At 44.8% G+C, this 71,514-nt stretch overlaps 5 protein-coding genes across 7 annotated transcripts; all 5 read right to left on the bottom strand.

The window, feature by feature from the left end:
- Positions 1-9,420: 9,420 nt before the first annotated feature.
- LOC144266694 (olfactory receptor 5W2-like) lies at positions 9,421-10,359 on the bottom strand. Its single transcript, XM_077820160.1, has one exon. The coding sequence runs from the start codon at positions 10,357-10,359 to the stop codon at positions 9,421-9,423; it is 939 nt and encodes a 312-aa protein (XP_077676286.1).
- Positions 10,360-29,466: 19,107 nt separating this feature from the next.
- LOC144266314 (olfactory receptor 5G9-like) lies at positions 29,467-38,043 on the bottom strand. 2 transcript variants are annotated; one of them, XM_077819763.1, is made up of 2 exons: positions 38,005-38,043; positions 29,467-30,405 (listed from the first exon to the last, which is right to left on the bottom strand). In XM_077819763.1, exon 2 carries the CDS (start codon positions 30,403-30,405, stop codon positions 29,467-29,469), a length of 939 nt encoding a protein of 312 aa, XP_077675889.1. In that variant the 5' UTR covers positions 38,005-38,043. The 2 variants fall into 2 exon arrangements, with proteins under 2 accessions (XP_077675889.1, XP_077675888.1); XM_077819762.1 differs by lacking the exon at positions 38,005-38,043.
- An 8,064-nt stretch (positions 38,044-46,107) lies between these two features.
- On the bottom strand, positions 46,108-54,738 carry LOC144266646 (olfactory receptor 5G9-like). Of its 2 annotated transcripts, XM_077820097.1 has the most exons (2): positions 54,721-54,738; positions 46,108-47,037 (listed from the first exon to the last, which is right to left on the bottom strand). In XM_077820097.1, the coding sequence occupies exons 1-2, from the start codon at positions 54,736-54,738 to the stop codon at positions 46,108-46,110; spliced, it is 948 nt and encodes a 315-aa protein (XP_077676223.1). The 2 variants fall into 2 exon arrangements, with proteins under 2 accessions (XP_077676223.1, XP_077676224.1); XM_077820098.1 differs by lacking the exon at positions 54,721-54,738 and having other exon boundaries at positions 46,108-47,046.
- Positions 54,739-58,394: 3,656 nt separating this feature from the next.
- LOC144266385 (olfactory receptor 5AR1-like) lies at positions 58,395-59,333 on the bottom strand. Its single transcript, XM_077819842.1, has one exon. The coding sequence runs from the start codon at positions 59,331-59,333 to the stop codon at positions 58,395-58,397; it is 939 nt and encodes a 312-aa protein (XP_077675968.1).
- Positions 59,334-64,393: 5,060 nt separating this feature from the next.
- On the bottom strand, positions 64,394-65,332 carry LOC144266384 (olfactory receptor-like protein OLF1). The gene has a single exon (XM_077819841.1). It carries the CDS (start codon positions 65,330-65,332, stop codon positions 64,394-64,396), a length of 939 nt encoding a protein of 312 aa, XP_077675967.1.
- Between the last annotated feature and the right edge of the window lie 6,182 nt (positions 65,333-71,514).

Here is a 71,514-nt window from a genome sequence, read left to right as displayed (position 1 = left end):
TGCAATTACTACCAGAGTTACAGAGTATGAGGTTTGGGGTATATTTCATCCTGCTGTTTTCACATCAAGCTGGGTACTGCGTAGAGCTGATCCACAAAGTGTTGTGTATTTTTGTGAAGACCAAAATCTTTTCACTAAAATCTTAATAGTTTGACTCGGAAATACCATGGGGGTGCCTCAGTCACTCCACAGCACCAATCTCTTCCATGCTCCTGGCTCCCAGGCTGGACGACTTCCCCCATGATGCATGATGGCCTCTCCTCTTGCTGAACTGCCCTGGAACATCACCAGAGTCCCACAGCCATGATTAGGGAGGAGGGGAGTTTGGTATTTTGATGGAAAGCTTATAATTTCCAGGGAAAAGATAACTTCTTGGAAAAAATAGTTAAATGGAAAATCCAATTTCCTATCAAAAAAACTTGTCAAGAAAAATTTTCAACCAGCCTTAGCAACAAATTTGGAACCAAAGGAACCAAAAGTTAGATACAGGTGAAACAAACAAATTGTTTGCAGGTGTAGCTGATATCTTCTCTGTCATTCCTGGTTTCAGAGTAACCTCATTGTCCTGGCCCCAGTAGGTGGAATGTAAAACCTGTAAAACATGTAAGAGTACTCCAGATTATCTAGCTATTTATAGTATGCCAATCATCATGGTATCCTATGTACTTCCCTTGCTAGGTTACTCCCCAAAGTAGGAAAGATAGGTTCACTCATTTTGCTTGATGCTGACCACATTATGACCAGAGGAGCTCAGGGGGAGGACACAACATGCTACAGACTTGTGCAGTTCACAAAACTGTCCGTCTTGCATGCATATGATCTGCACACAGAGCTCAGCTACAAAATGCTAAATAAATCTATGAGTCAACTAAAAATAGTCATGCTCTCCTCAGAAATATTAATAATATTTTATCATGTATTTGAAGTTATAAGATTACTCTGTATTGTGTTCTTAATACATGGTGAAAACTGAGGCTGGCAAACTGTTCTGTCTTAAACAAAGAAATTTGTGTTCTACTTATTTTTGTATCTAAATATGTGAGGAAAAAGCAGCAGGGAACATCCTTCTACAAAGACACTTTGTCTTCTGGTAAACAGGTGGAAATGTTTCTCAAAGGGAGAATAGGACTCTAAAAAGAAGGCACAGACATCCCAAGGCACCTCTCTCTCTCTCTCTCTCTCTGCCCATTGATTCACTGCATCTGAAGGGATAAAGCAGCCATTGGAGTGGGGGATGGCTCCTGACCTAAGATGTTTGGTCAGTGAGACTGCTGAGAGCATGTGGTGAGGAAACTTTTCCTTTGAATTTCACATCCTTTGTTAACTTAGGCACAAGTTGCATTCTAGCTTTATTTTTCTTGAAACCATCTCTGGCTTCTATGCCTCCTTATTTCCACTCACTTAAAATCTATCTTTGTAGTCAATAAACTTTGTTTTTTATTGTTTTATCTAATCCAGTGTGTTTAAATAGAAGTGTCTGAGAAGCTAAGTTGCAGGCATGTTAGTGCTATTAAAGAAATAATGGACAATGTAGCTTGTATTTTCCAGGAGAGGACTGGGCAACACAGGACATACATTTCTGGAGGGAAATCAAAGATTTGAGAATGTGTTGGGGTCACCTTGCAGTATAACCAAGGGTGGTGAGAGCCTGAGTGTAGCCCAACTATTCCTGGCCAGGCTGCAGTTACACAAACATGCCTCGTGTGTGATTTTCATGATAGATGGTTGTTTGTGAGTGGCCAAGGTTGAAGCCACTTCATCAAGGCATTGCAAGGTTTCAGGCAGGTATGACACAGCTCCTGATTAGTCTGGGTTGGACCCTGGTATGTCACAGCCACCAACCTAGAAAATATCCCAGGAACACCAAAGGTGTGGTGCTGATTGACAGCAGTGTTCAATTGACATGAAAGTGTAGGTCCCCCAAGGGATGGGCCCATGCACTGATCCATGGCTGCAGATGCACAAGGACATTGTGGTAACATCACCTCTCCACAAGGAGATCCAAGGCAGGCCCAGTAATGGATCTTCCCTTCTTCACTATGGTAGGAGAAATTATCCCGCAAGGGTGTGCAGGCTTGGGTGGTATTATCAGTGCTCCAGGGAATGTTGGTGCCCCCTTCTCCTAAGTGGTGCCAACCTGTGAGGCATTGCAGGGTTGATTGTATTAGGAGGAAAAATTGATGGTCCAAGTCAGCTACATTCTTTGGTATAATCCGTGAGGGAGGGGCTACAAAGAATGGAGGCAAAGTCCTGCTTCCCTGAACACCACTAGAAACAACCAAAAACCAGCAATCTCTGTATCCAAAGTCTGTTACCCCAGGTCTCTGCCCAGGAAACACTATGCTCCTACTTCCTCTAAGAGTCATGTTCATAACTCCTCCTCCTGGTTTCTGTGCCTCCGCTGATCCGCAGGTGCCTGGGGCAGTCCTCACTGAAAATGCCAAGGTCAGGGCAGGCTGCAAAAAGGAGGATATGCCCCAAACTGGTGGTTAACACTGAAGATCTCTGCAGCATCTCTGGAGATGCTGCTACAAAATATCTCCGAGCATGCTAGCTCCCTTCTGATTCTTTTGTTAGTTTTATTTATTTCCCATAATTTATACTCCATGAAACCGAGTGTGATGTTGCAACCCATAATTATTTATAGAAATAGGCTCATGGCTGTAAATATAACATAACTTCAATATGTTTTATGCCAGATATGCTGTGTAACATATCTCTGCAAAGCTTATGATCTACTGCATATATTCATCCTGTTTGTGTGCATGTAATATTTTTGTATTCAAAGTTATGAATACTTGTTATGTACTTGTTTGATTTTAAGTACCCTCAGTGAAGCAGTTGGACAGCTTCTTGAGAAAAGACTATTCTCTGTAAGTGCCCAATCAAGAAACACTTAAGCTAACAATGAACTTTGAGAGATGCCAATCCACATCTGAGCTTTCCTGGGAATGTAGTGTTGTCCTGTAAGGAACTGAGTCGTGCATGGACATGTGACTTGCCCATCTGACTCCAAAACTCCATCTTGGAGCTGGATTCTGCAGAGGAGAGGGGAAGCGGTTTCCACCCACAAGAGAGAGACTAAATAAGCCCCTGGGGAAACCCCTCCATTTTGTCTTCAGCTGGCACAAAAGATAGCCCCTCCACCCCAAGGAGATGCCTGAAAGAAACTGGATCAAAGGACAGTAACTAGAGGGGTGTGAGTGATTGCTGGACCCACACTAGGAGGAAGTCTCATCTGTAAAACAGGCTTATTGCAACATCTTTGAGGGTGAGATTTACCTGCATTTAGTTTTCAGTGTAGTAGGCTTCGACTTACATGTTTTATTTTATTTTGTTTGGTAATTCACTTTGTTCTGTCTATTATTACTTGGAACCACTTAAATTCTATTTTCTGTATTTAATAAAATCACATTTTACTTATTAATTAACCCAGAGTATGTATTAATTCCAGGTGGTGGGGGGGGGGGCAAACTGCTGTGCATATCTCTCTATCAGTATTATAGAGGGTGAACAATTTATGAGTTTACCCTATATAAGCTTTATAAAGAGTAAAACGGATTTATTTGGGGTTTCGACCCCATTGGGAGCTGGCTATCTGAATGTTAGAAACAGGAGCACTTCTAAAGCTGTTTTCAGTGAAGCCTGCAGCTTGTGGCGAATGTGGTTGAGACTTGGATCCGGCTTTGCAGCAGGCAAGCGTGCCTAGTTCAAACAAGGCAAGGTACTGAAGTCCCAAGCTGGCAGGGAAAACAGGCTTAGAGGGAGACTCAGCACATCACGTGGCAGTCCCAAAGGGGTTTCTGTGACCCAGCACATCACAGTGGCGTAGCTGAGCAGGATCTGTGCACAGCTGATTTCTTTGAGACTCTGGTCATGGTTTTAAGTGAGTTTTGGCTGTGGTGGGTGGAGAATGGACAAAGTGATTACTGTTTTGTTAGTTTCTGATTGCTTATTTTGGGTAAGGGAAATAGGGACAGAAAAATAAGCAAAATAAGTAAAAGTGAAGATCAAAAAAAGCTAGAACTGCCGAAGTTGCAGACTGCCCAGAAAGGCTGAAAACTGGGTACTGGGAAAGTCTCAGTTAACTAAGAAACCCCTGAACTGAGTGAATCTCTGTTTCAGTGAACTGCAGATAATGCTAGATAATAGATAATACTTAGAACTGCCATGAGTGCAGGGGAAGGGACTAGATGACCTCCCGAGGTCCCTTCCAGTCCTATGATTCTGTGATCTCACAAGGAGCCCTGCACTGGGCGGAGGGGGGACGCCAGCCTGAGCACTAGGCAGGGCAAGGGACACATATCTGCCTCCACTTGACATTCAGCTCCAGTGTACCCCCACCACATGCACACACATAGTGCCCAATGCACACCAAACACACACACACACTGTGCCCACTGCACACCAAACACACACGCAAACAGAGTGCCCACTAAACACAGACAGCCTAACACTGAGCTCAATCAAAACACAGAAGAATCTCTACAGGGAAGCTGGAATAAGTGGAATATTTCCAACGAGCCTGAAAAAAAAAAAGAACCGAAGGGGATTCTGCTGCCCTGGCAGGGAGATAGGACTAGATTTCTCAAATGGTCTGTTCCATTGGCAGCTTCACTGAGGCCTGGTTTATGCTTAAAAATTAGATCAACACAGCTCTGTCGCACAGGGCGGGGAAACTTTTCACACCCTGTGTGAGGCAGTTAGCTTGTACTGATCCTCAGTGTCATTCTTCCACTGACTTAGCTACTGCCTCTCGGAGATGTGGATTAACTACATCGATGAAAAAAACCCCTTCCATCAATGTGGAAAGCATCTATGCTCCGGTACTGCTGCACACCATTGCTGAGTCAATGTAATGGCCTTAATATAGACATTCCCTGAATGGATGTGGGAGTTTCCCCCTTCCTATTAAAGCAGTTTTTCTCTCCTTTTCCTGTCACTCTTCTCCATCCCTATATAAAGCTCTTTCCTCCTTTTGATAGGTAAATATGTTCAGAAAAGTTAAAATTTGTCAAAGGATAATTCCTTTCTTCCCTTCCCATGAATGGCCCACTGTAATTTCAATTAAAGGCCAAAATGCTCTGAAATTGACTTGTTTGCCCATGACTTGGTGGTAGCTCTTTGTTTTTCCTCCCTTCACATACAATGAGTTGAGGACAGAAGCAGCACCTGCTCAGAACCGTAAAAATCAGACTAAGAGTCGAACTTTTCCCTGTTTGCTAACCACACCAAGGTTACCCTTAATACGTCTGGAGCTGCTTTATGGGATAACTTTGAGATTTGCTCCCTTTAACATCTTTGCTCCCAGGACTACATGTGTGCAGAGCACATGCAATTAATGTTGTTCCCTTCCTTGTGAAATGGAACACAGAGGGCCAGAGCATCAGCTGGTCTGGTTCTCTGTCTCTCCCGTAAGACCTTTTGAATATGATATGAAACTAGGGTGACTGTATTCCACTTCATGTGTTTGTACCTCTCCAAAAGGCTCTTTAAATAATTTCCCAGCATTGATACATGAAAATATCGAGAAAAGGGTGAATTTCTTCCAGACTAAACATAGAATCATAGACTTTAAGGTCAGAAGGGACCATTGTGATTGTCGAGTCTGTCCTCCTGCACAACGCAGACCACAGAATCTGACCCAGCCACTCCTGTAACAAACCTTGAACTTCCGTCTAAGGTATTGAAGTCATCAAATCGTGGTTGAAAGACTTGGAAGCGCAGAGAATCCTTCAGCAAGTGACCCATGCCCGACACTGCAGAGGAAGTTGAAAAACCCCGAGGGCCTCTGACAATCTTCCCTGGAGAAGAATTTCTTCCCAACCCCGAATATGGCGATCAGCTAAACCCTGAGCACGTGGTCAAGACTCACCAGCCAGACACCAGGGAAGAATTCTCTGTAGTAACTCAGATCCCACACCATCTAACATCCCATCACAGGCCATTGTGCATACCTACCGCTAATAGTTGAAGATTAATTAATTGCCAAAATTAGGCTATCCCATCATATCCTCCCTTCCATAAACTTATCAAGCTTAGTCTTGAAGCCAGATAGGTCTTTTGTCCCCACTGCTTCCCTTGTAAGGCTGTTCCAGAACTTCACTCCTCTGATGGTTAGAAACCTCCATCTAATTTCAAGTCTAAACTTCCTGCTGGCCAGTTTATATCCATTTGTTCTTGTGTCCACATTGGTACTGAGTTTAAATAATTCTTCTCCCTCCATGGTATTCATCCCTCTGATACATGTATAGAGAGTAATCATATCTCCCCTCAGCCTTCTTTTGGTTTGGCTAAACAATCCAAGCTCTTTGAGTCTCCTTTCATAAGACAGGTTTTCCATTCCTCGGATCATCCTAGTAGCCTTTTTCTGTACCTGTTCCAGTTTGAATTCATCTTTCTTAAACATGGGAGACCAGAATTGCACACAATATTCCAGAGGAGGTCTCACCAGTGCCTTGTCTAATGGTACTAACACCTCCTTATTTCTCCTGGAAATACCTCGCCTGATGCATCCCAAGACCGCATTAGCTTTTTTTTACGGCCATATCACCTTGGCAGCTCATAGTCATCCTGCGGTCAACCAATACTATGAGGTCCTTCTCCTCCTCTATTACTTCCAAGTGATGCGTCCCCAGTTTATAACAAAAATTCTTGTTATTAATCACTAAATGCATGACCTTGTACTTTTCACTATTAAATTTATTAATTATTGTAAAAAAACATGCCATTGGGGTTGACCTGAAACTATTTACAAATGTGTTACAAAGTCTCCCAATAACCTTGTCCCAAAACAGTGTGTGTGTGGGAGGAGGATTTAGGTGCTGGTGGCAAAGCAGACACCGGTAGGAGGTGCTGATGCTCCCTCTCTTTGTAATTTTTAGCTTAATAGTGAGGGTGTTAACCTGTGAGGTGGAAGATCCAGGTGCAATTCCCCCTTCTGTCCAGTGCTGGGCAAAGATGTGCATTTCGGTTTCCTGTATTTCCAGAAAGCATCCCAGCCCCTGAGTGGTGTGGTATTCTAGTCTGGGTTGCTCTCAATCACTCCCTTCAACGTTGTTCTACAGTGGATAATGAATTAAAAAACCATTGGAACAGAGACATGAAGTTGAGCATGTCGGTGCCCCGAACCGCTTGTCTACAGAGTCATAACTTATATCAATTTACAGCAGTAGCGTAGACCAGTCCTGAGAATGATGCAGGACAGAACATAGCCCAGTCACCAGGATCCTGTCTGGCAATGTGGGAGACTACTTTCAAATTGCTTCTCCCCGTTCAACAGAGGGGGAATTGACCTGGATCTCCCACTTCCCATGGGAGTGATCTAATCACTGGGTTAAAGTCTACAAGGGAAGCAGCACCATTCCCACCTCTTCCATTCCCATCACTTTTGTCAGTGTGGCCATACATTGTCTTTGCTTTGACATCAAAAAGTATCCAGGAAGGAAAGGAAATGTTCCATTCTGATCATGCTAAATAGTTCCCTCCACCCTACAGGACATTTCTTTCAATGTTTTCAATTTGCCAAACATTTGAGGAATTTTCAGATTTGGTTCAGGTTGAACTGAATTTGTTTTTCAATGTTTTCTAAACACCCATGAATGCAAAAATCAGCTATTGGCCCAGCTCAAGCCATTTCTCACTCTCTGCAACCCGAGCTGTACAATTCCCAGAATCCCTATTCCTCAGAGTCCATAGGACTTACCCGCAGAAGTAAGAGTAAGACCTCATAGCCAACCTGCTCCTGTGGTATAAACATCGAGTGTCTGATATGACTTTTTCTTTCTGTTTAATTTATATGATCGAGAAAACTCAACCTTTCATATTATTTTGTATTCAGTTCAGGACAGATTCTCACAGAGGATGCACACACACCACATTCTCTTTTGGATATGTTACCCTTGTTCTTACTTATTTTGTTGCTCCCTTAACTTAAAGGCCATTTTGATGGAAATCACCTTTCTCCTCCACATGCGTGGATACAAACCAGGCGACAATCTACACAACAACCCCACAGAGGACGTAAAGGGCTGCAGAGGATCAGGAGGGTGCAAGGTGAAAAACTCCCTTTGTTTCAGCCATAGAAATCACACACTTCATACTTGCAACTGCATAACCAAACCAAACCCACTTCAAAGCAGAAGGAGATAGATTTGATTCCCCCCTCTTCTTTCCCAATACAAATACATCTATGCTTTCAAAGTGTTATGCAAACAAAACTACACAGGATTGTTTCATGGGACAAGACAAGATGTCACGTGTATTATAACACAATTTGATTTATGACCAATAACTAATATCTAATACCTATGTATACACACACACACACATCAGATGTTCTGGAGCTGCTAGATAGTTACCATTCCTGAATGTAGCTTGAGTTTGTGGCTTGGGTTCGTAGCTTGTGGTGGCTAACTGGCCAGGAAAGCCAGGCACAAGGAAGAACTGGGTCTCTGTTGGGCATGCACCAATGCCCTTCTGTGTTGGCAGCAGAATGTTGCCCTCCAAAGTCTTCCATCTCACCCATCCTTTTTGTAGGCTTTAGTTTGAATCCAGAGTCTATAGGTCTTGATGTGTCACACTGCCTTTGGGTTTTGTGTGATTGATCACCCGCAAATTGCAGACATGACTTTCAACCTAGGAACTGGCTTTCATGTTTCTTCAATTATACTTCTGTTCTTTTCTTTTGAGGGTGGACTCTTCTTGCTTTGTCAGGGCTGTTGTCTGCATCTTCAGCCATTGGTGTTTACACTTTATTTCATCAGGACAGTCTGGGCAGGAGCTTGATTCCATCATCCATATATACCTCATTCACACATCTAAACTACACTAATAAGATTACAGCAGCGTTTTGCAAAAATGAACATTGCAGCAAGCTTTTACAAAATGAAGTGAGCATTTTAAAATGGAGTTTGGGACAAGTTAAAATGGAGTTTAAGTTACAATATGGGCAAGTGTAAGGAATGGCAAACAGTGAACAGATGTTACAATGTTGAAACAGTGTAAGTTTCAGCTATTTAAGCAGCAATTGGATTGAAAGTGAAAGTCAATTAGCCAGTTATTGGGGTACCTGGTTTTATGAATGAATGTAGTTTCATTCATAAAACTTTATTTTTGAAGTTATAATAATAAAGTGAACAATTAAAAACAATTTCATTGATCAATTCTACAGAAGCAAGTCACAAATATTCACACATCTGAAACAGGTGACTCCTGGAATTTTGATGGGGTAATTGCCTAATAAAGCCCTGATTTTATTTGGGGCCTCCAGGCCTCGTTGGAATACCAACAAATTCATAATAACAATATAATAATGAAGAATACTCCCACAGGCTCTGCAAACTTACATTGCAATGGGATAGGAATTGAATTCACCAGTTTCCACTCTCCATCACTAAACCAGTACTGAGTTAAACAGATTCAAGATTTGGTTAGGAGTTTATTCATTGCTCTCCTCAGGGCATCCTTCACATCCCTGTTCCTCAGGCTGTAGATGAGGGGGTTCAACATGGGGATCACCAGCGTGTAAAACACTGAGGCCACTTTGTCCGTGTCCATGGAATAGCTGGAGGTGGGACGTAAATACATGAAGAGGAGGGTGCCATAAAACAGGACCACCGCAGTCAAGTGGAAAGTGCAGGTGGAGAAGGCTTTGCGACGGTCCGCAGCAGAGCTGATCTGCAGGATAGAGGAGATGATATAGACATAGGAGAGGAGGATGGCCACAAATCTGCTCCCGGTAATGCACAACGTGAAAGCAAACATCATAATCTCATTGATGCGGGTGTGAGAACAGGAGAGCGCCAGCAGCGGGGGGGTGTCACAGAAGAAATGATTGACGATGTTGGAGCTGCAGAATGACAGCCGAAATGTAACACATGTGGGAATCATTGAATCCACCAACCCCACAGCGTACACCCCAGCCACCAGCTGTTTACAAAGCTGCCTGGACATGGTGACCGTATAGAGCAGCGGGTTACAGATGGCCACATAACGGTCATATGCCATGACAGTCAGCAAGAGGCACTCAGAATCTGCAAAAGCGATAGAAAGAGACATTTGCACAGCGCAGGCTGTGTAAGAAATGCTTTTCCTCTCAGCTAAGAAATTCAGCAGCATCTTGGGGGAAATTGTTGAGGAAAGGCAGAGGTCACAGAAAGACAAATTCCTGAGGAAAAAGTACATGGGGGTGTGGAGTCGGGGATCAATCGTGATTAACAAGATCATCCCCCCGTTCCCCACCAGGGTGATACCATAAATCAGTAGGAACACCACAAAGAGGGGGACCTGCAGCTCCGGACGATCTGTCAGTCCTGAGAGACTGAACTCAGTTGCCTCCGAGTGATTTCCCTCTTCCATCTCCTCTCAACAGAGATCAGGCAGCTATAGAGATGTGGGCATGTGAATGGTGCGGAAAACCTGCCCCTTCTCTGTAATGAAAGAAGTGAAGATAAACAGAGATCAGTTTCTTAATGAACATCAGTACCCACTCAGGGAAGGGCTTAGTCCACAGAGCCAGATGTTCACAGCTGGTCATTCCAGGTGTTTGATAAAATGCACACACTGTGCAAATATAATGACACTTCAGATTCATCATGTCCCACACAAAAACACTCCTGTTCACTCATCCAAAGAGAAAACAGTGACTTGTGACTCTGCTGTGAGAGAATAAGTCTGAAGGGATTATTCCATCGCAAAAGAAGGGGTGAGAGTGAAGGAGTGTCAATCCTTCCACCCTCTTTGGGCAGGGGGAGCTCTGTGGCTTGGCATGTTGGTTTGGCATAAAATTGCTCACGTGCTAATTAAGCTTTATGGCATTTACTTGAGTCTGTATGAAAACCCAGAGACATAATGGAAATCCCTGGCTTCAGTGACTAGGTAATTGCCTACTTTTTTCCAACCAAGGAGGTCGCTCCTTTAGCTGAAGGGGTAGGAGTTGGGGCTGAGGCTTTTCGTGTTGGAGGTCTGGAATTCAATAGCTGCTGATCCCCATGGTGTCTGCATGTGTGTGTCTGACTGTAATACAGGACAATAGCACGTACCTGCTGAGAAGAGAGAGAGAGATGTGGTGGCATTTCCCCATCCATAGAGACTACCAGTTTGGAGCATTCGGGAAGTTTTATACTGAGATGTGTGATCTATGCCACATGATTCCTGAAGCAACTGGGAATACCTGAGCTCAGAGAGCCATAACACCTAATTAAAGCATTCAGTGAACCAAAGCCTGCTTGGTGTAATTGGTGCCCTGGGGATTAATTTGTCCTACTCTTTCTTACTGTGTTATTAAATGATGCAAATTCTACCAGAGTTACAGAGTATGAGGTTACAGTATATTTCAGCCTGATGTTTTCAGTGCAAGTTGGGTACCGTGTAGACCTGATCCACAAAGGGTTGTTTTTTTCTGTGGAGACCGAAATCTTTTTGCTAAAAACTTAATATTTCGGAGGTGCCTCAGACACCACACACCACCAATCTCTTCCATGGGCCAGGCTCCCAGGCTGCACTACATCCCCCTACCAGAGTGACAGAGTATGAGGTGAGGGGTATATTTCATGATGCTGTTTTCAGTGCAAGCTAAGTACTGTGTAGACCTGATATATAAAGGCATTTTTTTTTGTTTGTTTGTTTTTTTGTGTGTGGAGACCAAAATCTTTTTTTGTTAGGAAATACCATAGGGGTGCATCAGATACCACACAGCACCAATCTCTTCCATGTTCCTGGCTCGCAGGCTGGACTGCATCCCCCATGATGCACGATGGTCTCTCCTCTTGCTGAACTGCCCCGGAACATCACCAGAGTCCCACAGCCATGGTTTAGGGAGGAGAGCACTTTGGTATTTTGATGGAAAGCTTATAATTTCCAGAGAAAAGATAATTTCATGGAAAAAAATAGTTGAAAGGAAAATCCAATTACCCATCAAAAGGCTTCTCAAGAAAAAAATTCAAGGAGCTCTCACAAGAAATTTTGAATCAAAGGAACAGAAAGTTAGATACAAGTGAAACGTATTAATTATTTGCAGCTGTTGCTTATATCTGCTCAGTCATTCATGGTTTCAGAATCACATCATTGGCCTGGCCCCAATAGGTCGAATGTAAAATCTGTAAAACATGTACATGTAGATTATCGAGCATTTACAGCATGCCAATCACCATGGTATCCAACGTCCTTCCCTTGCTAGGTTACTCTCCTAAAGGTGGGAAAAGTCGGTTCACTCATTTTTGCCTGATGGAGACCACAGGATGACCAGAGGAGCTCAGGAGGAGACCACAGCATGCTCTGGACTTCTGCAGGTCACAAACTATCCCTCTTGCATGCATATTATCTGCACACAGAGCTCAGCACTAACATGCTAAATAAATCTACGAGTCAACTAGAAATAGTCATGCTCTCACCGAAAATATAAATACATTTTTGATGAGGTATGTGAATTTATAATATTACACTGTATCGTGTTATTAAAAACATGTTGCAAACTGAGGTGGGCAAACTGGTTTGTCTTAAACAAGGAAACGTGCTCTGCTTAATTTTGTTTCAAAACAGTAACCAGTCAAGCAGGAAGGGAACCAAAGGTAGCCTAAAAAGGTGAGGAAAAAAGCAGCAGGGAACATCCTTCTACATAGAGTTTTGTCTTCCGGTAGACAGGTGGAAATGTTTCTCAAAGGGGGATAGGATGATAAAAAGAAGAGGCAGACATCCCAAGGTACCGCTCTCTCTCTCTCTCTCTCTCTCTCTCTCTCTCTCTCTCTCTCTCTGCCCATTGATTTACTGCATCTGAAGGGACAAAGGAAGCAGTCTTTGGACTGGGGGAGGGGTCCTGACATGAAATTTGGTCAGTAAGACTGCTGAAAGTATGTGGTGAGGAAACTTTTGCTTTGAATTTCACATCTTTTCTTAACTTAGGCACAAGTTGCCTTTCTAACTTTATTTTTCTTGTAACCATGTCTGACTTCAATGCCTTCTTATTTGCACTCACTTAAAATCTCTCTTTGTGGTCAATAAACTTTCTTTTGTTCTTTTATATAGTCCAGTGCATTTAAATAGACGTGTCTGAGAAGCTAACTTGCAGGCTTATTAGTGCTATTAAAGAAATAATGGACAATGTAGATTGTATTGTCCAGGAGAGGACTGGGCAGCACAGGATGTACATTTCTGCAGGGAAATCAAAGACTGGGGAGTGTGTTGGGGTCACCCTGCAGTATAACCAAGGAAGGTGAGAGCCTGAATGTAACCCAACTATTCCTGGCCAGGCTGCAGTTACACACACATGCTCAGGGTGCAATTTGCATGCTTGACATAAAAGGGTGAAGTCGCCACAGCGATGGGCCCATGCACTGATCCGTGGCTGCAGATGCACAAGGACATTGCTGTCATCTCCTCCCCACAAGGAGATGCCTGGCAGGCCCACTGATGACTCTTCCCTTCTTCCCTATGTTAGCAGAAATGATCCCTTCCGGGTCTTCAGGGTTGGCTGGTATTATTAGTGCTCCATGGCATATCGGTGCCCCCTTTTACTAAGTGGTGCCAACTTGTGAGGCATTGCAGGGTCGATTGTATTAGGAGGAAAAATTGATGATCCAAGTCAGGTATATTCTTTGGTATAATCCTTGGAGGAGGGGTTACAAAGAATGTACGCAAAGTCCTGCTTCCCTGAACACCTGTCGAAAAAACCTGCAGCCAACAATCTCTGCATTCAGAAACTCCTAACTCTGTCACTCCAGGTCTGTGCCCAGGAAATGCATTGCCCCTACTTCCTCTCAGACTTATGCTCATAACTCCTCCTCCTGGCTTTCTGCCTCCTGTGACCCAGAGGTGCCTGGGGCAGTCCTCACTGAAAATGCCAAGCTCAGGGCAGGCTGGAAAAAGGAGGTTATTCCCCAAACTGGTGGTTAACAATGAAGATCTCTGCAGCATCTCTGCAGAAGCTGCTGAAAAATATCTCTGAGCAGGCCAGCTCTGTCCCGATTACTCTTTTCTTAATTTTATTTATTTCCTATAATTTATAGTCAGTGAAACAGAGTTTAGGAATAAAACTGCAAAGCAACATGTCTGGGTGCGGGGGACAGGATAGGACAAGAACGGATGGACTTCAAATTTCAGAAAGGGTGGCTTAGGTTGGACATTAAGTGAAACATCCCAACAGTGAGGGTATGTCTACACTACGAAATTAGGTCGAATTTATAGAAGTCTTTTTTTTAGAAATCGGTCTTATATATTCGAGTGTGTGTGTCCCCACAGAAAATGCTCTAAGTGCATTAAGTGCATTAACTTGACGGAGGGCTTCCACAGTACCGAGGCAAGCATTGACTTCCGGAGTGTTGCACTATGGGTAGCTATCCCACAGTTCCTGCAGTCTCCGCCGCCCTTTGGAATTCTGGGTTGAGATCTCAGTGCCTGATGGGGCTAAAACAGTGTCACGGGTGGTTCTGGGTGCATATCGTCAGGCCCCCGTTCCCTCCCTCCCTCCATGAAAGCAACAGCAGACAATCGTTTTGTGGCTTTTTTCTTGAGTTACCTGTGCAGACGCCATACCACGGCAAGCATGGAGCCCACTCAGGTAACCATCACCGTATGTCTCCGGGGTGCTGGCAGATGTGGTACTGCATTGCTACACAGTAGCAGCAACCCATTACCTTCTGGCAGCAGACAGTGCAATAGGACTGGTAGCCACCATCGTCATGTCCGAGGTGTTCCTGGCCGCATCGGCCATGAGTGCCTGGGCAGACATGGGTGCAGGGACTAAATTTGGAGTGACTTCATTAAGTCATTCTCTTTAGTCCTGCAGTCAGTCCTATTGAACCATCTTATGGTGAGCAGGCAGGCGATATGGATTGCTAGCAGTCGTATTGTACCATCTTCTGCCGAGCAGCCCTGAGATGTGGATGGCATGCAGTCCTTCTGCACCGTCTGCTGCCAGCCAAAGATGTAAAAGATAGATGGAGTGGATCAAAACAAGAAATAGAACAGTTTTGTTTTTTACTCATTTCCTTCCCCCCCGTCCCCCATCTAGGGGACTCATTCCTCTAGGTCACACTGCAGTCACTCACAGAGAAGGTGCAGCGAGGTAAATCTAGCCATGTATCAATCAGAGGCCAGACCAACCTGCTTGTTCCAATAAGAACAATTACTTAGGTGCACCATTTCTTATTGGAACGCTCCGTGAAGTCCTGCCTGAAATACTCCTTGATGTAAAGCCACCCCTTTTGTTGATTTTAGCTCCCTGAAGCCAACCCTGTAAGCCATGTCGTCAGTCGCCCCTCCCTCCATCAGAGCAACGGCAGACAATCGTTCCGCGCCTTTTTCTGTGAGGACGCCATACCAAGGCAAGCATGGAGGCCGCTCAGCTCACTTTGGCAATTAGGAGCACATTAAACACCACACGCATTATCCAGCAGTATATGCAGCACCAGAATGTAGCAGAGCGATACCGGGTGAGTAGGCAACGTCAGCGCGGTCGCGTGAGTGATCAGGACATGGACACAGATTTCTCTGAAAGCATGGGCCCTGCCAATGCATGCATCATGGTGCTAATGGGGCAGGTTCATGCTGTGGAAAGCCGATTCTGGGCTCGGGAAACAAGCACAGACTGGTGGGACCGCATAGTATTGCAGGTCTGGGATGATTCCCAGTGGCTGCGAAACTTTTGCATGCGTAAGGGACTTTCATTGAACTTTGTGACTTGCTTTCCCCTGCCCTGAAGCGCATGGATACCAAGATGAGAGCAGCCCTCACAGTTGAGAAGCGAGTGGCGACAGTCCTGTGTAAGTTTGCAACGCCAGACAGCTACCGGTCAGTTGGGAATCAATTTGGAGTGGGCAAATCTACTGTGGGGGCTGCTGTGATGCAAGTAGCCAACTCAATCAAAGATCTGCTGATATCAAGGGTAATGATCCTGGGAAATGTGCAGGTCATAGTGGATGGCTTTGCTGCAATGGGATTCCCTAACTGTGGTGGGGCCATAGACGGAACCCATATCCCTATCTTGGCACCGGAGCACCAAGCCAGCGAGTACATAAACCGCAAGGGGTACTATTCAATAGTGCTGCAAGCACTGGTGGATCACAAGGGACGTTTCACCAACATCAACGTGGGATGGCCGGGAAAGGTACATGACGCTCGCATCTTCAGGAACTCTGGTCTGTTTCAAAAGCTGCAGGAAGGGACTTTCTTCCCAGACCAGAAAATAACTGTTGGGGATCTTGAAATGCCTATAGTTATCCTTGGGGACCCAGCCTACCCCTTAATGCCATGGCTCATGAAGCCGTACACAGGCAGCCTGGACAGTAGTCAAGAGCTGTTCAACTACAGGCTGAGCAAGTGCAGAATGGTGGTAGAATGTGCATTTGGACGTTTAAAAGTGCGCTGGCGCAGTTTACTGACTCGCTTAGACCTCAGCAAAACCAATATTCCCACTGTTATTACTGCTTGTTGTGTGCTCCACAATATCTATGAGAGTAAGGGGGAGACGTTTATGGTTGGGTGGGAGGTTGAGGCAAATTGCCTGGCTGCTGGTTACGTGCAGCCAGACACCAGGGCATTTAGAAGAGCACAGGAGGGCGCGGTACGCATCAGAGAAGCTTTGAAAACCAGTTTCATGACTGGACAGGCTACAGTGTGAAAGTTCTCTTTGTTTCTCCTTGATGAAACCCCCCGCCCCTTGGTTCACTCTACTTCCCTGTAAGCTAAACACCCTCCCATCCTCCCTTCGATCATTGCTTGCAGAGGCAATAAAGTCATTGTTGCTTCACATTCATGCTTTCTTTATTCATTCATCACACAAATAGGGGGATGACTACCAAGGTAGCCCAGGAGGGGTGGTGGAGGAGGGAAGGAAAATGCCACACAGCACTTTAAAAGTTTACAACTTTAAAATTTATTGAATGCCAGCCTTCTTTTTGAGGAGCAATCCTCTGTGGTGGAGTGGCTGGTTGGCCGGTGGCCCCCCCAACGCTTTCTTGGGCATCTGGGTGTGGAGGCTATGGAACTTGGGGAGGAGGGCAGTTGGTTACACAGGGGCTGTAGTGGCAGTCTGTGCTCCAGCTGCCTTTGCTGCAGCTCAACCATACACTGGAGCATACTGGTTTGATCCTCCAGCAGCCTCAGCATTGAATCCTGCCTCCTCTCATCACGCTGCCACCACAGTTGAGCTTCAGCCCTGTCTTCAGCCTGCCACTTACTCTTTTCAGCCCGCCACCTCTCCTCCCGGTCATTTTGTGCTTTCCTGCACTCTGACATTATTTGCCTCCACGCATTCGTCTGTGCTCTGTCAGTGTGGGAGGACAGCATGAGCTCAGAGAACATTTCATAACGAGTGTGTTGTTTTTTCTTTCTAATCTTCACTAGCCTCTGGGAAGGAGAAGATCCTGTGATCATTGAAACACATGCAGCTGGTGGAGAAAAAAAAAGGGACAGCGGCATTTAAAAAGACACATTTTATAAAACAGTGGCTACACTCTTTCAGGGTAAACCTTGCTGTTAACATTACATACATAGCACAGGTGCTTTCATTACAAGGTCGCATTTTGCCTCCCCCCACTGCGTGGCTACCCCCTCAACCCTTCCCACTCCCCATGGCTAACAGCGAGGAACATTTCTGTTCAGCCATACGCAAACAGCCCAGCAGGAACTGGCTCCTCTGAGTGTCCCCTGAAGAAAAGCACCCTATTTCAACCAGGTGACCATGAATGATATCTCACTTTCCTGAGGATAACACAGAGAGATAAAGAACGGATTTTGTTTGAATGCCAGCAAACATACACTGCAATGCTTTGTTGTACAATGATTCCTGAGTACGTGTTACTGGCCTGGAGTGGTAAAGTGTCCTACCATGAAGGACGCAATAAGGCTGCCCTCCCCAGAAACTTTTTGCAAAGGCTTTGGGAGTACATCCAGGAGAGCTGCGAATGCCAGGGCAAATTAATACTTTCACATGCTTGCTTTTAAACCATGTATACTATTTTAAAAGGTACACTCACCGGAGGACCTTTCTCTGCCTGCCGGGTCCAGGAGGCAGCCTTGGCTGGGTTCGGAGGGTACTGGCTCCAGGTCCAGGGTGAGAAACAGTTCCTGGCTGTCAGGAAAAGTGGTTTCTCTGCTTGCTTGCTGTGAGCTATCTAAAACCTCCTCCTCATGATCATCTTCTTCATCCCCAAAATCTGCTTGCGTGTTGCCTCCATCTCCATGGAAGGAGTCAAACAACACGGCTGGGGTAGTGGTGACTGAACCCCCTAAATGGCATGCAGCTCATCATAGAAGCAGCATGTTTGGGGCTCTGACCCGGAGCGGCCATTCGCCTCTCTGGTTTTCTGGTAGACTTGCCTCAGCTCCTTAAGTTTCATGCGGCACTGCTTCGGGTCCCTGTTATGGCCTCTGTCCTTCATGCCCTGGGAGATTTTGACAAAGGTTTTGGCATTTCGAAAACTGGAAAGGAGTTCTGATAGCACGGATTCCTCTCCCCATACAGCGATCAGATCCCGTACCTCCCGTTCAGTCCATGCTGGAGCTCTTTTGCGATTCTGGGACTCCATCATGGTCACCTCTGCTGATGAGCTCTGCATGGTCACCTGCAGCTTGCCATGCTGGCCAAATAGGAAATGAGATTCAGAAGTTCGCAGTTCTTTTCCTGTCTACCTGGCCAGTGCATCTGAGTTGAGAGTGCTGTTCACAATGGAGCACTCTGGGATAGCTCCCAGAGGCCAATACCATCGAATTGTGTCCACAGTACCCCAAATTTGACCCGGCAAGGCCGATTTAAGCGCTAATCCACTTGTCAGGGGTGGAGTAGGGAAATCGATTTTAAGAGCCCTTTAAGTCGAAATAAAGGGCTTCTTCGTGTGGACGGGTGCAGGTTTACATCGATTTAACACTGCTAAATTCAACCTAAAGTCCTAGTGTAGACCAGGGCTTAGAGTGGCTATGCACTGGATTAACTAGGCCAAGAAGGTTGTGGAATCTCTACCACTGGAGATTTTTAAGAGCAGGTCAGACAAATACCTTCCAGGGATGGTCTAGATAATACTGAGCCCTGCCATGAGTGCAGGGGAGTGGACTAGATGACCTCTCAAGGTCCCTTCGAGTAGTATGATTCTATGATCTTACAAGGAGCCCTGCACTGGGAGGAGGGGGGACACCAGCCTTAGCCGTGGGCAAGGCAAGGGACACGCACCTGCCTCCACCTGATGTTCAGATCCACAGTACCCCCCAAAACATGCACACAGATACTGCCCACTGCACACCAAGCAAACACACACACACACACACACACACACACATAATGCCCACTAAACACACACACACAGTGCCCACTTCATACAACACACACAGTGCCAACAGCACACCAAACACACACAAACAGGCTGACACAGAGCTCAGTCAGAATGCAGAATAATCTCTACTGGGAAGCTGGGACAGCTGGAATATTTCCAACGAGCCTGAACAAAAGACCCTAAGGCGATTTTGCTGCCCTGGCAGGGAGATAGGACTGGAATTCCCAACTGGTCTTTAAATAAATTTAAATACCTTTAAATAAATGGATGAGTCAACTAGAAATGCTCTCACTGCAAATAGGAATATAATATTTGCTGATACTGGAAAGGAGAGTAAAAGGCATTCACTCAGGCTTCTACAATTTCTCTGGAATCTCCATTCTTAATTTGAATAATATTTCACACACTCAAAACAGTAAAAATAAGTAATAAAGTGACACAGATGGCAAAACAAAGCCACAAACAAACAAGTGACAACACTGAAAATATGAAGGGAAGGAAAACATCAAGTGGTTGGTCTTGGGTATTTTAAATGAGTGTTTAGGACCCACACTGTAGAAGGGCAACAGAGCTCTGTAGAAACAGGTGAAGTTCTCCTGGTTTCACACTGTGTGTCTCACCAACTCAAAAACTTGGAGTAGACTGACTCGTTATGTTTTTACATGTGCTGCAGGACATCAACACATGGCTTTGGACTTTGAAGAGAGATCCCCACTTCAAAGAGCTTGCAAATAAGGTCTTTATCCTACAAAACACCTAGCAGCATCCTCACCAACCCTAGTGCTGCTTGCTACTTATGAGTCAATGGGAGTACTCTGAAGAGACAAAACTACCCCAGATAGCAAAGATCTGGGCTTAATGGTTTCCTATACCTCTCCCCAAACACATGCTAAAACTTAATGGAAATCACTTGTCTCGACATGTGATTTCCATTATGTTTTAGCCTTTGTTTAGGGAGAGCGGGGTCTCTCCTGCACCACAGCAGCCACTGAGCTGGGGCTGGGAAGGAGGGTCATCTCTCCCCGGCACCCGCTGCCCTGGAGCTGGAGAGAGTCACGTCTCTTTCCAGCCAGTGCAGCCCTGCACGTCCCAATTTCCCCTCAATCCCCATCTCACTCCACTGCTCTCTCACCTACTCCCTATTCCTCCCAAGGCCACCACCTATCTTACACGTGCATCCTCTCCAGGGTCCAGGCACCTAATTAAGCGCATTGCCCTTCACTGCCTCAGGCGTGGTCACCCAGGCACACACCTGAAAGGGAACTGTGGAAATGACCCTTCTGAATGGAATCACTATTATAAAAATGGCGTGTTGGACGATGGTGGTGCAGGTTTTGACAGATGAGAGGAAGAGCTTGATTTTTATGGTTTCACATGCAAAGAGTAACCTTCATCTTTCTAGGCAAATGCCTTTTATTTCACAGGAAAAGAGCAATTCAAGAATGAAAAATAGTAAAGTCCCCGTGAAAGACGGGACAATTTAATTTATGTGCCCTTCCATGCTGGGATCTCTTCAATGCATGGCCAGTGATTTCATCTTCTGAAATGACCCAGTAGTAACACTAACAGCTCCTATGCATTGCAAATATCCATTCTCTTCCCACAGGTCTCAGGACTTGATTGCTTCTGAAATCGAGATGAGCCCTTCCTGCACAATCTCCTGCATGGAGATGTTGCTAGTGGAAGCCTCTTGTCCCTGCCCAGCAACCTGGTGAAGCTAGGGAAGAGAGAATGTGCATCCTCCCCTGCCTTATAGTGACATCACACGGGCATCATTGGACCTTCTACATTCCTCAACTTATGCCTCCTGAGGATGCTCAGGGCCTGTCTGCACTGTGCCTAGGTCTGCTGGATATGGATAGACTTGCTTAAAGAGGTAACCATAATATGGATGCTACCCATTAGACCACATCCCCTGCTGCTGTCAATGGATGCCTCTTCCTGGGAGTCATTGGGCCAGATCCGCAGATGGTGTAAATCACCATTGCGCTGTGGTTTTTTGGAGGTGGGAGGGGTGGGAGTGAAGAGTTTCCTGGCGATAGAATAAATTGACATTCCCACAGACTTTGAAGGGTGTTACTGTGCAATCTAGGGGTTGTTCCCATGGAATTTGTTCTGATTGTGCTGCTGATTACATAGGGCTATGGGTGTGGCTACACGTGTTTGGTATGCTTCACAGACAGGAGTCCTCTCACATTCTATGTTTCATATGTTCAAATAGGTGACTTTTTTCTCTTGTGTTTGGGAGAGTGTAACTTGTGGTGGGGGTGGAATTGTTTGTGTTGATTTTTGTTTTGTTTTTTTGGTTTTTAAAGTATGCCTTATAATGTATCATTTGAAAACTCATAATTTGCTGAACATATTGTCCTGATAAAATACATGTGGCAACATTGTATGTGAAGTTATAAGATTACATTGTATGGTGTTTTCTGAAAACATCCACTCAATGTGCAGCAGTAGTCAAAGAAGTGAACAAACTGTTGGGAATCATTATGAAAAGGATAGATAATAAGACAGAAACTATAATATTGCCTGTATACAATGAATACTTGTATTCTCCCACATTCTTGAATACTCCCACATCTTGAATACTGCATGCAGATGTGGTCGCCCCATCTCTAAGGAGATGAATTGGAAAAGGTTCAGAAAAGGGCAACAAAAATGATTAGGGCTATGGAACAGCTTCTGTATGAGGAGAGATGAATAAGACTGGGACTTTCTAGCTTGGAAAATAGATATCTAAGGGGGGGATATGATAGAGGTCTCCCAAATCATGACTGGTGGAGAGAAAGTAGATAAGGAAGTGTTATTTACTCCTTCTCATAACACAAGAACTAAGGGCCACAAAATGAAATGAATAGGCAGTAGGTTTAAAGCAAACACAAAGAAGTATTTTTTCACACAATGCACAGCCAACCTGAGAAATCCTTGCCAGAGAATATTGTGAAGGCTAAGACTATAACAGGGTTCAAAAAAGAACTCGATACATTCATGGAGGCTAGGTCCATCAATGGCTATTAGCCAGGCTGGCCAGGGATGGTGTCCCTAGCCTCTCTTTGCCAGAAGCTGGGAATGAGCGATGGGATGGATCACTAGAAGATTCCCTGTTCTGTTCATTCCCTCTGGGGCACCTGGCATTGGCCACTCTCAGAAGACAGGACACTGGTCTCGATGGACCTTTGCTCCGACTCAGTATGGCCATTCTTATGTTCTTAAGTTCTTATTAATATATTTCAGACTGAGGTTGGCGAACAGCTCTATCTTTAACAAAGAAATGTGTGCTCTGCTTCATTTTATATTTAAGCAGTAAACAGAGTTATCAAGCAGGAATTGAAAACAAAGAAGCTCAAAAAGATGAGGAAAAAGCAGCAAGGAAACATCCTTGCACAAGGACATTTTGTCTCCTGATAACCAGGTGGAAATGTTTCTCAAAAGGGAGATAGGACTATAAAAAGAAGTGGCAAACATTCCTATGCACCTCTCTCTCGCTCTATGCCTGTTTATTCACTGCATGTGACGGGATAAAGAAAGCAGCCATTGGACTGGGAGAGGGATCCTGACCGAAGAAGTTTGGTCAGTTAGACTGCTGAAAGCATGTGGGGATAAAACCTTTGCTTTGAATTTCACATCGTTTGTTAAGTTAGGCACAAGTTGCATTTTAGCTTTATTCTTCTTGTAACCATGTCTGACATCTATGCCTCATTATTTGTACTCACTTAAGTTTAGTGACTACACAGATAGATTTTATTTTATTGGTTATCTAATCCAGTGTGTTTAAACTGAAGTGTCTGGGAAACTTGCATTCCTTAAGGCGTCCTTTACCTCCATGTTCTTCAGGCTGTAGATGAGGAGGTTCACCATGGGGATCTCCAGCACGTAAAATGCTGAAACCATTTTGTCTGTGTCCATGGAATAGCTGGAGGTGGGGCGTAAATACATGAAGAGGAGGGTGCCGTGAAACATGACCACTGAGGTCAAGTGGAAAGTGCAGGAGGAGAAGGCTTTGCGCTGGCCCTTGGCGAAGTAGATCTGCAGGATGGTAGAGGTGATATAGACATAGAAGAGGAGGACAGTCACAAGGCTGATCACGACAACGCAGCACATGAAAGCAAACATCACAATCTCATTGATGCGGATGTCAGAGCAGGAGAGCACCACCAGTGGGCGGTTGACTCAGAAGAAATGTTTGATGATGTTGGAACTCCAAAATGACAGCTGAAACATACAACATGTGTGTATCATTGAATCCACCAACCCCACAGCGTACAACCCAGCCACCAGCTGTTTACAAAGCTGCCTGGACAGCACATGTGATTTGTAATGTACTTTCATGAAGGAATCCCTCGAATAGCTAAAAAGTCAGTATTGGAGACTACGAGAGGCAGGAAGAGTTTAGGGCACCCTCTTCCATAGCTGTCCAAGAGAGACTCATAATTAGCAGATGCCTTTGAAAATGCTGCCTCCGGTTATTGAGAATGCAAAGAGGCAAATATGTTTTATATGAGATGAGAGATTATTTTAATACACACAAATCCATTCATTCTTAAATAGATGTGATAGATATATTAATAGACAGATGTCAGCAGCAAATCAGCAAAGTGAAAATAACATGGCTAATATTGTCCCTTTAGATAGATAGATAGATAGATAGATAGATAGATAGAAATGGAATTATCTGTGAACCCTGGAGTGAAGTATCTATCTATCTATCTATCTACCTACTTTTACTGCAGTTGTCAGCAAACACCAGAGCACTTTATGAGTTCTTTAACATTGTGCATCTTGGTGTTAAAGGGCGAAGGGAGTGGACCGACCAAACACTCAGCATTGTTGATCTTAGCCTCAGTAAGCAAAGGGCCTTGAAGTTGAAAGGCTCCGTAACCCGTTCTACTCATAATCAGGGGCATGCACAGGCATTTAAATGTAACTATTTTGGGGGGGAAAAGAAAAGGAGTACTTGTGGCACCTTAGAGATGCATCCGATGAAGAGAGCTGTAAATCACGAAAGCTTATGCTCAAATAAATTGGTTCGTCTCTAAGGTGCCACAAGTCCTCCTTTCCTTTTTGCGAATACAGATTAACACAGCTGCTACTCTGAAACCTATTTTGGGGGGGACACTTTAAATACTGACCCCCACTCCCCCATTCCTCCAGGCCCTGCTGCCTTCCCCACCCCTTGAGCTCCCATTGCCTCCCTGGGATCCCCACCCATCCTCCCAGCATCCCGCTGCCTCCACCCCCCATTGTCCCGGGCTCCGAACACTTCCTGGTGGCCTCGGACGAGAAAGGGGCAGGGCTCCCTGGGCCCCCCCTAGCAGAACTCTGCCGCCAACCCGGCTTCCCTGTTCTGGGTGCCATCTAGTGGGATTCAGCGGGAGTGCGAGCTGGAGTGCCGTTCCCAGGCACATCTCCAGCCATGGTCAGCCCGACTTCCACCCTGGCAGAAAGGGGGAAAGAGCGGGGGAGGGAATCTAGGGGCGGGGGCCAGTGTAGAAGCTGCAGGCAGTGGCAGAGATTCTGGGGGGGCCGTGCCCCTGCTTGTCCCCCGTTGTGCACGCCCCTGCTCATCATCATCACTTGACACCGTGACCGAGACACAAAATTTAGCTAGAAGAGGGTGAAACTTTCCACGCATAGTTTTAGCCATGGTTTTTTTGGCCAGGAATCGGGTACCATGTCGGAGGAGGAGATGGTAAAGTGGTCAGGAGTGACTCTTGAAAATGGGAGGGGGCACCAACAGGAAACTCTGGGGGCTTGTGTGGGCCGCTGTGAAAAAAGGGCACCTGACCCAGTTTGTCCCTCCCACACGTTGCCACTGAAAGTCCTGGTATTGAAATGATTCAATCAACCCAAAATGAATATTTCTTTGGCTGACGCTTTGAATTCACAAATATTTTTGGTGGTTTTCCAGTTTGGGTGAAGCGGAATTTTTTTTTTCAGCAAACTGAAAAATTAGTTCCGGGTCCAGAGCTATCCATATCCCATTCACCATGCCCTGAGCTATAACGTTCCCTGAATCCCTGCTCTTCAGAGTCTAGAATATTTTCCAGGAGACCGAAAAGAAAGAACTCACAGTAAACATGGTGATGGGGTGTAAATATGTTGTGTGGGGTATGACTTTTTTCCTGTTTATTTCACTTTTACAAAAAATGCCATCCCGCCTCCTCACCCATAGATGCCATTTTGCTATTCAGTTCACTGTCCTAGAGGTTTTGGAGGGGTAGCCGGTTTAGTCTGTATCAGTAAAAACAACGAGTCCTTGTGGCACCTTCGAGACTAACAAATTTATTTGGGCATAAGCTTTCGTGGGCTATAACCCACTTCATCAGATGCATGGAGTGGAAAATACAGTAGGCAGGTATAAATATACAGCACATGAAAAGATGGGAGTTGCCTTGCCAAGTGTGGTGGTCAGTGCCAACGAGGCCAATTCAATTAGGGTGGATGTGGCCCATTCCCAACAGTTATTTACAAGTTGAGAAGAAGGGGTGAATATCAACAGAGGGAAAATTACTTTTTGTGGTGCTAATGAGGCCAATTCAATCAAGGTGGATGTGGCCCAGGCCCCAGCAGTTGACAAGAAGCTGTGAGTATCAACAGAGGGAAAATTATGTTTTGTAGTGACCCAGCCACTCCCAGTCTTTATTCAGGGCTAATCTGATGGTGTCAAGTTTGCAAATTAATTCCAGTTCTGCAGTTTCTCGCTGAAGTCTGTTTTTGATGATTTTTTCTTGAAGAATGGCCATTTTTAAGTCTGTTATTGAGTGTCCAGGGAGATTGAAGTGCTCTCCTACTGGTTTTTCAATGTTACAATTCTTGATGTCTGATTTGTGTCCATTTATTCTTTTGCATAGAGACTGTCCGGTTTGGCCAATTTCCATGGCAGAGAGGCATTGTTGGCAGTGTCCACAAACAGTGCACTTTATAATGAAACTTTACATTTGTTCTTCCGTGTGTTGTTGTTCTCTTAACCTAAAAGAAAGGCCATTCTGACTGAAAGCCTCTTTCCATGCTTGGTGCATGGACAACAAGCCAGGTGACAATCTCTACAACTGATTTGGACAGCACAGAACACATGAAGGACAGCAGAGAACCAGCACGGTGTGTGAACTTCCCTTTGGTGCAGCCACAGAAATCCTGCACTCCACACTTGCCACTGTCTAATGAAACCAACTCCATGTCAAAGAAGAGGGAGATGGATTAGGTGCCCTATTTCTCTCCCAATACAGACAATTGCGTACTTGCAAAGCACATCATATATATTTGTATATTTATACATGTAACCCTAACAACCCCTCAGTGCCCACTGGCAAAGAGTCCCATGTCATGATAAGCAACTCCTGTCAGCCCTGACAAATTCACTACACCTAACGCATTGATGTGATGGTATTTCTCTATAAAGAACATCGGGTAAGGAATCAAATGAAAACTGATATCATACCGGTCTTCATACGCATTGTGTGATGTAACAATTAGAAAGCTATGGATATGTACTAACAATATGCTCAAATGACGAAACCAGGCAGGGCTGGTAAACAAGTTTCTCCAAGACAAAGAAATGTCTGTTTGCCTTGTGACCCTGACAGACCACATGCCAGCTCATGCCAAAGCTGAACGAAGACAACTACAAAGCTGGAAACAGTCTGGCTCCCCTGTGTCTTTGTATTGTTAAAATAGGCATGAGAATTATAGGACTGTGTTTAGAGTTTAGAGGTTATGAAATGCTTGTAAGTTTCTGCCAGCATTCATCTCACTTATAGTGCCTCTATCCCACGTCTGTTATTAGGTTATATTTAAGTGCTTGTAACAGGAAGTCACCAGACAGGAGAAAAGCATGAACAAGTGTGAGATACCAGTTTCTAACATGCATCAGAGGGGTAGCCGTGTTAGTCTGTATTCACAAAAACGACAAAGAGTCCGGTAGCACCTTAAAAACTAACAGATTTATTAGGTTTCAGAGTAGCAGCCGTGTTAGTCTGTATCCGCACAAAGAAAAGGAGGACTTGTGGCACCTTAGAGACTAACAAATGTATTGGTCTCTAAGGTGCCACAAGTCCTCCTTTTCTTTTTGCAGATTTATTAGGGTAAGCTTATGCCTTAATAAAGCTGTTAGTCTTTAAGGTACCACCGGACTCCAAGTTTCTAACAGGAGATGTTATCTTCTGTCCAACAAAAGAGACCCATCAACACCCACCAACCACCGTGGAACATCAGAGCACAACAGACTTCATTGACGGCTCCCTCCCGCCCCCAGAAGAGGAGATGTGCAAGTGATTTGCTCCCAACAGCTCCACTTGCAACTTGAAGCAGAATAATCATTAAAAATAAATCAATAAAAAACCCCTAAAAAGGAAGAACTGTCTTTTCTTCTGCTTGGACTCTGAGGGGCAAAGATTACAAAGCATAAGATTTAGCCTGGTTTCGCCCTGAAAGATGCATGCAGCTTGCTTATTATAGACGCTTCTAGTACCTTTTGAAACCTGATTAACTCATCTGGGTGTGTGTTTACCAGATGTAATCTTGTAAAGAACTCTCATTTCTTTTCTCCTAGTTCATAAATCTTTAGATAGTTTCTTATAGGACTAACTACAAGTGTCTTCAGTGTGAGATCGAAGGCGCAATTGACCTGGGCTAAGCCACTGGTCTTTTAGGACTAAGAGAAATATTAAGATTGCTGAGATCTTCAGTGTAAGAAACCATCGATCACAGAGGTAACCTTACATTGGTGGCAAGATAGATAAAGTACCCGAGGAGACTATCTGTGATTCCATGTTAAGGTTGTTGTAATGACCATGGAGTTTACACTTGCAAATTGGTCGGTGAAATCTAAGGCTAGATCTCGCAACCAATTTGGGGGTTGTGCCCTGGTTGTTAACAGGCTGCCTTTGGGATGGTATTTACACTTTTGAGCCATTGCAGCCATCTTGACATATCGGTCTGCCTAGCTCTCCAATGTAAATGGAACAGGGTAGGCCAGAGACAATGGGAATTATATTTGCATTTGAAGTCAACCGGAAAAGCCCGTTAACAAAAGGGTGAGAAAACCAGCTAGACAGCAAGGCATCCACTCACCAGCAAGACAGAGGAACTCTGGAGGTACAAGAATACATTTCAAAGGCATACGGGTCTATAAGAAGAAGGGGGAAAGACATTTTGTGCTTCATCACTGAGGGGGACAAAGAGGTCCATGAACAGCAGATCCCCAGCCATGTGGGTTGGTACTGCTGAGGAGGTGCCTTTAAGTGAGAAACAGTCTCAGGTCAGGTCTACGCTCCAGGGAAAAGTCAAGCTTAGCTACACAATTTGAGTTATGTTAGCAGCGTAACTCAAGTTGAAGTAGTTTAGATCTACTTACCACAGGGTCCACACCAGGGGGTCAAAGGGAGAAACTCCCCCGTCAACTCCCCTTACTCTTCTCGTTCTGATGGAGTACCAGAGTCTACGGGAGTGCGTTTGGTGTGGATCGATCGCTGCAGCATCGACCCACCTAGTAGTGGAGATAAGCCCTCAGATAAGGATTGCAGCCTGTTGAGTTTTAGTCAGGAGAAAATGTACTGTACTTTTTCTTTCATTTGGAACCATTTTCTGTTTCTATTATCTTTGCTTAAACCTCTGCTCATTTTTAGAAAAGGTATTCTTGGTTTGACTCTCAGTTCATCTCAGTGTAATATATTAAAGCGCGAATCCTCAGCTGATTGAGCAGGCTGGGGTGTACACTATCTCTCTGAAGACAGTGGACTCAGTCATTTCGGTGACAGCCCAGGGATAGGGGCTGGATACTGCCAGGAAACATGTTTCAAGGAGCTTTCAGGGTTGGAGTGCAACTGAGGTGACCTGCAAGGCAAAGTAAAGGCTGGCTGAGCTTTGGAGGAGAATGGTTGGAGGGTGGGGATGGAGGAGGGTCAACAAGCTGGCTAGTCCGAGAGCTGACAAAAATAATTTAGCCTCTGCAAGTTGCTTGCTCACTGGTACATGAGAGAGACAGGGTGACTCACAATCCTGAATTCCCCCAGAAAGCGTCACAACCTTCTTGAACCTTTCTGGGGCTGCCAGACATTGTTGGAACACATTAAAAGAAAAAAAAAACAATCCAAATAAAGCTCAGTGATAACCTGCATGATGAGGAATGAGATTGCAGTGGAGCGGGAACTGAGTTCTCCTGCTTCCACCTCCCAATCAGTAACGCAGTATGGAGTAAACAGGATCAAGAGAAAGTGAGCAATTTGTGCATCACTTTCCAGTGGGCATCTTTCACCTCCTTGTTCCTCAGGCTGTAGATCAAGGGGTTCAGCATGGGGATCACCACCGTGTAGAACACAGAGGCTATTTTGTCAGTGTCCAGGGAGTAACTGGTGGAGGGTCGGAAATACATGAAGAGGAGGGAGCCATGGAACATGGCCACGGCCGTCAGGTGGGAGGTGCAGGTGGAGAAGGCTTTGCGCCTGCCCTCGGCGGAGCGGATCCGCAGGATGGTGATAATGATATATGCGTAGGAGAGGAGAATGATCACAATGCTGCTCACGACCACGCAGCCAGTCGAGGCAAACATCACAATCTCATTCATGCGTGTGTCGGAACAGGAGAGCGACAATACCGGCAGAATATCACAGAAGAAATGATTGATGGCATTGGAGCTGCAGAATGATAAACGAAAAGTAAAAACGGTGTGTACCACTGAGTCCAGCAAACCCACGGCATACACCCCAGCCACCAGCTGATGACAGAGCCATCGGGACATGGTGACTGTATAGAGCAGCGGGTTACAGATGGCCACATAACGGTCATATGCCATCACAGCTAGCAGGAGGCAATCTACATGACCAAAAGTACCAAAGAAATACATTTGCACAGCGCAGGCATTGTACGAAATCCCTTTACTCTTGGCTAAGAAGTTCAGCAGCATCCTAGGGGAAATTATGGAGGAATAGCAGAGATCAGAGAAAGACAAATGACCGAGGAAAAAGTACATGGGGCTGTGGAGACGGGAGTCAATCTTGATTAACACGATCATCCCCAGATTCCCTACCAAGGTGACAATGTAGATCACTAGGAACAACACAAAGAGAGGGACCTGAAGCTCCGGACGATCTGTCAGTCCTGAGAGAACAAACTCGGTCACTGTTGAGTGATTTCCCTTTTTCATCTCCTCCCAACCAAGACCAGGGAGCTGCAGTGACGTGGGCAGGCAGGAGGCTCAGGAATTCTATCCCCTTCCTAGAACGAGAGGAAGGGAAGAAATTATGGAGGTTAGTTTCTTAGGGGACTCCCCTGCTGAATCAAGAAAAGGCCTTAGGCCACAGCGCCAGATGTTCAGGGCTGATCATTCCAGTGGGTTAACTATGCCCCACCCATGGGCATGGCTGTTCCTACACACAGCAGCAAACAGTGACTTCTGACTATTGCATGAGAATGTTGGGCTGAAAACAAGGGGTGAGAGTTTGTGCCAAGCGGTGCTCTTCCCAATTCATACAAGGTGGGATCTGCCATTTCAGTTCTGGGTTACTTAGTGTGATCATTAAGCCTGTTCAGAAAATGAAAATGGGCTTTGCATTACTTGCTATGAAATCCCAGAGTCATAACATAATGCACACACCACACCACCCCCGCCCCCGGCACCTGTAAACTGCTGCTTTCTCCAAAAGATGAGGGTTTTTTCCTTTAGCAGAAGGCATAGAATGTGATGCTTTGGCTTCCAAAGATCTTGGTTCAATCCCGGGTGATGACCACAGTGTCTGAATTTGTATGTAAGCATGATTCAGTCCAAATGCATGTACCTGCAGAAGACAGAGAGATATATCTTTGCTTCCCCCATGAAGAGAAGCTGCTACTCGGGAGAATTCAGAAGGTTTTACACTGTTCTTGGTGACCTGGGGGACATGATCCCTGAAGCAATCAGGTTCACCAAGACGCACAACACACCATTAAAACGCACTGGGTCGGCTAAAGCCACCCCCACTGTAACTCGTACACTGGGGTTTAATCTGTTGCACTCTTTGTTCCTTTTGTTATTAAACGGTCCCATGTCTGCACATTACCCAGGGCAGAGCTAGGGGTATGTTTCATTCCACTGCTTTCACTGTGCGCTGGGAGACAAGTGGCGTTGGTGTCACGAATATCCTGGGCGTGGGGAGGAATGGAGATTGAGGGAGAAAATGGGATGTCAATGGAGTTACCCCAGTGGAAGGTGTCCGGGTCTCCAAATCCCTTCTTGTCCTACAAAATGATGTTGTCATCCTTCTTCCAACCCCATGACTCTAATTACAGCAAACACACCCGGGAATCGGTCTGCTATCCCACGCTGACCCCACGCGCCCTGATGAATAATAATATTAACCAGCAACAGCTCCTTTATTCTTATTTTTTATTCTCCCTTCTCTCCCCTCCCTTTCACATCTCCCCGTCGCTTTCCCCTAAGTCTTTCCATGGCGACTTTCTCCTCGTGTGATTTCCATTCTCCCTGCCCCCTCTCTCAGGGCTAGATTGTCACAGTCCTTCCTCAGCAAGGGAGAATAAGGCCTCTCCCCTCGCCCCTTGCTCAATGATGCTCAAGTCATGGATTCTGGCCATAATGGAGATGGCAGGGGCTGCTCACCCAATAGACCCCTCTGGAAGCAAGCGGGTGGGGGAGATGACAAGGAGTGGGAGGAATCTCCCCCACTAAGCATCACAGAAACTGTGATTGTTTCTGGTCTCCTTGGGTGGTGTAGCTACCCACTGACCCATACTCGGGGCAAATTGTAAGGTTAAAATCTAGAATTGCATCTCCTTCCATTCATCCCCTTTCCCATCTTCCTACTCCTCTCTCTTTCTCTAACTTGTCCATCTTCAGTGTTCTCCTCTCAGCTCCTTCACCCTTCCCCCCCTCCTCCTCTGCCTCTGGTTCTCAACCACTCCCACCTCCTCCTGTAGCTCTCGCTCATCAGTGTCAGTGCCCTTTGGCATAGGGAATCTCTCTTGTCCAATAACATAAGTGCATAGAATCAAAGAAGATTAGGGTTGGAAGAGACCTCAGAAGGTCATCCAGTCCAATCCACTGCTCAAAGCAGGACCAACCCCAACTAAATCATCCCATCCCAGCCAGGGCTTTCTCAAGCTGGGCCTTAAAAACCTCTAAGGATGGAGATTCCAGCACCTCCCTCGGGAACCCATTTCAGTGCTTCCCCACCCTCCTAATCAAATAGACTTTCCTAACATCCAGCCTAGACCTCCCCCACTGCAACTTGAAACCATTGCTTCTTGTTCTGTTATCTGCCACCACTGAGAACAGCCAAGCTCCATCCTCTTTGGAACCCCCTTCAGGTAATTGAAGGCTGCTATCAAATCCCCGCTCATTCTTCTCTTCTGCAGACTAAATAACCCCAGTTCTCTCAGCCTCTCCTCGTAAGTCAAGAGCTTTAGTCTTGTGACAAGACTCCGTTAGAACACCATTAGCTCAAGAGCATGGCAAAGTTGAACTCTCTTCCTGCAGAGCGCACAACTTGCTTATTTCTGTAGGTCAGATGGGCCTTTACTGAACAATCACTCCCATGGAGAATGTCCTTGCAGCAGTCCCCTGTCCCTGGTCAAGCTAAGGAAGACAGAATGTGCATTCTTGATTTAGTTGGTGTTGGTCCCGCTTTGAGTAGGGGATTGGACAAGATGACCTCCTGAGGTCTCTTCCAACCTTAATATTCCATGATTCTAGGATGATCCCCGGCCTTCTAGTGATGTCACACAGGAGGGCAAGGCTCTCTCAGAACCTAGATTCATAGATTTTCAGGCCAGATGGGACTTTGGCATCATCTAGTCTGACTACCTGTACAACGTAGGCCACAGAACTGCCCCCAAATCATTCCGAGAGCTGATTTTTTTTAGAAATACCACCAAGCTTGATTTAAAAATCGTCCTTCAAGGAGAATCCACCACGACCCTTGGTAAATTGTTCCAGTGTTTAATTACCTTCACTCTTAAAATGGGTGCCTTATTTTCAGTCTGAATTTGCTAATGGTGCAGCATGTCTTCAGAGAAGTCCTCTTATGGTGAATGAATGTCTCATGGTGGAAAGAGAAATAAGTCCCTCAACCACTTATGAATGTGAGGTGTGGGGTGAGGGTGGAATTGGGGAAAGCTCTGTCTCTTGTACTCTCAGAAGGACAGACACCCTCCTTTCCACTGTGGGATGTTACCTTGCACTTCATATGATTTTCCAGGATGATCCAAATCCTTCCCCCCTTTATTCCTCCCATGCATCAGGCTGGTAGCACGAAGGGGGCACAAAGCCAACCCAGTCACCAAGTTGAGAAGTCCCCTGCCATGGGTGAGTTGCTGGGTAACATAGAGAAGGGGTAGCCATATCTGCACCATTAGCTCTAGCCGGTTGCCAGTTTAGGGGTGGGGCCAGAGAAAAGGGGGTGTGAACAGTGTGGTCTTGTGCTCTGTTGAGCTTTCCCCAGCACACTACAGCCTCATCCCAAAACAATAGTATTTAAATACACAAACCAACCAACCCTCATGGGATGATATTCATTATTCTGGCAAAGAGCAAGAATTCTATTCCGTTTTACATCTTTCCCTCTAGGTGGTGATAGCACCACTAGGGATCCCCAGCTGCTGAGGGGCTGTCGATCCACTGTGACTCACTGCAGCTCCGAGGCTGCCCTAAGTTGTAATGGGAGGGCTGAACTGAGCCATAGGCCCGCCCCAGGATTGGAGGCCACCAAGGTGCCTGGCTAAAGCCCTATTAATTTAGCAGATGTAAGAAAAAATAGCATTAAACAATGGCCCTGCCCGATACCAGTCAGCTCTGTGTTCTTGGGGAACCGGGGCGCAGTATCCAGCCTGTCTGACTCATGAGGGACACTCCCTCCCACCAGCCTCTGCTTGAACCAAAACTGATCAGAAGAAAGACTTACAGGAAGCAATAGAAGGCAGTGGGAGACACACCTAAACCCCTCCTGACAAGGGGGACAGGATTAAGGCAACTCCCCCAGGCCTCATCTGCATCAAAGATGGGACAGGGAGGCATCTCCATTAGCACACGGAATGGAGAACAGAGATTCCAAGGCAAGAACCGCACTGAGCTCTGGGACCAGAACAGCAGGAAGCAATGCATCCTGGGGGAATCTCAGCTCCAGGTGTTAATCAACCTACGCCTGCACACACCCAGCTTAGCAGTTCTCACACCAGTTCTAGTTATGAATCTTTGATTGATATCCAAAATACTAGAGCTGCCTAATTGCATTGTGAACTCCCTGAAGGACCCCCCATAGCCAGAAATGATCACTACCTATTTTCTAGCCTAAAGAAAACCCTGGAGTCATCAGCATGAGCTTCAAATTAAGCATGTCTGCTTGCAGCATTGGGTTCTTAGCGAGCTACAATGGGGACTAAGTAGAAAATCAACCGCCAGTCATAAAACCATCTACGAGCAGTGGATGTAAGTGATGAATCAATGCCACCAAAGAATTGCAGCTCTTTGCTAGGCTGGACTAGGGGGCTTGCTATGTGGAAGCCTGCCACAGAGCACAGTGGTAAAAAGTGCATCCAGGTCCAGTTAGCTGATTGGGACCTCATTCACAATGGTGACACAGGAAGAAGAACATGAGAGTGGAGGGAGAGGTCCATCTTGACAGGTGTTTGTCTAACCTCTCATTGCATCCCTTGTTACTCCTTTGATTTCACAGGAGTTGCTCCTGACCTAGAGCAGGATAAGGGATATCCAAATCAGGCTGTACAGTGGGGTCTGCCTGAGAAAGCTTGACTCGTGGATCTTATCTGTACTAGGAAATTTACTACCTGCCAGATGCAATGAACGCTCTAATGAGACTGGGCACATCTACACTGCTGCTGCAAATCAAGTCTGAGATGCCCAAGGGTTTCCACTGCATATTGTGTAATTAAACACTCTGGTAACGATTTTCAAATTAGATCATTTGGATGTCTCCCTTTTGGGGTATGGAACATGAGATGCCCTCACAGTGCCTGGGAGAGTGGTCAAGCATGTTCTGAAAACCAGCCCTTTTATCACAGAATCATAGAATCATAGAATATCAGGGTTGGAAGGGACCTCAGGACGTCATCTAGTCCAACCCCCTGCTCAAAGCAGGACCGATCCCCAATTAAATCATCCAGCCAGGGCTTTCTCAAGCCTGAACTTAAAAACTTCGAAGGAAGGAGATTCCACCACCTCCCTAGGTAACGCATTCCAGTGCTTCACAACCCTCCTAGTGAAAAAGTTTTTCCTAATATCCAACCTAAATCTCCCCCACTGCAACTTGAGACCATTACTCCTTCTTCTGTCATCTGCTACCACTGAGAACAGTCTAGAACCATCCTCTTTGGAACCCCCTTTCAGGGAGTTGAAAGCAGCTTTCAAATCCCCCCTCATTCTTCTCTTCTGCAGACTAAACATCCCCAGTTCCCGCAGCCTCTCCTCATAACTCATGTGTTCCAGTCCCCTCATCATTTTTGTTGCCCTCTGCTGGACTCTTTCCAGTTTGTCCACATCCTTCTTGTAGTGTGGGGCCCAAAACTGGACACAGTACTGCAGATGAGGCCTCACCAATGTCGAATAGAGGGGAACGATCACATCCCTCGATCTGCTGGCAATACCCCTACTTATACATCCCAAAATGCCATTGGCCTTCTTAGCAACAAGGGCACACTGTTGACTCATATCCAGCTTCTCGTCCACTGTAACCTCTGGGTCCTTTTCTGCAGAATTGCTACTGAGCTTTTCGGTCCCTAGTCTGTAGTGGTGGATTGGATTCTTCCATCCTAAGTGCAGGACTCTGCATTTGTCCTTGTTGAACCTCATCAGATTTCTTTTGGCCCAATCCTCCAATTTGTCTAGATCCCTCTGGATCCTATCCCTACCCTCCAGGATATCTCCCTCTCCTCCCAGTTTAGTGTCATCTGCAAACTTGCTGAGGGTGCAATCCACACCATTCTCCAGATCTTTTATGAAGATATTGAACAAAACCCGCCCCAGGACCGACCCTTGGGGCACTCCACTTGATATCGGCTGCCAACTAGACATGGAGCCATTGATCACTACCCGTTGAGCCCGACAATCTAGCCAGCTTTCTATCCACCTTATAGTCCATTCATCCAGCCCATACTTCTTGAACTTGCTGGCAAGAATACTGTGGGAGACTGGGTCAAAAGCTTTGCTAAAGTCTAGGAACAACATGTCCACTGCATTCCCTTCATCCACAGAGCCAGTTACCTCCTCATAGAAGGCAATTAGATTAGTCAGGCATGACTTGCTCTTGGTGAATCCATGCTGACTGTTCCTGCTCACTTTCCTCTCCTCTAAGTGCTTCAGAATTGATTCCTTGAGGACCTGCTCCATGATTTTCCAGGGACCGAGGTGGGGCTGACTGGCCTGTAGTTCCCAGGATCCTCCTCAAGCTGTCTCAAGCTGAGCACCCCAACAATTTAAGGCACTCGGCACTCTTTACAGTCTTGGTCTCCACGCCGGGCAGTGTATGGCGTGATTTCAGATCGGCTGCAATCCCCCCTAGGAATAACATGGCTACAGCAATACTGCAAAGTATTAGCAGGGTAGAAGGTGCTATCGCCACCTAGTGGGAAAAATGTAAAACTGAACAAAATTCTTGCTGTATTATCCTGTTCGGGTGGGGTTTGTTTGCTTGCCTGCAGAAGTACTGTTGTTGTGGTCTGAGCCATCATGCAAACACATAAGACTGTGCCGCACATCCAGCAAAGGAAAGGCCTTGTTCTCTCTTAAGAAGCTGAGCAACATCTTGGGAATGATGGCGGAAGAGTAGCAGAGGTCACAGAAGGACAAGTGACTGAGGAAGAAGCACATGGGGGTGTGAAGCTGGGGCTCGATCTTGCTTTTCACCCCACTTTTTCCCCACTTTCATGGGAAAAAAACCCACTTCTTCAGATGCATAAGAAGTGGGATTTTTTACCCACAAAAGCTTATGCCCAAATAAATCTGCGAGTCTTTAAGGTGCCACCAGACTCCCGCTTAGTTCAAATGAAATGACAAGTCCGAAAAACAGATATTGTGTCTGCTTTAGAGGCTACATTATAGGGATGTCACACCTAACTTAAGACCCTTTGAACATTTTTTCTTGTACAATTTTCCCTGGATTTCTTTAATGTGGCAATAGTAGGAGGGTGTTGGCCAGACATTGAGGACAGAGTTGTTCCCTGACTTCTTCTAGGTGTCTGAAGATACGGATGGATCAGGGTTGTTAGTGATGTGGGAAATTGAAAGAACAGAGTGAGGGGCAGAAGAGGGGCTAATTGTCTGTATTGGGGAGCCCGTCTCTGCCCTTCGTTTCTCCATCACAAGCCAAATTTCTGGAGCACAGGAGCCTGTGTACCTCTCCATCTACTTTGTGTTTCTTGCTCATTGACTGGGAGGTCTCTGGCCCAACCCCTCATTCCTGCTCCCTTTTCCCTGAGGCCAGAAAGAGATGGCTGAAGCATTGCTTTAGCACAGCTCCAAATCTCTGTTCATGGCTTGGTTGGGAGAGTATGATCTAGGCTACATCATGACCCTTATAGTTCTTCTGGTTAGGTCTCTATTGTTAGAGAGACATAAAGACTTGACCTAAATTGGGACTAATCACAAAGGTCCTGTCTAGAATGATTCTTCAAAGGCCAATATCCGTTGTGCGTGAACAGCCATTAGTTGTCTTCAGTTAAGACCTGACCCAGTGTCCAACAAAATCAATGGAAAATCACCTTGTCGATTTCAGTGTTTTTGTGTTAATCCTTGGTATACAGGACTGAACCTTTGGATTTCTGCTCCAGATGATATTTTGACAACTGTGACACAGGGCCAGGCCTGTGACAAAACCGGGGCAATGAGATTTCACCCAGTATTAGTTCTCAAAGATACCCTGGCTGCACTAGATGATTAGAGTTGGGAGGAAAAGCCTGGTGACCTGGCCACTGCTGCTTACATTCCAGGATGCCGCTTGTATTCCACCCCATGTTCAGTGTGGGACCCCCACTAGTGTGGAAGAGAAACCCAGAAACTTTGGGAAGTCTAGCAGTACCAGTGGTGCTGTGTTCCTAGGGTGAAAGCCTGTGAAAGGTTCCCACTGATTTCACTGGGACCTGGATCAAAGGCCACACAGATTTCGCAAGTGGCTGCCCTTTGTTCACCTGTGCAAGATATGTATTGGGAGTGGGGATAAACACCCACACCCTCACTTACCGGCTGATGGAGCCAGTCCTGCACTGATCCATAGTAAGAGACCTGTGATGTTAGCCTAGCTGGAATGACACAAAACCAAGACTCTGACACTTCTCTCAGATCGGGCACATGGCAAAGCCAAACTATTCCTTTAAAACAGTATTCCCTGGGAATTAGACTCCGTTTTTGCTGAACAAATCATTTCTCAAATGAACCTTATTTCCTTTGAATGGATTTGGTATTTCTAAGTATTTGGACAGTAGCTGGGCCTAATGATGTTAACGTATGGTTTGTTCACAAGCTGCTCATCTTGACTATTTAGACTTTCCTATTTGTTCTTTTGTGAGACAAGACACCCAAGCCATATAATATACTTCCTACTCCCCGCTTGAAGGGATGACATTTTTCACCTGGAGAATAATGAAAGGGGGGAAAGGGCTCTTTCTGGGACCAATTTTCAGAAGAATTTGCAATAATAGCTGTGAAAAGTTTGGGGTTTGTAAACACTTTCATGAACACACCAGTGTTGAAACCACACAAAACAAACAACAGAACTCAATAGATCAGAGTGACCCAAAGTTCTTGCTTTGGTTGTCGATATATTCATCAATCCATTTTTTATTTTTGCTTTGTTTTAACTATTAGACCAGGCATGGGAGCTGGGCTAATGTGAGTGAAGCAAACCAGTGTCTGTAATTCTTTTGTTCCACGTTTACTTCAGTGTCTGGAGATTCCCCTAATTGTTATTGTGCATGGCATATTCTCACCTTGTAGCTAAGTAATTAAGTGTGTCTAACAGGAAAATTTAGTTTTCAACTTGCGTCATTACAGAACTTTTCTTTTTCCCCAAAGAAGTTTTAATTATGCCCACTGGACCTATGCTAAGTATCTCCGGATGTTACCATGGCATCCCTGTGTTGGTGTTTATCTGGGATAAGAACAAGATTATTAAAAAAAAAAAAAAAAGTTATCATCAGACCCGAGTCCTACTTCAAAAGTTACTAAGTTACCTACAATGAAAGGAAATTCTTAAAGGAACCTGCAACCTCCAGGATTTTAAAGCTCTGCTGGATTGTAAAAATAAAAGATGGAGATTCCATCTTTTGCCATGATTTGTTCTGACAATGCTGGAACACAGCTGCACGTGACTAGGAATCAAGCATTTGGCCCATTGTTCCATAAGTGCTCTGTCTGGTTTTGGTATATTTTAGCAAGGCCACAGAGTACATAACATGCTCATGTGCATCCAAAAGGTTGACAGTGGGGCTGGTAGGAAAATTGTTCTTAAAAGTTTACTGTCCCACAATGTCATATCAATTTAAATGATTTTTTTTTCATGAAATAATATCTCTTTCAGTGAAAATTCCCATGAAAAGACATCAGAACATTTAATTTCAGAAAAAAAAATGACAACTTTTTGTTTTGAAATGTTTTCTACTTTATTTTCATTTTTATGATACTTTTATTATTTTCATCGTAGTGGTGCATAATTGTCAGGGTATTTCATATTGGGACAGCTCATGTTAGATTATGATAATATAACAGTCAACACTTTCATAGAATCATAAAACTGGAAGGGACCTCAAGAAGTCATCAAGTCCCGCCCCCCGCACTCATGACAGGACCAGCACCATCTAGAACATCCCTGATAGGTGTTTGTCTAACCTAATCTTAAAAATCTCCAGTGATGGAGATTCCACAATCTCCCCAGGCAATTGATTCCAGTGCTTAAGCACCCTGACGGTTGGGAAGTTTTTCCGAATGTCCAACCTAAACCTCCCTTGCTGCAATTTAAGCCCATTGCTTCTTGCCCTATCATCAGAGGGAAAGGAGAACAAATTTTCTCCCTCCTCTTTGTAATAACCTTTTAGGTACTTCAAAACGGTTATCATGTCCCCTCTCTGTCTTCCTTTTGCCAGACTAGACAAACCCAGTTCTTTCAATCTTCCCTCATAGCTCATGTTTTCCAGACCCCCTAATCATCCTTGTTGCTCTTCTCTGGACTCTCTCCAATTTCTCCCTATCTTTCCTGAAATGTGGCACACAGAACTGGACACAGTACTCCAGTTCAGGCCTAATCAGCGAGGAGTAGAGTGGAAGAATTATTTCTTGTGTCTTGCTTACCACACTCCTACTAATGCATCTCAGAATGATGTTTGCTTTTTTGCAACAGCGTTACGCTGTTGACTCATATTTAGCTTGTGGTCCACTAGGACCCTTTGATCCCTTTCTGCAGTACTTCTTCCTAGGCAGTCATTTCCCGTTCTGTTTGTGTCCATCTGAGTGTTCCTTCCTCAGTGGAGTACTTTACATTTGTCTTGATTGAATGTAATCCTATTTACTTCAGATAATTTCTCCAGTTTGTACAGATCATTTTGTATTATAATCCTATCCTTCAAAGCACTTGCAGGCCCTCCCAGTTAGGTATCATCCACAAACTTAATAAGGGTACTCTCTATGCCATGATCTAAATCGCTGATGAAGACATTGAAAAGAAGCAGTCCCACAACTGATCCCTGCGGAACCTCACTTGTTATGCCCTTCCAGCATGACTGTGAACCATTGATAACTCCTCTCTGGGAGCGGTTTCCCAACCAGTTATGCACCCACTTTAGAGTAGCTCCATCTAGGTTGTATTTCCCTCGTTTCTTGATGAGAAGGTCATGTGAGATTGTATCAAAAGCCTTACTAAAGTCTAGATATACCACATATACCTCATTCCCCCTATCCACAAGGCTTCTTGCCCTGTCAAAGAAAGCTATCAGGTTGGTTTGACATGATTTCTTCTTCACAAATCCATGCTGACTGTCACTTATCACCTTATTACCTTCTAGATGTTTGCAAATTGATTCCTTAATTATTTGCTCCATTACCTTACCTGGTACCAAAGTTAAACTGTCTGGTCTTTAATTGCCTGGGTTGCCTTTATTTCCCTTTTTATAGATAGACACTCTATGTGCTCTCTTCCAGCTTCCTGGAATCTCCCCTGTCTTCCAGGACTTTTCAAAGCTAATAGTTAATGGCTCAGATATCTCCTCAGCCAGTTTCTTGAGTATTCTAGGATGCATTTCATAAGGCCCTGGTGACTTGACGACATCTAACTTGTCCAAGTAACTTTTAACTTCTTCTTTCCCTAGTTTAGCATCTGAGCCTACCCCATTTTCACTGGCATTCTCTATGGCAACCTTCTTGGTGAAAATTGAAACAAAGAAGTCATTTAGCACCTCTGCCATTTCCACATTTTCTGTTATTGTGTTCCCCTCTTCATTTAGTAATGGACCTACCGTCTCCTTGGTCTTCCTCTTGCTTCTAATGTATTTGTAGAATGTTTTGTTGTTACCCTTTATGTCTCTATCTCGTTTGATCTCCTGTTGTGCCTTGGCCTTTCTAATTTTGCCCCTACATACATGTTTTATTTGTTTATATTCATCCCTTCTAATTTGACCTTGATTCTACTTTTATGTAGGACTCTTTTTTTATTTTTAGGTCATTGGAGATCTCCTGGTTGAGCCAGGGTGGTTTCTTGCCATACTTCCTGTCTTTCCTATAGAAGTGAATAGTTTGCTCTTGTGCCCTTAATAATGTCTCTCTGAAAAACTGTCAACTGTCTTCTATTGTTTTTCCCCTTAGACTTGCTTCCCATGAGATCTTACCTACCGACTCCCTGAGCTTCCTCAAGTCTGCCTTCTTGAAATCCTTTGTCTTTATTTTGCTGTTTTCCCTCCTACCATTCCTTAGAATCATGAACTCTATCATTTCATAGAATCATCGAATATCAGGGTTGGAAGGGACCACAGGAGGTCATCTAGTCCAACCCCCTGCTCAATTTTTGCCCCAGATCCCGAAATGGCCCCCTCAAGGATTGAACTCAAAATCCTGGGTTTAGCAGGCCAATGCTCAAACCACTGAGCTATCCCTCCCCACAAGCTGCCTTCCACTTCCACTTCATGATCAGTTTCCCCCAAGCTGCCGTCCACTTTCAAATTCTCAACCACTTCCTCCTTGTTTGTCAAAATCAAGTCTAGAACAGCTTCTCCCCAAGTAGCTTTCTCCACCTTCTGGAACAAAAAATTGTCTCCAATTCAGTCCAAGAACTTGTTGGATAATCTGTGCCCTGCGGTGTTATTTTCCCAACAGATGTCTGGGTAGTTGAAATCCCCCATTAGCACCAAGTCTTGGGCTTTGGATCTTTTTGTTAGTTGTTTGAAAAACTCCTCATCCACCTCTTCTTCATGATTAGGTGATCTGTAGTAGACCCCCTACTATGACATCACCTTTATTTTGTACCCCTTTTATCCTTACCCAGAGACTTTCAACAAGTCTGTCTCCTATTCCATCTCAACCTCAGACCAAATGTTCACATTCTTAATATATAAGGCAACACCTCCTCCCTTTTTTCCCGCCTACCCTTCCTCAGCAAGATGTACCCATCTATACCAATATTTCAATTGTGCGTATTGTCCCACCAGGTCTCTGTGATGCCAGCTGTGTCATTGTTGTGTCCATTGACCAGCATTATGAGTTCTTCCTGCGTATTCCCCAAACTTCTTGCCTTAGTATTGTCAAGGTTCCTACCCCACTCTGAACTCTAGGGTACAGATGTGGGAACCTACATGAAATCCTCTTAAGCTTACTTTTACCAGCTTAGGTTAAAACTTCCCCAAGGTACAAATTAATTTTACCCTTTGCCCTGGATTTCCACTGCCACCACCAAACTTTATCTGGGTTCCTGAAAAAATGGAGTTTGGACACATCTTTCCCCCCAAAATCCTCCCAACCCTTGCACCCCACTTCCTGGGAAAGGTTTGGTAAAAATCCTCACCTATTTGCACAGGTGACCACAGACCCAAACCCTTGGATCTTAGAACAATGAAAAAACATTCAGTTTCCTTACAAGAAGACTTTTAATAGAAGTAAAAAAAATCATCTCTGTAAAATCAGGATGTTAAATACCTTACAGGGTAATTAGATTCAAAACATAGAGAATCCCTCTAGGCAAAACCTTAAGTTACGAAAAAGACACACAGACAGGAATAGTCATTCTATTCAGCACAGCTATTTTCTCAGCCATTTAAAGAAATCATAATCTAACACATACCTAGCTAGATTACTTACTAGAAGTTCTAAGACTCCATTCCTGTTCTGTCTCCGGCAAAAGCATCACACAGACAGACACAGCCCATTTGTTTTTCTCCCTCCTCCCAGCTTTTGAAAGCATCTTGTCTCCTCATTGGTCATTTTGGTCAGGTGCCAGCGAGATTACCTTTAGCTTCTTAACCCTTTACAGGTGAGAGGATTTTTCCTCTGGCCAGGAGGGATTTTAAGGGGGTTTACCCTTCCCATTATATTTATTACAAGTATACAGATATTTAAGATACTGATTTGATTCCCCCCACCCAGTTCTGTCTTGTCTCTTGTTGATCCTTGCTATTACAGCCCATGCTCCCCCCAAGTTCTGACCCTTCTCCCAGGTCTCCATGTGTTTGACTTACCTGTGTGCTTTGGTCTCCTGTCCCCTTCAAACTTACTTTAAAGCCCTCCTCACTAGGTTGTTCAATCAGGCTGCTGAAGCTTCTTCTCCCCTTCCCCATCCAGCCTGCACCCCTTTAGCTGGGCCCCTCACCCTTGTTCCTGCCAGTCTCCCTCCACCTACGCCTCTTGCCACCCACTGGGCAATGATGTGGAAGAAATCATAAAAACATCACTGATAGCTTGCAAATGACAAAGAACAGTAACTTCAACAAAGTTAAGATCAGCATCCTACCACTGTGAGAGCAACTCTATGGAGGTGTATTTTAACAAGAAAGCAACGAGTCAAAAACCGCCTAATGACAAAAGTGAGGAAATTAAAAGACTTAGACTAACCATGGCAAGGACTCAAGCAGCCATCATAGATTCCTAGATGGTACTTGTCCCCCAAACCACAAAACAAGAAATGGGAAGGAAGAAAAAAAAAAAAAAAAGAAACCACACAGCTGAGTGTGGCCGAATGTCAAAACTCAAGGAAATTAACTGGGCCAAACAGGTATCCTTCAGCAAATGGAATTCTACTCCCCAGGAAGCCAACAGCACATCCACAACAGCACGTAAAGTGTAAGATGGACATGAGCAGGGCTCAGAGGGAATTGGAAAAGAAAGTAGTCAAGGACCTAAAAACAACCAACAGTATATTCTTTCATGCTATTGGGAAGACCATCAGAGAATCAGTGGTGCATGCAGTGTGGCCATGTCAGTCCCAGGATATTAGAGAGACAAGGTGGATGAGGTGATATCTTTTATTGGACCAACTTCTGTTGATAGACAAGCTTTTGAGCCTTTTGAAGAAGAACTCTGTGTGGCTCAAAATCTTGTCTCTTTCACCATAATGGCATGGAACCCACCTCTCATGAGCACCCCCTTCTGGTCAGCTGGGTCTTCACTTCTCCGTTTATGGTGACCCTCTCTGGCAGTTTCTAGTGACTCAGCCCTCTGGCCAAGTCACAGCCTGTATGGAATACAACTCCAACATCTTTAGGGGCATTAGTCCAACAAAGTCTGTATGCGCTCCTGGCACTGGTAGGGGACCATGCCCCCAGAGCTTGCTCCTGGAGACTTTTCACCTATTCTGGTCTGTCTGGCCTTAGGGAAGTTCTATATAAAGTGGGGGAAGCAAACAATGAGTGTCTTCAGCTGGCTTAAGAGACAGCCTCCCCACCACAGAGAGATACCTGAAGGCACCTGGAAACAAAAGGACTGCAACCACAGAGGTGGGTGAGGCCAGGCTGGACCCAGGTCAGAAAAGGCATCTGACATGAGAAGGATTTTACCTGAAGTTACAACTTGGGGTGAGACGTTAAGATTTGGAACTGATTTCTGAGTGTATTAATCTTAGCCTTGCTTGTGGGTTTTTTATTTTGCTTTGTGGCTTACATTGTTCTGTCTGTTACTACTTAAAACCACTTAAATCCTACTTTTTCTGTTTAAGAAAATCACTTTTGTTTATTTATAAACTCAGTGTAAGTAATTGTTAGCTGGGGGGGGCACATATCTCTCTATCAGTGATATGGGGGGAGGAACATTTAGCTTTTTACCCTGTATAAGGTTATGACAGAGTAAAACAGATTTATTTGGGGTTAGGTCCCACTGGGGGCTGGGTGTCTGCATGCTGGAGACAGGTATCCTCCTGGGCTGGTTTCAGTCTAGATGAGCAGTTTTGTGGGCGTAGCCCGGACACTTGGTCTATGTTGTAGCAGACTGGCTTGTCTGGCTCAACAAGGCAGGGTTCTGGAGGCCCAGGCTGGCAGGAAAAATGGGCTCAGAGCTAATTTGAGCCCATCAGGTGACAGTCCCAATGAGGGTCTCTGTGACCGAACCCAGCACACTATGCACTTGGGTTTCCTGCATTTCCAAAAAATATCCCAGCACCTGCGCGATGTGCTGTTCTAGTCTGGCTTGATCTCAATCTCTCCTTTCAAAGTTGTTCTACTGTGGATAACTAATTAAATAACTACTGGAACAGAGACGTGAAGTTGAGCATCTCACCCTCGAGGCGGTTCCCCTTTTCCACCAGCTTATAGAATCATTCTTTCTCTCTGGCCCTGGGATACTTCCCCTGTTTTGTCCACTGATCTCAGTTGGGGTCCGCAGACCTTGTTGGAATACAAACAAATTAATCATAATAACAATACAATAATGAGAAATGCAGATTCAAGAGCTCGTTAGGAGTTTATTCATTGCTTTCCTCAAGGCGTCCTTCACCTCCGTGTTCCTCAGGCTGTAGATGAGGGGGTTCAACATGGGGATCACCAGCGTGTAAAACACTGAGGTCACTCTGTCTCTGTCCATGGAATAGCTGGAGGTGGGACGCAAATACATGAAGAGGAAGGTGCCATAAGACAGGACCACCACAGTCAAGTGGAAAGAGCAGGTGGAGAAGGCTTTGTGCCGGCTCTCAGCAGAGCGGATCTGCAGGATGGTGGAAATGATATACACATAGGAGAGGAGGACAGTCACAAAGCTGCTCCCTGTAATGCAGCTCGTGAAAGCAAATGTCATAATCTCATTGATGCGGATGTCAGAACAGGAGAGCGCCAACAATGGGAGGACATCACAGAAGAAATGATTGATGATGTTGGAGCTGCAGAATGACAGCCGAAATGTGCAACACGTGTATATCATTGAATCCACAATCCCCACAGCGTACACCCCAGCCACCAGCTGTTTACAAAGCTGCCTGGACATGGTGACCGTATACAGCAGCGGGTTACAGATGGCCACATAACGGTCATACGCCATCACAGCCAGCAAGAGGCACTCAACGTCTGCAAAAAGGATAGAGAGATACATTTGCACAGCACAGGCCGTGTAAGAAATGCTTTTCCTCTCGGCTAAGAAATTCAGCAGCATCTTAAAGGAAATTGTTGAGGAATAGCAGAGGTCACAGAAAGACAAATTACTGAGGAAAAAGTACATAGGGGTGTGGAGTCGGGGATCAATGATGATTAAGAAGATTATCCCCCCATTTCCCACCAGGGTGATACCATAAATCAGTAGGAACACCATAAACAGGGGGACCTGCAGCTCCGGACGATCTGTCAGTCCTGAGAGAATGAATTCAGTCGCCTCCGAGTGATTTCCCTCTTCCATCTCCTCTGAACAGAGATCAGGCTGCTACAGAGATGTGGGCAGGTGGATGGTGCAGAAAACCTGTCCCTTCTCTGTAATGAGGTAAGTGATGATAAATGGAGATCAGTTTCTCAATGGACATCAGTACCCGCACAGGGAAGGGCTGAGTCCACACAGCCAGATGTTCACAGCTGGTCATTCCAGGTGTTTGATAAAATGCACACGCTCTGCAAATACAATGAGACGCAGGTTAATCATGCCCCCCCACACACACACACACAAAAACTCCTGTTCACTAATCCAAACTAATCCAATCCTTAGCTAAAGAAGGGGTGAGAGTAAAGGAGTGTCAATCTTTCTACCCTCTCTGGGCAAGGGGAGCTCTGTGGCTTGGCATGTCCGTTTCGGGTAAAGTTGCTTACTGTGCTAATTAAGCTTTTTGGCATTTACTTGAGCCTCTATGTAAACCCAGAGACATAATGGAAAGCCCTGACTTCAGTGACTAGGTAATTGCCTATTTTTTCCAACCAAGGAGGTCGCTCCTTTAGCTGAAGGGGTAGGAGTTGGGGCTGAGGCTTTTGATGCTGGAGGTCTGGAATTCAATAGCTGCTGATCCCCAGGTTGTCTGTATGTGTGTGTGTGACTGTAAATAGGACGATAGCACGTACCTGCTGAGAAGAGAGAAAGAGAGATGTGTTGGTGTTTCCTCGTCCACAGAAACTGCCAATTTGGAGCATTCAGGATGTTTTATACGAAGATGTGTGATCTATGGGACATGATTCCTGAGGCAACTGGGAATCCCTGAGCTCAGAGAGACACAACACCTTATTCATGCATTCAGTGAACCAAAGCCACCCTCGCTTAATTGGTGCCCTGGGGATTAATTTGACCTACTCTTTCTTACTGTGTAATTAAACTGATGCAATTTCTACCAGAGTTACAGAGTATGAAGTTAGGGGTATATTTCATCTTGTTGTTTTCAGTGCAACCTGGGTACTGTGAAGAGCTGATCCACAAACGGTTGTTTGTTTGGTTTTTTGTGGAGACCAAAATCTTTTAGCTGAAAAGTTAATATTTTGACTTGGAAGTACCACTGGGATTCCTCATACACTCCACACCACCAGTCTCTTCCATGGGCCAGGCTCCCAGGCTGGACTACATCCCCCATGGTGCATGATGGTCTCTCCTCTTGCTGAATTGCCCTGGAACATCACCAGAGTCCCACAGACATGGTTTAGGGAGGAGAGGTGTTTGGTATTTTGATGGAAAGCTTATAATTTCGGGAGAAAAGATCATTTCTTGGAAAAAATAGTTAAATGGGAAATCCAATTTCCTATCAGAAAAACTTCTGAAGAAAAATTTTCAACCAGCCTTAGGTAGAACTATGGAATCAAAGGACCAGAAAGTTAGATACAGGTGAAACGTACTAATTGATTGCCGCTGTAGCTGATATCTTCTCAGGTATTCCTGGTTCCAGAGTAACCTTATTGTCCTGGCCTCAACAGGTGGAATGTAAAACCTGTAAGACACATAAGAGTACTCCAGATTATCTAGCTATTTATAGCATGCCAATCACCATAGTATCCTATGGCCTTCCCTTGCTAGGTTACTCCCCAAAGTAGGAAAGATAGGTTCACCCATTTTCCTTGATGGAGACCACACGATGACCAGAGGGGCTCAGGGGGGAGGCCACAGCATGCTATGGACTTCTGCAGTTCACAAAACTATCCCGCTTGTGTGCATATTATCAGCACACAGAGCTCAGCCCTAAGAAGCAAAATAAATCTATGAGTGAACTAGAAATAGTCATGCTTTCGTAGCAAATATTAATAATATTTTTATCATGTATGTGAAGTTATAAGATTACACTGTATCAAGTTATTAATACATGTTGTAAACGGAGGCTGGCAAACTGGTCTGTCTTAAACAAAGATATGTGTGCGCAGGTTAATTTTGTATCTAAACAGTAACTAGAGTCATCAAGCAGGAAGGGAAAGAAAGGAAGCCCAAAAAAGGTGAGGAAAAAGCAGCAGGGAATATTCTTCTACATAGATATTTTGTCTTCTGGTAACCAGGTGGAAATATTTCTCAAAGTGGGGGTAGGACTCTAAAAAGAAGGCACAGAAATCCCAGGGCACCGATATCTGTCTCACTACACCTGAAGAGATAAAGGAAGCCACCATTGGACTGGGGGAGCGGACCTGACCTAAGAAGTTTGGTCAGTGAGACTGCTGAAAGCCTGTGGTGTGGAAACTTTTGCATTGTTTTTCACATCATTTGTTAACTTAGGCACAAGTTGAATTCTCGCTTTATTATTCTTGTCTGAGAAATTAAGTTGCAGGCATGTTGGTGCTATTAAAGAAATAATGGACAATGTAGCTTCTATTGTCCAGGAGACGACTGGGCAGGACAGGACATACATTTCTGGAGGGAAATCGAAGACTAGGGAGTCTGTTGTGGTCCCCCTACAATATAAGCAAGGGTGGTGAGAGCCTGAGTGTAACCCAACTATTCCTGGCCAGGCTGTAGTTACACACACATGCTCAGGGTGTGATTTGCATGCCAGACGGTGGTTTGTGAGTGGCCCCGGTGGAAGCCACTTCAGCAAGGCATTGAAAGGTTGTGACACAGCTGCTGATTAGTCTGCGTTGGACCCTGGTATGTCACAGCCACCAACGTAAAAAGTATCCCAGTAACACCAAAAGTATAATGCTGACTGAGAGTAGTGTTCCATTGACATGAAAGGGTGAGGTCACCACAGGGATGGGCCCATGCACTGATCCATGGCTGCAGATTCACAAGGCCATTACCTCCCGCCAAGAAGATCCATGGCAGGCCCAATGATGACTCTTTCCTTCTTCACTATGGTAGTAGAAATTATCCCCCAAGGGTGTGCAGGTTTGGCTGGTACTATCTGTGCTCCGGGGCATGTTGGTGACCCCTTCTCCTAAGTGTTGCCAACCTGTGAAACATTGCAGGGTTGATTGTATTAGGAGGAAAAACTGATGATAAAAGTCAGCTCTATTCTTTGGTATAATCCATGTGGTGGGAGGAGGGGGGAGGTTACAAAGAATGTACACAACGTCCTGCTTCCCTGAACACCAGTAGAAACAACCAACGACCAGCAGTCTCTGTATTCAGAAACTCCCAAGTCTGTCACTCCAGGTCTGTGCCCAGGAAACACTATGCCCCTACTTCCTCTAGGAGTCATGCTCATAATCCTCCTCCTGGCTTCTCTGACTCCTGTGACCTGCAGGTGCCTGGGGAGTCCTCACTGAGAATGCCCTGCTCAGGGCAGGCTGCAAAAAGTAGAATATTCCCCAAACTGGTGGTTAACCCTGAAGATCTCTGCAGCATCTCTACAGATGCTGCTACACAACATCTCCGAGCAGGTCAGCTCCCTCCCGATTCTTCTGTTGGGTTTATCTATTTCCTATAACTTATAGTCCGTGAAACAGAGTGTGATGTTGCACTCCATAATGCTTCATAGAAATATGCTTCTTCATGTAAATAGGAGACAACTGGAATATGTTTTATGCTAGATATGCCCTGTAACGTATCTCTGCAAAGCTTATGATCAACTGGAGATATTCATCCTATTTGCATGAATGTATCATTTTTGTATTTGAAATTATGAAGATTGGCAATGTAGTTGTTTCATTTTAAGTAGCCTCATTGAAGGAGTTGATCAGCTTCTTGTGACTTGCCCATGTGACTCCAAAACTCCATCTTGGAGCTGGATTCTGCAGAGGAGAGGGGTTTCCACCCACAAGAGAGAGAATATAAAAGCCCCTGGGGAAACCCCTCCATTTTGTCTTCAGCTGGCACAAAAGATAGCCCCTCCACCCCAAGGAGATGCCTGAAACAAATTGGAACAAAGGACAGTAACTACAGGGGTGTGAGTGATTGCTGGACCCACACTAGGAGGAAGTCTCGTCTGCAAAAAAGGCTTATTGCAACATCTTTGAGGTTGAGATTTACCTGCATTTAGTTTTCACTGTAGTAGGCTTCGCCTTACATGTTTTATTTTATTTTGTTTGGTAATTCATTTTGTTCTGTCTGTTATTACATGGAACCACTTAAATTCTACTTTTTGTATTTAATAAAACCACGTTTTACTTATTAATTAACTCAGAGTATATATGAATACCGGGGGGTGGGGGAGGAGGGCAAACAGCTGTGAATATCTCTCTATCAGTGTTATAGAGGCTGAACAATTTATGAGTTTATCCTATATAAGCTTTATAAAGAGTAAAACAGATTTCTTTGGGGTTTGGACCCCATTGGGAGCTGGGTATCTGAGTGCTGGAGAGAGGAGCACTTCTTAAGGTCTTTTCAGTTAAGCCTGCAGCTTGTGGGGGATGTGGTTCAGACTTGGATCTGTGTTTGCAGCAGGGAAGTGTGTCTGGCTCAAACAAGGTAAGGTTCTGAAGTCCCAAGCTGGCAGGGAAACAGGCTCAGAGGTAATCTAGGCACATCAGGTGGCAGTCCCAAAGGGGTTTCTGTGACCCAACCCGTCACACAGAGTTTACGAATAAAATTGCAGAACAATGTGAGAGGTGGTGAACGATAGGACAAGAACCGATGGACTTCAATTGCAGCAAGGGCCGTTTAGATTGGACATTAGGATAAACATCCCAACAGTGAGGTTGGCTAAGTACTGGAATAATTTGCCCAGGAAGGTTGTGAGATCTCCATCACTGGAGATTTTTAAGAGCAGGTTAGACAAACACCTCTCAGGGATGGTCCAGATTATACTTAGAACTGTCATGAGTGCATGGGAGGGGAATAGATGACCTCTCGAGGTCCCTTCCAGTCCTGTGATTCTATGATCGCACAAGAAACCCTGCACTGGGGGTGGGGGAGGTCAGCCTGAGCACTGAGCAGGGCAAGGGACTTGCACCTGCCTACACTTGACATTCAGCTCCACTGTACCCCCCACCACATGCACACACACAGTGTCCACTGCACACCAAGCACACACAAACAAGCACACACAGTGCCCACTGCACATCAAAAACGCACACACAGAGACAGACTGCCCACTACACACACACAGCCTGACGCTGACCTCAGTCAGAATACACAATAATCTCCACTGGGAAGCTGGGAGAGCTGCAATATTTCCAACTTGCTTGAACAAAAAGAACCGAAGGGGATTCTGCTGCCCTGGTAGGGAGATAGGACTAGATTTCCCAGCTGGTCTCTTCCAACAGCAGCTTCTCTGAGGCCTGGTTTATGCTTAAATATTAGATGAACAGAGCTCCGTCACAATGGGAGGGAAACTTTTTACACCCTGTGCAAGGCAGTTAGCTTGCACTGACCATCAGCGTAATTCTTCCATTCAGCTAGCGACTGCCTCTCGGGGATGTGGATTAACTAAATCGAAGGGGAAAACCCTTCCATCACTGTGGAAAGCATCTACACTACGGCGCTGCTGCACACCATAGCTGACTCAATATAATGGCCTTAGTATCGACATTCCCTGAATGGATGTGGGAGTTTCCCCCCTTCCTATTAAAGCGATTTTTCTCTCCTTTTCCTGTCACTCTTCTCCCTCCCTTCATAAAGCTCTTTCCTTCTTTTGATAGGTAAATATGTTCAGAAAAGTTAAAATTTCTCCTCTAAGGATCATTCTTTACTTCCCTTCCTGTGAATGGCTCACTGTCATTTCAATTAAAGGCTGAAATGTTCTGACACTGACTTGTTTGCCCATGACTTGGTGGTATCTCTTTGTTTTTCCTCCCTTCACTTACAATCAGTTGAGGACGGAAGCAGTACCTTCTCAGAACAGGAAAAATCAGACTGAAATTTGAACTTTCCCCTGTTTGCTAACCACACCAATGTTACTCTGAATACCTCTGGAGCTGCTTTCTGGGATGACTTTGAGATTTGCTTCCTGGAGCATCTTTACTCCCAGGACTACAGGTGTGCACAGCACATGTCATTAATGTTGTTGCCTTCCTTGTGAAATGGAACACAGAGGGCAGAGCATCAGCTGGTCTGGATCGCTCTCTCTCCCGTGAGGGCTTTTGAATATTATACAAAACTGAGGTGACTGTATTCCACTTCATGTGTTGGTCACCTCTCCAAAAGTCTCTTTAAGTAATTTCCAAGTGTTGTAAGTATCTAGAAATGGGTGAATTTCTTCTGGACTAATCATAGAATCATAGACTTTAAGGTCAGAAGGGACCATTATGATTGTCTAGTCTGACCTCCTGTACAACGCAGGCCACAGAATCTCACCCACCCATTCCTGTAACAAACCTCTAACCTATGTCTGAGCTATTGAAGTCATCAAATCGTGGTTGAAAGACTTGGAGGTGCAGAGAACCCTCCAGCAATTGACTTATGCCCCACGCTGCAGAGGAAGGTGAAAACCCCCCAGGACTGTGACAATCTGCCCTGGAGGAAAATTCCTTCCCGACCCCAAGTATGGTGATTAGCTAAACCCTGAGCACGTGGGCAAGACCTACCAGCCAGGCACCCAGGAAAGAATTCTCTGTCGTAAGATCAGATCCCACCCCATCTAACATCCCATCACAGGCCATTGGGCATATCTACCGCTAAGAGTTGAAGATCAATTAATTGCCAAAATTAGGCTATCCCATCATATCCTCCCTTCCATAAACTCATCAAGCTTAGTCTTGAAGCCAGATAAGTCTTTTGCCCCCACTGCTTCCCTTAGTATGCTCTTCCAGAACTTCACTCCTCTGATGGTTAGAAACCTTTGTCTAATTTCAAGTCTCAGCTTGCTGCTGGCCAGTTGATATCCATTTCTTCTTCTGTCCACATTGGTAGTGAGCTTAAAGAATTCTTCTCCCTCTGTAGTATTTATCCCTCTGATATATTTATAGAGAGCAATCATATCTCCCCTCAGCCTTGTTTTGGTTAGGCTAAACAAGCCAAGCTTCTTGAGTCTCCTTTCATAAGACAAGTTTTCCATTCCTCGCATCATCCTAGTAGCCCTTCTCTGTACCTGTTCCACTTTGAATTCATCTTTCTTAAACTTAGAAGACCAGAACTGCACACAACATTCCAGATGAAGTCTCACCAGTGCCTTGTCTAATGGTACTAACACCTACTTATCTCTACTGGAAATACCTCGCCTTATGCATCCCAAGACCGCATTAACTTTTTTTCACAGCCATATCACCTTGGCAGCTCATAGTCATCCGGCGGTCAACCACTACTACGAGGTCTGGCAAGGTTCCTCCCCCACTCTGAACTCTAGGGTACAGATGTGGGGACCTGCATGAAAACCTCCTAAGCTTACTTTGACCAGCTTAGGTTCAAACTTCCCCAAGGTACAAATTAATTTTATCCTTTGTGCCTTGATCTCCACTGCCACCAACAAAGTCTAACTGGGTTTACTGGGAAACGTAGTTTGGACACGTCTTTTCCCCCAAAATCCTCCCAACCCTTGCACCCCACGTCCTGGGAAAGGTTTGGTAAAAATCCTCACCAATTTGCATAGGTGACCACAGACCCAAACCCTTCGATCTGAGAACAATGAAAAAGCATTCAGTTTTCGTACAAGAAGACTTTTAATAGAAGTAAAGAAATCCCCTCTGTAAAATCAGGATGGTAGATACCTTACAGGGTAATGAGATTCAAAACATAGAGAATCCCTCTAGGCAAAACCTTAAGTTACAAAAAAGACACACAGACAGGAATAGTCATTCTATTCAGCACAGTTCCTTTCTCAGCCATTTAAAGAAATCATAATCTAACACATACCTAGCTAGATTACTTACTAAAAGTTCTAAGACTCCATTCCTGTTCTATCCCTGGCAAAAGCAGCATACAGACAGACCCAGACCCTTTGTTTCTCTCCCTCCTCCCAGCTTTTGAAAGTATCTTGTCTCCTCATTGGTCATTTTGGTCAGGCGCCAGCGAGGTTACCTTTTGCTTCTCAACCCTTTAGAGGTGAGAGGATTTTTCCTCTGGCCAGGAGGGATTTTAAAGGAGTTTACCCTTCCCTTTATATTTATGGCAAGGTCCTTCTCCTCCTCTGATATTTCCAAGTGATGCGTCCCCAGTTTATAAGAAAAATTCCTGTTATTAATCCCCAAATGCATGGCCTTGCACTTTTCACTATTAAATTTATTAATAATGTATTGTAAAAAACAATGCCATTGGGGTTGACCTGAAACTATTCACAAAAGTCTCCTAATAGCCTTGTCCCAAAACAATGTGTGTGTCGGTGAGGAGGATTTAGGTGCAGGTTGCAAAGCAGCCTCCAGTACGAGGTGGTGATACTCCCTCTCTTTGTAATTTTTAGCTCAATAGTTAGGCTGTTCACCTGTGAGGTGGGAGATCCAGGTTTAATTCCCTGTTCTGTCCAGTGCTTGGCAAAGATGTGCACTTGGCTTTCCTGTATTTCCAGAAAGCATCCCAGCCCCTGAGTGATGTGCTGTTCTAGTCTTTGGTTGCTCTCAATCTCTCCTTTCAAGGTTGTTCTATGGTGGAAAACTAATTAAAAAAACGTTGGAACAGAGACATGAAGTTGAGCATGTCGGTGCCCCGAACCACTTGTCTATAGAGTCAGTCTCTCTTTCTGGCCCTGTGATTCTTCCCGTCTTTTATCCACAATGCAACAGCTTCAACAGGAGAGACTGAGGCCATATCTACACTACTAGCTCAATCGGGACTACTGCGATACATTAAATGGTCTTGATTGGGCAGGTCTGGGGAAGGCATGCTAAATCGATGGGAGAGCTCTCACCTGTTGAAGTCTGTACTCCACCTCACTCAGACACTATGTTCCATCATGTATCTTCCTCAGGGCTGGTCTACGCTAACGCTGTCTGATTATCTTTGTTACACTACTTCAGTTACGTAACACTCCAGTTGACTTAGCACGGTGTGGACACCACTGTGAGTCAGACGAACTTAGACAACTTGAAGTAGCGTAACTTAGATCAATTTACAGCAGTAGCATAGACCAGTCCTGAGAACGATGCAGGACAGAACATAGCCCAGTGGCCAGGACATTGTCCGACAATGTGGGAGACCCACTTTCAAATTGCTTCTCCCCATTCGACAGAGGGGGAATTGACCTGGATCTTCCATGTCCCATGGGAGTGATCTAAACACTGGGATAAAGTCTACAAGGGAAGCAGCACCATTCCCACCTCTTCCATTCCCATCCCTTTTGTCAGTGTGGCCTTACATTGTCTTTGCTTTGACATCAAAAAGTATCCAGGAAGGAAAGGAAATGTTCCATTTCTGATCATGCTAAATAGTTCCTTTCACCCCACAGGACATTTCTGTCAATGTTTTCAATTTGCCAAACATTTCAGGAATTTTAAGATTTGGTTCGGGTTGAACTGAATTTGTTTTTCAATGTTTTATAAACACCCATGAACTCAAAAATCAGATATTGGCCCAGCTCTAGCCATTTCTCACTCTCCGCAACCCAAGCTGTACAATTCCCAGAATCGCTATTCCTCAGAGTCCATAGGACTTACCCGCAGAACTAAGAGTAAGACCTCATAGCCAACCTGCTCCTGTGGTATAAACATCGAGTGTCTGATATGACTTTTTCTTTCTGTTTAATTTATGTGCTCGAGAAAACTCACCCTTCCCATATTACTTTGTATTCAGTTCAGTGCAGATTCTCACAGTGGACGCACACACACCACGTTCTCTTTTCGATATGTTACCCTTGTTCTTACTTATTTTGTTGCTCCCTTAACTTAAAATAAAGGCCATTTTGATGGAAATCACCTTTCTCCTCCACATGCGTGGATACAAACCAGGCGACAATCTACACAACAACCCCACAGAGGACGTAAAGGGCTGCAGAGGATCAGGAGGGTGCAAGGTGAAAAACTCCCTTTGTTTCAGCCATAGAAATCACACACTTTATACTTGCAACTGCATAACCAAACCAAACCCACTACAAAGCAGAAGGAGAAAGATTTGATTCCCCCCTCTTCTTTCCCAATACAAATACATCTATGCTTTCAAAGTGTTATGCAGACAAAACTACACAGGATCCTTTCATGGGACAAGACAAGATGTCACGTGTATTATAACACAATTTGATTTATGATCTATAACTAATATCTAATACCTATGTATACACACACACACACATCAAATGTTCTGCAGCTGCTAGATAGTTACCATTCCTGAATGTAGCTTGAGTTGGTGGCTTGGGTTCGTAGCTTGTGGCGGCTAACTGGCCAGGAAAGCCAGGCACAAGGAAGAACTGGGTCTCTGTTGGGCATGCACCAATGCCCTTCTGTGTTGGCAGCAGAATGTTACCCTCCAAAGTGATTCATGTCACCCATCCTTTCTGAATCCAGAGTCTATAGGTCTTGATGTGTCACACTGCCTCTGGGTTTGGTGTGATTGATCACCCTTCAATTGCAGACTTGACTTTCAGCCTAGGACCTGGCTTTGATGTTTCTTCAATTATACTTTTGTTCTTTTCTTTTGAGGGTGGACTCTTCTTGCTTTGTCAGGGCTGTTGTCTGCATCTTCAGCCATTGGTGTTTACACTTTATTTCATCAGGACAGGCTGGGGCTGGAGGTTGATTCCATTATCCATATATACCTCATTCACACATCAAAACTACACTAATAAGATTACAGCAGGGTTTTGCAAAAATGAAGGTTGCAGCAAGCTTTTACAAAATGAAGTGAGCATTTTAAAATGGAGTTTGGGACAAGTTAAAATGGAGTTTGAGTTACAATATGGACAAGTGTAAGGAATGGCAAACAGTGAACAGATGTTACAATGTTGAAACAGTGTAAGTTTCAGCTATTTAAGCAGCAATTGGATTGAAAGTGAAAGTCAATTAGCCAGTTATTGGGGTACATGGTTTATGAATGAATGTAATTTCATTCATAAAACTTTATTTTTGAAGTTATATTAATAAAATGACAGGTTTCAGAGTAACAGCCATGTTAGTCTGTATTCGCCAAAAGAAAAGGAGTACTTGTGGCACCTTAGAGACTAACCAATTTATTTGAGCATGAGCTTTCACTGTAGCTCACAAAAGCTCATGCTCAAATAAATTGGTTAGTCTCTAAGGTGCCACAATTACTCCTTTTCTTTTTATTAATAAAATGAACCATTAAAAACAATTTCATTGATCAGTTCTACAGAAGCACGTCACAAATATTCACACATCTGAAACAGGTGGCTCCTGGAATTTTGATGGGGTAATAGCCTAACAAAGCCCTGATTTTAGTTGGGGCCTGCAGGCCTCGTTGGAATACAAACAAATTCATAATAACAATATAATAATGAACAATACTCCCACGGGCTCTGCCAAATTACATTGCAATGGGATGGGAATTGAATTCACCTGTTTCCACTCCCCATCACTAAACCAGTACTGAGTTAAACAGATTCAAGATTTGGTTAGGAGTTTATTCATTGCTCTCCTCAGGGCGTCCTTCACCTCCGTATTCCTCAGGCTGTAGATGAGGGGGTTCAACATGGGGATCACCAGCGAGTAAAACACTGAGACTATTTTGTCCGTGTCCATGGAATAGCTGGAGGTGGGACGTAAATACATGAAGAGGAGGGTGCCATAAAACAGGACCACCGCAGTCAAGTGGAAAGAGCAGGTGGAGAAGGCTTTGCGACGGCCCGCAGCAGAGCTGATCTGCAGTATAGTGGAGGTGATATAGACATAGGAGAGAAGGATGGCCACAAATCTGCTCCCAGTAATGCACAACATGAAAGCAAACATCATAATCTCATTGATGCGGGTGTCAGAACAGGAGAGCGCCAGCAGCGGGGGGATCTCACAGAAGAAATGATTGACGATGTTGGAGCTGCAGAATGACAGCCGAAATGTAACACATGTGGGAATCATTGAATCCACCAACCCCACAGCATACGCCCCAGCCACCAGCTGTTTACAAAGCTTTCTGGACATGGTGACCGTATAGAGCAGCGGGTTACAAATGGCCACATAACGGTCATACGCCATCACAACCAGCAAGAGGCCCTCAGCATCTCCAAAAGCGATAGAGAGAGACATTTGCACAGCGCAGGCCGTGTAAGAAATGCCTTTCCTCTCGGCTAAGAAATTCAGCAGCATCTTGGGGGAAATTGTTGAGGAAAGGCAGAGGTCACAGAAAGACAAATTCCTGAGGAAAAAGTACATGGGGGTGTGGAGTCGGGGATCAACCCTGATTAACAAGATCATCCCCCCGTTCCCCACCAGGGTGATACCATAAACCAGGAGGAACACCACAAACAGGGGGACCTGCAGCTCCGGACGATCTGTCAGTCCTGAGAGAATGAACTCAGTTGCCTCCGAGTGATTTCCCTTTTCCATCTCCTCTGAACACAGATCAGGCAGCTATAGAGATATGGGCATGTGAATGGTGCGCAAAACCTGCCCCTTCTCTGTAATGAAAGAAGTGAAGTTAAACAGAGATCAGTTTCTTAATGAACATCAGTACCCACTCCGGGAAGGGCTTAGTTCACAGAGCCAGATGTTCACAGCTGGTCATTCCAGGTGTTCGCTAAAATGCACACACTGCGTAAATATAATGACACTTCAGATTCATCATGTCCCACACAAAAACACTCCTGTTCACTCATCCAAAGAGAAAACAGTGACTTGTGATTCTGCTGTGAGAGAATCAGTCTGAGGGGATCATTTCATCACTAAAGAAGGGGTGAGAGGGAAGGAGTGTCAATCTTTCCACCGTCTTTGGGCAAGGGGAGCTCTGTGGCTTGGCATGTCGGTTTGGCGTAAAGTTGCTCACTGTGCTAATTAATCTGTTTGGCATTTACTGGAGCCTCTATAAAAACCCAGAGACATAACGGAAAGCCCTGACTTCAGTGACTAGGTAATTGCCTATTTTTCCAAACAAGGATGTCGCTCCTTTAGCTGAAGGGGTCGGAGTTGTTGCTGAGACATTAAGTGCTGGAGGCCTGGAATTGAATAGCTGCTGATCCCCATGGTGTCTGCGTGTGTGTGTGACTGTAATACAGGACAATAGCCCTACCTGCTAAGAAGAGACAGAGAGATGTGGTGGCATTTCCCCATCCATGGAAACTACCAGTTTGGAGCATTCGGGAAGTTCTATACTGAGATGTGTGATCTATGGTACATGATTCCTGAAGCAACTGGGAATACCTGAGCTCAGAGAGCCGTAACACCTAATTAACGCATTCAGTGAACCAAAGCCACTTTGCTGTAATTGGTGCCCTGGGGATTAATTTGTCCCACTCTTTCCTATTGTGTTATTAAATGATGCAATTTCTACCAGGGTTACAGAGTATGAGGTGAGGGGTATATTTCATCCTGCTCTTTTCAGTGCAAGCCACGTACTGTGTAGACCTGATCCACAAAGGCGGTTTGTTTATTTTTCTGTGTGGAGACCAAAATCTTTTTTGTTAGGAAATACCATAGGGGTGCATCCGATACCACTCAGCACCAATCTCTTCCATGTTCCTGGCTCCCAGGCTGGACTACATCCCCCATGATGCACGATGGTCTCTCCTCTTGCTGAACTGCCCTGGAACATCACCAGAGTCCCACAGCTGTGGTTTAGGGAGGAGGGCAGTTTGGTATTTTGATGGAAAGCTTATAATTTCCAGAGAAAAGATAATTTCATGGAAAAAATAGTTGAAAGGAAAATCCAATTACCCATCAAAATGCTTCTCAAGAAAAATTTTCAAGGAGCTTTCACAAGAAATTTCGAATCAAAGGAACAGAAAGTTAGATACAGGTGAAACGTATTAATTATTTGCAGCTTTAGCTTATATCTGCTCAGTCATTCGTGGTTTCAGAATCACATCATTGGCCTGGCCCCAATAGGTCGAATGTAAAACCTGTAAGAGTACTCCAGACTATCGAGCATTTACAGCATGCCAATCACCATGGTATCCAATGTCCTTCCCTTGCTAGGTTACTCTCCTAAAGATAGGAAAAGTCAGTTCACTCATTTTTGCCTGATGGAGACCACAGGATGACCAGAGGAGCTCAGGAAGAGACCACAGCATCCTCTGGACTTCTGCAGGTCACAAACTATTCCTCTTGCATGCATGTTATCTGCACACAGAGCTCAACATTAACATGCTAAATAAATCTACCAGTCAACTCGAAATAGTCATGGTCTCACTGCAAATATTAATACATTTTTGATAAGGTATGCGAATTTATAATATTACACTGTATCATGTTATTAAAAACATATTGCAAACTGAGGTGGGCAAACTGGTTTGTCTTAAACAGGAAACGTGCTCTGCTTAATTTTGTTTCGAAACAGTAACCAATCAAGCAGGAAGGGAAACAAAGGTAGCCTAAAAAGGTGAGGAAAAAAGCAGCAGGGAACATCTTTCTACATAGAGTTTTGTCTTCCGGTAACCAGGTGGAAATGTTTCTCAAAGGGGGATAGGATGATAAAAAGAAGAGGCAGACATCCCAAGGTACCTCTCTCTCTCTCTCTCTCTCTCTCTGCCCATTGATTTACTGCATCTGAAGGGACAAAGGAAGCAGTCTTTGGACTGGGGGAGGGGTCCTGACATGAAATTTGCTCAGTAAGACTGCTGAAAGCATGTGGTGAGGAAACTTTTGCTTTGAATTTCACATCTTTTCTTCACCTAGGCACAAGTTGCATTTCTAGCTTTATTTTTCTTGTAACCATGTCTGACTTCAATGCCTCCTTATTTGCACTCACTTAAAATCTCTCTTTGTGGTCAATATACTTTCTTTTGTTCTTTTATATAGTCCAGTGGGTTTAAATAGACGTGTCTGAGAAGCTAACTTGCAGGCTTGTTCGTGCTATTAAAGACATAATGGACAATGTAGCTTGTATTGTCCAGGAGAGGACTGGGCAGCACAGGATGTACATTTCTGGAGGGAAATCGAAGGCTGGGGAGTGTTTTGGGGTCACCCTGCAGTATAACCAAGGGAGGTGAGAGCCTGAATGTAGATACTGCCCACTGCACACCAAGCACACACACGCAAACACTCAAGAAGATGGATACATGTTCCATCATGTATCTTCCTCAGGGCTGGTCTACGCTAACGCTGTCTGATTATCTTTGTTACACTACTTCAGTTATGTAACACTCCAGTTGACTTAGCACGGTGTGGACACCACTGTGAGTCAGACGAACTTAGACAACTTGAAGTAGTGTAACTTAGATCAATTTACAGCAGTAGCATAGACCAGTCCTGAGAACGATGCAGGACAGAACATAGCCCAGTGGCCAGGACATTGTCCGACAATGTGGGAGACCCACTTTCAAATTGCTTCTCCCCATTCGACAGAGGGGGAATTGACCTGGATCTTCCACGTCCCATGGGAGTGATCTAAACACTGGGATAAAGTCTACAAGGGAAGCAGCACCATTCCCACCTCTTCCATTCCCATCCCTTTTGTCAGTGTGGCCTTACATTGTCTTTGCTTTGACATCAAAAAGTATCCAGGAAGGAAAGGAAATGTTCCATTTCTGATCATGCTAAATAGTTCCTTTCACCCCACAGGACATTTCTGTCAATGTTTTCAATTTGCCAAACATTTCAGGAATTTTAAGATTTGGTTCGGGTTGAACTGAATTTGTTTTTCAATGTTTTATAAACACCCATGAACTCAAAAATCAGATATTGGCCCAGCTCTAGCCATTTCTCACTCTCCGCAACCCAAGCTGTACAATTCCCAGAATCGCTATTCCTCAGAGTCCATAGGACTTACCCGCAGAACTAAGAGTAAGACCTCATAGCCAACCTGCTCCTGTGGTATAAACATCGAGTGTCTGATATGACTTTTTTTTCTGCTTAATTTATGTGCTCGAGAAAACTCACCCTTCCCATATTACTTTGTATTCAGTTCAGTGCAGATTCTCACAGTGGACGCACACACACCACGTTCTCTTTTCGATATGTTACCCTTGTTCTTACTTATTTTGTTGCTCCCTTAACTTAAAATAAAGGCCATTTTGATGGAAATCACCTTTCTCCTCCACATGCGTGGATACAAACCAGGCGACAATCTACACAACAACCCCACAGAGGACGTAAAGGGCTGCAGAGGATCAGGAGGGTGCAAGGTGAAAAACTCCCTTTGTTTCAGCCATAGAAATCACACACTTTATACTTGCAACTGCATAACCAAACCAAACCCACTACAAAGCAGAAGGAGAAAGATTTGATTCCCCCCTCTTCTTTCCCAATACAAATACATCTATGCTTTCAAAGTGTTATGCAGACAAAACTACACAGGATCCTTTCATGGGACAAGACAAGATGTCACGTGTATTATAACACAATTTGATTTATGATCTATAACTAATATCTAATACCTATGTATACACACACACACACATCAAATGTTCTGCAGCTGCTAGATAGTTACCATTCCTGAATGTAGCTTGAGTTGGTGGCTTGGGTTCGTAGCTTGTGGCGGCTAACTGGCCAGGAAAGCCAGGCACAAGGAAGAACTGGGTCTCTGTTGGGCATGCACCAATGCCCTTCTGTGTTGGCAGCAGAATGTTACCCTCCAAAGTGATCCATGTCACCAATCCTTTTTGAATCCAGAGTCTATAGGTCTTGATGTGTCACACTGCCTCTGGGTTTGGTGTGATTGATCACCCATCAATTGCAGACTTGACTTTCAGCCTAGGACCTGGCTTTGATGTTTCTTCAATTGTACTTTTGTTCTTTTCTTTTGAGGGTGGACTCTTCTTGCTTTGTCAGGGCTGTTGTCTTCATCTTCCGCCATTGGTGTTTACACTTTATTTCATCAGGACAGGCTGGGGCTGGAGGTTGATTCCATTATCCATATATACCTCATTCACACATCAAAACTACACTAATAAGATTACAGCAGGGTTTTGCAAAAATGAAGGTTGCAGCAAGCTTTTACAAAATGAAGTGAGCATTTTAAAATGGAGTTTGGGACAAGTTAAAATGGAGTTTGAGTTACAATATGGACAAGTGTAAGGAATGGCAAACAGTGAACAGACGTTACAATGTTGAAACAGTGTAAGTTTCAGCTATTTAAGCAGCAATTGGATTGAAAGTGAAAGGCAATTAGCCAGTTATTGGGGTACCTGGTTTTATGAATGAATGTATTTTCATTCATAAAACTTTATTTTTGAAGTTATATTAATAAAGTGAACAATTCTACAGAAGCATGTCACAAATATTCACACATCTGAAACAGGTGCCTCCTGGAATTTTGATGGGGTAATAGCCTAACAAAGACCTGATTTTAGTTGGAGCCTGCAGGCCTCGTTGGAATACAAACAAATTCATAGTAACAATATAATAATGAAGAATACTCCCACGGGCACTGCAAAATTACATTGCAATGGGATAGGAATTGAATTCAACTGTTTCCACTTCCCATCACTGAACCAGTACTGAGTTAAACAGATTCAAGATTTGGTTAGGAGTTTATTCATTGCTCTCCTCAGGGCGTCCTTCACCTCCGTGTTCCTCAGGCTGTAGATGAGGGGGTTCAACATGGGGATCACCAGCGAGTAAAACACTGAGACTATTTTGTCCGTGTCCATGGAATAGCTGGAGGTGGGACGTAAATACATGAAGAGGAGGGTGCCATAAAACAGGACCACAGCAGCCAAGTGGAAAGAGCAGGTGGAGAAGGCTTTGCGACGGCCCGCAGCAGAGCTGATCTGCAGGATAGTGGAGGTGATATAGACATAGGAGAGGAGGATGGCCACAAATCTGCTCCCTGTAATGCACAACATATAAGCAAACATCATAATCTCATTGATGCGGGTGTCAGAACAGGAGAGTGCCAGCAGAGGGGGGATGTCACAGAAGAAATGATTGACGATGTTGGAGCTGCAGAATGACAGCCGAAATGTAACACATGTGGGAATCATTGAACCCACCAAACCCACAGCGTACACCCCAGCCACCAGCTGTTTACAAAGCTGCCTGGACATGGTGACCGTATAGAGCAGTGGGTTACAGATGGCCACATAACGGTCATACGCCATCACAGTCAGCAAGAAGCCCTCAGAATCTGCAAAAGTTATAGAGAGAGACATTTGCACAGCGCAGGCCGTGTAAGAAATGCCTTTCCTCTCGGCTAAGAAATTCAGCAGCATCTTGGGGGAAATTGTTGAGGAAAGGCAGAGGTCACAGAAAGACAAATTCCTGAGGAAAAAGTACATGGGGGTGTGGAGTCGGGGATCAATCCTGATTAACAAGATCATCCCCCCGTTCCCCACCAGGGTGATACCATAAATCAGGAGGAACACCACAAACAGGGGGACCTGCAGCTCCGGACGATCTGTCAGTCCTGAGAGAATGAACTCAGTTGCCTCTGAGTGATTTCCCTTTTCCATCTCCTCTGAACACAGATCAGGCAGCTGTAGAGATATGGGCATGTGAATGGTGTGGAAAACCTGCCCCTTCTCTGTAATGAAAGAAGTGAAGATAAACAGAGATCAGTTTCTTAATGAACATCAGTACCCACTCCAGGAAGGGCTTAGTTCACAGAGCCAGATGTTCACAGCTGGTCATTCCAGGTGTTCGCTAAAATGCACATACTGTGCAAATATAATGACACTTCAGATTCATCATGTCCCACCCACAAACACTCCTCTTCACTCCTCCGAAGAGAAAATTGTGACTTGTGATTCTGCTGTGAGAGAATCAGTCTGAAGGGATTATTCCATAGCTAAAGAAGGGGTGAGAGTGAAGGAGTGTCAATCTTTCCACCCTCTTTGGGCAAGGGGAGCTCTGTGGCTTGGCATGTCGGTTTGGCGTAAAGTTGCTTACTGTGCTTAGGAAGCTTTTTGGCATTTACTTGAGTCTGTATGAAAACCCAGAGACATAATGGAAAGCCCTGGCTTCAGTGACTAGGTAATTGCCTATTTTTCCAACCAAGGAAGTCGCTCCTTTAGCTGAAGGGATCGGAGTTGTTGCTGAGACATTAAGTGCTGGAGGCCTGGAATTGAATAGCTGCTGATCCCCATGGTGTCTGCGTGTGTGTGTGACTGTAATACAGGACAATAGCACCTACCTGCTGAGAAGAGAGAGAGAGATGTTGTGGCATTTCCCCATCCATAGAAACTACCAGTTTGGAGCATTCGGGAAGTTTTATACTGAGATGTGTGATCTATGCCACATGATTCCTGAAGCAACTGGGAATACCTGAGCTCAGAGAGCCATAACACCTAATTAACGCATTCAGTGAACCAAAGCCTGCTTGGTGTAATTGGTGCCCTGGGAATTAATTTGTCCCACTCTTTCCTATTGTGATATTAAATGATGCAATTTCTACCAGAGTTACAGAGTATGAGGTGAGGGGTATATTTCATCCTGCTGTTTTCAGTGCAAGCCACATACTGTGTAGACCTGATCCACAAAGGCGATTTGTTTAATTTTTTCTGTGGAGACCAAAATCTTCTTTGTTAGGAAATACCATAGGGGTGCATCCGATACCACACAGCACCAATCTCTTCCATGTTCCTGGCTCCCAGGCTGGACTGCATCCCCCATGATGCATGATGGTCTCTCCTCTTGCTGAACTGCCCTGGAACATCACCAGAGTCCCACAGCCGTGGTTTAGGGAGGAGGGCAGTTTGGTATTTTGATGGAAAGCTTATAATTTCCAGAGAAAAGATAATTTCATGAAAAAATAGTTGAAAGGAAAATCCAATTACCCATCAAAAGGCTTCTCAAGAAAAAATTTCAAGGAGCTTTCACAAGAAATTTCGAATCAAAGGAACAGAAAGTTAGATACAGGTGAAACGTATTAATTATTTGCAGCTTTAGCTTATATCTGCTCAGTCATTCGTGGTTTCAGAATCACATCATTGGCCTGGCCCCAATAGGTCGAATGTAAAACCTGTAAGAGTACTCCAGACTATCGAGCATTTACAGCATGCCAATCACCATGGTATCCAATGTCCTTCCCTTGCTAGGTTACTCTCCTAAAGATAGGAAAAGTCAGTTCACTCATTTTTGCCTGATGGAGACCACAGGATGACCAGAGGAGCTCAGGAAGAGACCACAGCATCCTCTGGACTTCTGCAGGTCACAAACTATTCCTCTTGCATGCATGTTATATGCACACAGAGCTCAACATTAACATGCTAAATAAATCTACGAGTCAACTAGAAATAGTCATGCTCTCACTGCAAATATTAATACATTTTTGATAAGGTATGCGAATTTATAATATTACACTGTATCGTGTTATTAAAAACATATTGCAAACTGAGGTGGGCAAACTGGTTTGTCTTAAGCAAGGAAACGTGCTCTGCTTAATTTTGTTTCAAAACAGTAACCAGTCAAGCAGGAAGGGAAACAAAGGTAGCCTAAAAAGGTGAGGAAAAAAGCAGCAGGGAAAATCCTTCCACATAGAGTTTTGTCTTCTGGTAACCAGGTGGAAATGTTTCTCAAAGGGGGATAGGACGATGAAAAGAAGAGGCAGACATCCCAAAGTACCGCTCTCTCTCTCTCTCTCTCTCTGCCCATTGATTTACTGCATCTGAAGGGACAAATGAAGCAGTCTTTGGACTGGGGGAGGGGTCCTGACATGAAATTTGCTCAGTAAGACTGCTGAAAGCATGTGGTGAGAAAACTTTTGCTTTGAATTTCACATCTTTTCTTCACTTAGGCACAAGTTGCATTTCTAGCTTTATTTTTCTTGTAACCATGTCTAACTTCAATGCCTCCTTATTTGCACTCACTTCAGATCTCTCTTTGTGGTCAATATACTTTCTTTTGTTCTTTTATCTCGTCCAGTGCATTTAAATAGACATGTCTGAGAAGCTAATTTGCAGGCTTGTTAGTGCTATTAAAGACATAATGGACCATGTAGCTTGTATTGTCCAGGAGAGGACTGGGCAGCACAGGACGTACATTTCTGGAGGGAAATCGAAGGCTGGGGAGTGTGTTGGGGTCACCCTGCAGTATAACCAAGGGAGGTGAGAGCCTGAATGTAACCCAACTATTCCTGGCCAGGCTGCAGTTACACACACACGCTCAGGGTGTGATTTGCCTGCTAGATGTTTGTTTGTGAGGGGCCCAGGTGGAAGCCACTTCAGCAAGGCATTGCAAGGTTGTGACACAGCTGCTGATTAGTCTGGGTTGGACCCTGGTATGTCACAGCCACCAACCTAGAAAATATCCCAGGAACACCAAAGGTGTGGTGCTGACAGCAGTGTTCGATTGACATAAAAGGGTGAAGTCGCCACAGGGATGGGCCCATGCACTGATCCGTGGCTGCAGATGCACAAGGACATTGCTGTCATCTCCTCCCCACAAGGAGATGCCTGGCAGGCCCACTGATGACTCTTCCCTTCTTCCCTATGTTAGCAGAAATGATCCCTTCCGGGTCTTCAGGGTTGGCTGGTATTATTAGTGCTCCATTGCATATTGGTGCCCCCTTTTACTAAGTGGTGCCAACCTGTGAGGCATTCCAGGGTCGATTGAATTAGGAGGAAAAATTGATGATCCAAGTCAGGTATAGTCTTTGGTATAATCCTTGGAGGAGGGGTTACAAAGAATGTACGCAAAGTCCTGCTTCCCTGAACACCTGTCGAAAAAACCTGCAGCCAACAATCTCTGTATTCAGAAACTCCTAACTCTGTCACTCCAGGTCTGTGCCCAGGAAACGCATTGCCCCAACTTCCTCTAAGACTCATGCTCATAACTCCTCCTCCTGGCTTTCTGCCTCCTGTGACCCAGAGGTGACTGGGGCACTCCCCACTGAAAATGCCAAGGTCAGGGCAGGCTGCAAAAAGGAGGATATTCCCCAAACTGGTGGTTAACAATGAAGATCTCTGGAGCAGCTCTGCAGAAGCTGCTGAAAAATATCTCCGAGCAGGCCAACTCTGTCCCGGTTACTCTTTTCTTAAATTTCATTACTTCCTATAATTTATAGTCAGTGAAACAGAGTTTAGGAATAAAACTGCCAAGCAACATGTCTGGCGGGGGACAGGATTGGACAAGAATGGATGGACTTCAATTGCAGAAAGGGTGGTTTAGGTTGGACATTAGGTAAAACATCCCAACAATGAGAGTGGCTATGCACTGGATTAACTAGGCTAGGAAGGTTGTGGAATCTCCACCATGGGAGGTTTTTAAGAGCAGGTCAGACAAATACCTGCCAGGGATGGTCTAGGTAATACTCAGCTTTGCCATGAGTGCAGGGGAGTGGGCTAGATGACCTCTCAAGGTCCCTTCAAGTGGTATGATTCTATGATCTTACAAGGAGCAATGCACTGGGAGGAGGGGGACACCAGCCTTAGCCGTGGGCAAGGCAAGGGACACGCACCTGCCTCCACCTGATGTTCAGATCCACAGTACCCCCCAAAACATGCACACAGATACTGCCCACTGCACACCAAGCACACACACACACACACATAATGCCCACTAAAGACACACACACACAGTGCCAAAGACACACAACACACACAGTGCCCACTACACACAACACACACAGTGCCAACTGCACACCAAACACACACACAGGCTGACACTGAGCTCAGTCAGAATGCAGAATAATCTCTACTGGGAAGCTGGGGCAGCTGCAATATTTCCAACGAGCCTGAACAAAAGACCCTAAGGGGATTTTGCTGCCCTGGCAGGGAGATAGGAATGGAATTCCCAACTGGTCTTTAAATAAATTTAAATACCTTTAAATACATGGATGAGTCAACTAGAAATGCTCTCACTGCAAACAGGAATATAATATTTGCTGATACTGGAAAGGAGAGTAAAAGGCATTCGCTCCGGCTTCTACAATTTCTCTGGAATCTCCACTCTTAATTTGAATAATATTTCACACACACAAAACAGTAAAAATAAGTAATAAAGCGACACAGACAGCAAAACAAAGCCACAAACAAACAAGTGACAACACTGAAAATGCGAAGGGAAGGAAAACATCAAGTGGTTGGTGATGGGTATTTTAAATGAGTGTTTAGGACCCACACTGTGGAAGGGCAACAGAGCTCTGTAGAAACAGGTGAAGTTCTCCTGCTTTCACATTGTGTGTGTCACCAACTCAAGAACTTGGAGTAGACTGACTCATTATGTTTTTACATGTGCTGCAGGACATCAACACATGGCTTTGGAGTTTGCAGAGAGATCCCCACTTCGAAGAGCTTGCAAATAAGGTCTTTATCCTACAAAACACCTAGCAGCATCCTCACTAACCCGAGTGCTGCTTGCTACTTATGAGTCAATGGGAGTACTCTGAAGAGACAAAACTATCCCAGATAGCAAATATCTGGCCTTAATGGTTTCCTATACCTCTCCCCAAACACATGCTAAAACTTAATGGAAATCACTTGTCTAGACAGTGAGTCGCGTCTCTTTCCAGCCAGTGCAGCCCTGCATGTCCCAATTTCCCCTCAATCCCCATCTCACTCCACTGCTCCCTTACCTACTCCCTATTCCTCCCAAGGCCACCACCCATCTTACACGTGCATCCTCTCCAGGGTCCTGGCACCTAATTAGGTGCATTGCCCTTCACTGCCTTGTGCGTGGTCACCCAGGCACACACCTGAAAGGGAACTGTGGAAATGACCCTTCTGAATGGAATCACTATTATAAAAATGGCGTGTTGGACGATGGTGGTGCAGGTTTTGACAGATGAGAGGAAGAGCTTTTTTTTATGGTTTCACATGCAAAGAGTAACCATCACCTTTCTAGGCAAATGCCTTTTATTTCAAAGGAAAAGAGCAATTCAAGAATGACAAATAGTAAAGTCCCCGTGAAAGAGGGGGCAATTTAATTTCTGTGCCCTTCCATGCTGAGATCTCTTCAATGCATGGCCAGGGATTTCATCTTGTGAAATGACCCACTTGTAACACTAACAGCTCCTATGCATTGCAAATATCCATTCTCTTCCTACAGGCCTCAGGACTTGGTTGCTTCTGAAATCAAGATGAGCCCTTCCTGCACAATCTCCTGCATGGAGATGTTCCTAGTGGCAGCCTCTTGTCCCTGCCCAGCAACCTGGTGAAGCTAGGGAAGAGAGAATGTGCATCCTCCCCTACCTTATAGTGACATCAGACGGGCATCATTGGACCTTCTACATTCCTCAGCTTGTGCCTCCTGAGGATGCTCAGGGCCTGTCTGCACTGTGCCTAGGTCTGCTGGATATGGATAGACTTGCTTAAAGAGGTAACCATAACATGGACGCTACCCATGAGACCACATCCCCTGCTGCTGTCAATGGATGCCTCTCCCTAGGAATCATTGGGCCAGATCCGCAGATGGTGTAAATCACCATTGCGCTGTGGTTTTTTGGAGGTGGGAGGGATGGGAGTGAAGAGTTTCATGGCGATAGAATAAATTGACATTCCCACAGACTTTGAAGGGTGTTACTGTGCAATCTAGGGGTTGTTCCCATGGAATTTGTTCTGATTGTGCTGCTGATTACATAGGGCTATGGGTGTGGCTACACCTGTTTGGTATGCTTCACAGACAGGAGTCCTCTCGCATTCTAGGTTTCATATGTTCGAATAGCTGACTTTTTTCTCTTGTATTTGGGAGAGTGTAA

Source organism: Eretmochelys imbricata, chromosome 6, assembly GCF_965152235.1.
Source record: "Eretmochelys imbricata isolate rEreImb1 chromosome 6, rEreImb1.hap1, whole genome shotgun sequence".
NCBI lineage: Eukaryota > Metazoa > Chordata > Testudines > Cheloniidae > Eretmochelys > Eretmochelys imbricata.
Note: the sequence above shows the minus strand (reverse complement) of the source record. Positions and strands in the feature narration are given on the sequence as shown.

What these genes read in the sequence shown, in the direction of transcription:
- LOC144266384 (XM_077819841.1), bottom strand. Translation starts at nt 65,332, where the DNA reads ATGGAAAAGGGAAATCACTCAGAGGCAACTGAGTTCATTCTCTCAGGA.
- LOC144266385 (XM_077819842.1), bottom strand. Translation starts at nt 59,333, where the DNA reads ATGGAAAAGGGAAATCACTCGGAGGCAACTGAGTTCATTCTCTCAGGA.
- LOC144266314 (XM_077819763.1), bottom strand. Translation starts at nt 30,405, where the DNA reads ATGAAAAAGGGAAATCACTCAACAGTGACCGAGTTTGTTCTCTCAGGA.
- LOC144266694 (XM_077820160.1), bottom strand. Translation starts at nt 10,359, where the DNA reads ATGGAAGAGGGAAATCACTCGGAGGCAACTGAGTTCAGTCTCTCAGGA.